At 43.1% G+C, this 51901-nt stretch overlaps 3 protein-coding genes, 1 long non-coding RNA gene and 1 pseudogene across 4 annotated transcripts; 1 reads left to right on the top strand and 4 right to left on the bottom strand.

Moving 5' to 3' along the window:
- The first annotated feature begins 441 nt into the window (after positions 1-441).
- Positions 442-16176, top strand: LOC117517897 (chromosome-associated kinesin KIF4-like). Its single transcript, XM_034179035.1, has 4 exons — positions 442-477; positions 15513-15616; positions 15750-15894; positions 16120-16176. Exons 1-4 carry the CDS (start codon positions 460-462, stop codon positions 16174-16176), a joined length of 324 nt encoding a protein of 107 aa, XP_034034926.1. The 5' UTR covers positions 442-459.
- Positions 16177-16648: 472 nt separating this feature from the next.
- LOC117517896 lies at positions 16649-47282 on the bottom strand (annotated as a pseudogene).
- LOC117516802 (ladderlectin-like) lies at positions 26473-28618 on the bottom strand. The gene is made up of 7 exons (XM_034177659.1): positions 28152-28618; positions 28041-28073; positions 27913-27957; positions 27731-27822; positions 27364-27489; positions 26805-26904; positions 26473-26572 (listed from the first exon to the last, which is right to left on the bottom strand). Exons 1-7 carry the CDS (start codon positions 28207-28209, stop codon positions 26502-26504), a joined length of 525 nt encoding a protein of 174 aa, XP_034033550.1. The 5' UTR covers positions 28210-28618; the 3' UTR covers positions 26473-26501.
- On the bottom strand, positions 46880-47461 carry LOC117516803. The gene is made up of 4 exons (XR_004562548.1): positions 47234-47461; positions 47125-47157; positions 46999-47043; positions 46880-46898 (listed from the first exon to the last, which is right to left on the bottom strand). It is a non-coding gene; the product is annotated as an uncharacterized LOC117516803 (long non-coding RNA).
- A 1218-nt stretch (positions 47462-48679) lies between these two features.
- On the bottom strand, positions 48680-50585 carry LOC117517895 (ladderlectin-like). The gene is made up of 7 exons (XM_034179034.1): positions 50320-50585; positions 50211-50243; positions 50083-50127; positions 49901-49992; positions 49534-49659; positions 48976-49075; positions 48680-48750 (listed from the first exon to the last, which is right to left on the bottom strand). The coding sequence occupies exons 1-7, from the start codon at positions 50375-50377 to the stop codon at positions 48680-48682; spliced, it is 525 nt and encodes a 174-aa protein (XP_034034925.1). The 5' UTR covers positions 50378-50585.
- Between the last annotated feature and the right edge of the window lie 1316 nt (positions 50586-51901).

Below are 51901 nucleotides of genomic sequence, written 5' to 3'. Positions count from 1 at the left end.
AGGTCATAAAGGTCAAGCAGTTTGATTTTCACCCTAATGCGGAAAGCAAATCTGACAAACACACAGGTGAATTCCAGAACTGCCTTGGCAAGATCGGTAAGAGGGCAATCATTTGGGTGAAGGTCAAGTTTACAGGTACTTTTCATCTAATGTTGCTCTGATCACATTCACTCTGAAAGCATTTCATAATCTGCCTTCATTGTAAATGTTTTAGGTGCCTGTAGTACTAATTTAATGCACTTTGTGCACAAGTGAACAGTAACGGTTTCTGTCTGACATTTTTTTTCTGCAGGATGTCACAGGCTTCGCTGGCATAAACTTGCCAGAGGGCCTTGCAACCCATCATGCAATGTGTCAGGCCCAGTTCTCCAAGGAGCTTTTTGAACTGAACAAAGTGTTGCTTTTGAAGGAGGCCTTTATGGAAAAAAAAAAAAATGTGATAATAGTCAGCTGGAACCAATGCAGACAGAGCACCAAGTAAGAGGATTTCACATCTTTACATTGCAGTTAAATGAACCATAAACATTTTTACATCCTAATACAGCAGCCAGCAATGATTTTCTTTGTGAACAAGAAAGAAAATCTGAGTGGCTTTCTCCTTCCTTCAATCATGAAGAAACAGCACGACTCACTCACTGCATAGTTGTTGGCTTTGCAGAAATGCCTCAAAAAAAAAAAAAAAATTTTGTAGCTAAATTCCAAAATGGATGAAATTTATTCTTCCCCTTCTACTCAACACCCCATAATGGCAACATGAAAGTTTTGCAAATTTATTCAAACTAAAAAATTCAGGAGTCACATGTACATAAGTATTCGCAGCCTTTGATCAATACTTTGTTGATGCACCTTTGATGGCAGTTACAGCCCCAAGTCTTCTTGACTGTGATGCCACAAGCTTGCTGCACCTATCTTTTGGAAATTTGGTCCATTCCTCTTTGCAGCACCTCTCAAGCTCCATCAGGTTGGATGGAGAGGGTTGGTGCACAGCCATTTTCAGATCTCTCCAGAGATATTCAATCAGATTCAGGTCTGGGCTCTGGCTGGGCCACTCAAGGACATTCACAGAGTTGTCCTGAAGACACTTGATATCTTGGCTGTGTGCTTAGGGTCATTGTCCCGCTGAAAGATGAACCGTTGCCCCAGTCTGAGGTCAAGAGCACTCTGGGGCAGGTTTTCATCCAGGAAGTCTCTGTACATTGCTGCATTCATCTTTCCCTCAATCCCGAATAGTCTCCCAGTTCCTGCTGCTGAAAAACATCCTCATAGTATTGTTAAATGTGAAGTGCTGTAGACTTTTTCCACACAGAGAGCTGTTCAGCCGATAAAAAGGCTCCATCTGCCATCCCCTCTATTTGATACGGGAAGTTTTGTTCTAATCCTTAGTGTAGAGCTAGTGCAACATTTAGCATTGGGCTGGACAAATTTTTACAGTCGGGAGGAGGTGAACCCCTAAGTGCAGGACAGCCAAGGCGATGAGTGGTTTAAAGCACAGTTTTATTAGTGATAAAGAAATCAGACAAAATGTGGCAACAAAACGTGGAGTTGGGAGTTGTCTTCCAAATCCTGTTGAGGGCCACGGAGGAATGCTACTGCACTGCCGGTGGAAGCTCCAGAGGAATGCTCACCAGAACTGGGGCCTCTTTCCCTCTTCTGAAAGTGTGATATCAATAGAGGGCTCCTTCCTGTTAAAGGAGAGTGCACTGAAAAGTCTGTACATAAAAGAGTACAGACGGTTGCCCAGTTCCAGATCACTTTTTTAAAGTCCCGCTATACGGAGCCATAATGCTACTGAATGTCCTTTAATTATGTATTGTTGTATTGGGTATTTGGATGTTATTTAGCTGAAAAGGTCTGGGTAGAGTAGCGCTTCTACTTAAAGTGTGAAGCCACATTATGTGTGGTACAAACATTTGCCAGAAATGGATCATTATTAAATGAGAATTTACTTAGTTTTGAAAAGCGCCGTTATACGTTTTTACGAGCAAAAAAAAAAAAAAAAAAAAAAAAAAAAAAAAAGTGTGGAGGTGAGATTTCTCCCGAATTAAAAAGTAAAAGCCCCCACATTCATCCTCCTTCGTGATGTTGAGATGACCCCCAAAGAACACATGACTCAACTACTGACACGCGGCTGCTGCTTCAGTGATCCGCAACCAGCAAATTTTCGCTTCGGAGATAAATGCGCGCAACAATTAAACAGCAAGACATAACACACTGACATTTTCTACCCAAGTAAGTAAGTATTTTCCCCACTCTAGAACCAAAAACGCAGAATGGCTAACTCACCTTTGCTATGTTTTAGAGATCGTTACTTTAAAACTTACAGGAATGAGTCAGTGAGAAAAAGCGCGCACACCGCAGACACCGGGATGTTTTGATTCCTCTGTTGATCACAAGGATGGCTGGATCCGGTCAAGCTTGTGTTCGTTTGTAGACAAAACATCAGTCTTTCCATTGGCCCAAGTATTAGCTTATTCGTGCTGATTGCGAGAAACGGTGGCGCAAAAACTACAGCAGTGATCCAGAACTGGCAATGATCCAGAACTGGGCAAGTGACTGTACCAGAGAGAATAAGCAGAGCCAAGGAATGCCTTTGCTGCTTGGAGTGTATTTCCAAAATGAATCACCAAAGTCAAGAGTATTTCTGGTATACAAAATAGTGTTCAAACAGATATCTGTCTTCTCATTCAAAACCAGATTCCAACAAAAATCTTTCTTGTTATTCAAACAGGATTTCAACAAAAGTCTCTTGTTAAAGAGTGAATAAAGCTCAAAAGTGCAAAACCAAGTTTTACTCACACTCCAAACATGATCCCAGGAGACAGGAAGCACTCAGGCTGCAAAGTGCAAACCTTGCGTTCATACACAGAAAACCAAACAGAGACAATGAACCTGCACTGAAGAAAAGCCAGAGTCACTTTAAGTAGCATGTCTCATCAGATACAGGTGCAGATCAACCAAGGTGTAAATGATAATGCCTAATTATGTGCAGGGACAAAAATGAGCACTAGATGGAGGTAATGCAAAGACAGATTAAGAACTGTGAGGACATACAGTAAAGGATCACCAGAGGGAGGCAGAGAGTGCAAAATACTGAAAGGTGATAAAGGGCCAATGCAGAGAATACTTAACCAGAAAAAGGGTGAAACAGACAAGGGGTGAAATCAGCAAGAAGCGACAGTGAGAAGGAAATGACAGAAAGTACTGAGACAGACAGAAAATAGAGCAATGAGAAAGAGGACATAACTTAGGCAAAAGCTGGGATAAAGTGTGAAAAATAGGAACAGAGTGTGGAAGACAAAGCCAACCAAGACCCTAATTGGACAGGCCCACAACAGTACCCCCACCAAATGGCTGGCCCCCGACAGCCCAAAAACAATCCACCCCACAAGAAAGACAGAGATCAACACAGAAAAAGCTGGGGACATGGGACAAACATGGGGAGACCACCCCAGAACCCCAAAAAACCACCCCTGACCCATCAAAAGAAACACCAGGCGGGAGGAAATGCCCAAAAAGCTGGGGGGGGGGGGGGGGGGGGGGGAGCGGGCAACCCAGCAATATCTTGAGGCAGGAAAGGCCCATCAAACAAATGTGACTATGGCTGAAAAGCAGGAAACAGTGGTCTGGCCTGTTGCCCAGGCAGAAAAGGCCCACCTAACAGGGGTGACCTAGACTGAAAACAAAGGGCTAGATTGCTGTCCAGGCAGGATAGGCCCACCTAACAGGGGCAGCCCGGGCTGAAAACCAGAAACAGATGAGACAAAATGACGCCCTGGTAGAAGAGGCCCTCCAAACAGAGGAAACCCAGCCTGAACCCCAGGGAGCACACCAATTTTAACATGTCTGGGCTGGAAAGGCCCACTGAACGAGGCCGTACTGGTGTGAAAACCAGTAGACAAACCAAATGAGTCATGCCCCAGCTGGAAAGACTGGAGTGTACTGGTTTGAAAACCAGTAATGGTAAGGAGACCATTGGATGGCGACGGAAACATAGGACTGGTCTGGGAACCAGGAGATAAAAACCCAGAACTAGTCTGGGAACCAGGAGATAGGGACATAGGACCGGTCTGGAAACATAGGACTGGTCTGAGAACCAGGAGATTGCCCCTCTACTCAGCTCTCTCTTCACCACGATGGTCCGATACAGTGACCGCATCACTGCAGACACTGCACCGATCCATCTGTCGATCTCACGCCCCATCCGTCCCTCTCTCGAGAACAAGACCCTGAGATACTTAAACTCCTCCACTTGAGGCAAGGACAGTCCACCATCCTGAAGAGGGCAAGGCACCTTTTTCCGGTTGAGAACCATGGCCTCGGATTTGGAGGTGCTGATTTTCATCCCGAACGCTTTACACTTGGCTGCAAACTGCCGAGGTAGCATTGGTGCACGCTGAAGGTCCTGATTTGACGAAGCCAACATGACCACATCGTCCGCAAACAGCAGAGATGAGATTCTGTGGTTCCCAAACCAGACCCCCTCTACACCCTGGCTGTGCCTAGAAATTTTGTCCATAAAGGTAATGAACAGAACCATCTTGGTGACTTCGGCCTGGGTGATGGATGAGTCCGCCTCTGAGTCGATCATCGACCTCCAGCTCAGGGTGTCCTGGTGCCACGTGCACTTATGGACACCCTTGTGCTCGAACATGGTGTTCGTGATGGACAAACTGTGACTAGCACAGAATTCCAACAACTGAACACCACTTTGGTTAAGATCGGGGAGGCTGTGCTTCCCAATCACCCCCCTCCAGGTCTCACTGTCGCGGCCCACGTGGGCGTTGAAATCCCCCAGGAGAACAATGGAGTCCCCAGTTGGAGCATCTAGTAACCCTCCCAGGGACTCCAAGAAGGTCGGGTACTCTGCACTGCCGCTCGGCCCGTAGGCCGAGACAACAGTGAGAGACCTGTCCCCAACCCAAAGGCATAGGGACGCGACCCTCTCCAGGGCTGGATCCAGAGTGAAAATCTGACAGATGCATTTTTGCCCAATGATAAAATAAAAATTGTACGCGTCTTGTTATTCAATAATCTTCATTCTTTTATTCGTGTGCAACATACACGGTCGCACTTCTTTTAATATATTTATTATTCTTCATGTACCATAGTGAACACTTCTTATTTGTATAAATATGATGTCCTAAAAAAAACAACACTATAACAAAAATTGACTGTAAACAGGATCAAATTTATTGCCAAAATCTTTCAATTATACCTGAATCTATATATGATTTTTTTTTCAGTTGATGAAATCAATAAAAATATGACTGCATATATTCTTAATAATAATATATTGAGATACAGACAGTTCACAGAAGACATTTTCCATTGATACCAATCAAAATTAGAAACAGTCCAGCAGGTAACAATATTCATCATGTCCATGACTAAATACACTCAACAAAAATATAAATGCAACACTTTTGGTTTTGCTCCCATTTTGTATGAGATGAACTCAAAGATCTAAAACTTTTTCCACATACACAATATCACCATTTCCCTCAAATATTGTTCACAAACCAGTCTAAATCTGTGATAGTGAGCACTTCTCCTTTGCTGAGATAATCCATCCCACCTCACAGGTGTGCCATACCAAGATGCTGATTAGACACCATGATTAGTGCACAGGTGTGCCTTAGACTGTCCACAATAAAAGGCCACTCTGAAAGGTGCAGTTTTATCACACAGCACAATGCCACAGATGTCGCAAGATTTGAGGGAGCGTGCAATTGACATGCTGACAGCAGGAATGTCAACCAGAGCTGTTGCTTGTGTATTGAATGTTCATTTCTCTACCATAAGCCGTCTCCAAAGGCATTTCAGAGAATTTGGCAGTACATCCAACCAGCCTCACAATCGCAGACCACGTGTAACCGCACCAGCCCAGGACCTCCACATCCAGCATGTTCACCTCCAAGATCATCTGAGACCAGCCACTCGGACAGCTGCTGAAACAATCGGTTTGCATAACCAAAGAATTTCTGCACAAACTGTCAGAAACCGTCTCAGGGAAGTTCATCTGCATGCTCGTCGTCCTCATCAGGGTCTCGACCTGACTCCAGTTCGTCGTCGTAACCGACTTGAGTGGGCAAATGCTCACATTCGTTGGCGTTTGGCACGTTGGAGAGGTGTTCTCTTCACGGATGAATCCCAGTTCACACTGTTCAGGGCAGATGGCAGACAGCGTGTGTGGCGTCGTGTGGGTGAGCGGTTTTCTGATGTCAATGTTGTGGATCGAGTGGCCCATGGTGGCGGTGGGGTTATGGTATGGGCAGGCGTCTGTTATGGACGAAGAACACAGATGCATTTTATTGATGGCATTTTGAATGCACAGAGATACCGTGACGAGATCCTGAGGCCCATTGTTGTGCCATACATCCAAGAACATCACCTCATGTTGCAGCAGGATAATGCACGGCCCAATGTTGCAAGGATCTGTACACAATTCTTGGAAGCTGAAAATGTCGCAGTTCTTGCATGGCCGGCATACTCACCGGACATGTCACCCATTGAGCATGTTTGGGATGCTCTGGACCGGCGTATACGACAGCGTGTACCAGTTCCTGCCAATATCCAGCAACTTCGCACAGCCATTGAAGAGGAGTGGACCAACATTCCACAGGCCACAATTGACAACCTGATCAACTCTATGCGAAGGAGATGTGTTGCACTGCATGAGGCAAATGGTGGTCACACCAGATACTGACTGGTATCCCCCCCAATAAAACAAAACTGCACCTTTCAGAGTGGCCTTTTATTGTGGGCAGTCTAAGGCACACCTGTGCACTAATCATGGTGACTAATCAGCATCTTGATATGGCACACCTGTGAGGTGGGATGGATTATCTCAGCAAAGGAGAAGTGCTCACTGTCACAGATTTAGACTGGTTTGTGAACAATATTTGAGGGAAATGGTGATATTGTGTATGTGGAAAAAGTTTTCGATCTTTGAGTTCATCTCATACAAAGTGGGAGCAAAACCAAAAGTGTTGCGTTTATATTTTTGTTGAGTGTATGTACAATTGTGATGTATTTGTTTTCGTATATTTAGATTTTGTTGTGATTTGGCACTTTATAAGCCGATTAAATTTAAACTGAATTGAAAATGAACATTTTATTGAGTCTTAAAGTAAATAAATATGAAATTGGTCACTGGATCCTTAAACTTTGGACATAATAAACTCTACATGGTGGATCCTTGATCTCTGGACATAAATAGGAATAAACAAAATCTATAGTTTTTGTCAAAAGCATTTCCTTTCAGACATTATTGGCATGAATGTCTTTCCATTGTATCTGAGCTGAGCTCTTACAGCTGCTGTGCTTCAGATCAGGATGTAATTTGTAAAGAAATACAGCACGTTTAATTTTGGGAGGAAAAAAATTTTAGTCGATTGTAGTTTCTTGTCTGTATTACAATGTTTGTGAGAGGTGTCATTTTATTTAAAGCGGCAATTCGTTTTGAAGTTAGTAATTCCGACCGGACTGTTGTGAAAGTGTAGGTACACGGACCCACAACAGGGGGCGCAATGAACGGACAATGGAGAAAGGTGAATAACAAGTTTTACTGTTGTGAAAAGAGCACAACCAATACAACAATTAATAATTTGGAGTTTGAAGCCGAAATCTGCTGGTGTCGTGTGGGCAGGCTCGAAGGTAGGAGGCGTCCGTCCTAGTCGAACCGGAACCACCCAGATTTCCTCTGCCACCGAACCCCAGAAGTACTGGAACCGCCAAGTCCCGAATTCCCAGGTGGCCACTGCCTCCGCTCGTCGGATCCGGTACTGCTGGCGGGAAAGAGCACAAACACACAGGTATGGATGCGACAGCACCCAGTAGACGGAGAGGGGAGAAGCCGCCTCCACCTCTTGTTACAATGAAGCAGGAAAGGTGAGTACTTATCCAAGCAAGTAGCTTTCTGTAGTCAGCTGTCCTGAAAAGGTTTACCAAGGTTTATCAGAGTCTTCAATATGAGCTTGCAGAGAAGGTTACCTTAATCTCAAGGCGATATCTCGGCACTGAGGTGGAGACGCTGTCCTGCTGATATACCTCCGTCCTGAGTGCAGTCAGCTGTGTCCAGTAATGGGTGACAGCTGTCACCCTGGCAGCCCTCGTCGGCGGCAGCGCCCTCTGGTGCCTGGAGCCCGCACTCCAGGCAGGGCGCCCTCTGGTGGTGGTGGGCCAGCAGTACCTCCTCTTCAGCGGCCCACACAACAGGACCCCCCCCTCAACGGGCGCCTCCTGGCGCACGACTGGGCTTGTCCGGATGGCGACGGTAGAAGTCGGCCAGGAGGGCCGGGTCCAGGATGAAGCTCCTCTTCACCCAGGAGCGTTCTTCGGGGCCGTACCCCTCCCAGTCCACCAGGTACTGAAGACCCCGACCCATTCGACGGACATCGAGGAGCCGACGCACGGTCCAAGCCGGTTCCCCGTCGATGATCCGGGCAGGAGGTGGTGCCGGACCCGGGGTGCAGAGGGGTGAGGTGTGATGGGGCTTTATCCGGGAGACGTGGAATACTGGGTGAATCCGCAGCGAGGCCGGCAACTGAAGCCTCACTGCGGCGGGATTGATGATTTTGAGGACCTTGAAGGGGCCGATGTATCGATCTTGGAGCTTGGGGGAGTCCACTTGAAGGGGAATGTCCTTGGTGGACAACCATACCTCCTGCCCAGGACGATACGTGGGAGCCGGGGCCCGCCGCCGGTCTGCATGTGTCTTCGCTCTCGTCCGGGCCTTCAACAAGGCAGAGCGGGCGGCACGCCACACCCGACGGCACCTCCGTAGGTGGGCCTGGACCGAGGGCACACCGACCTCTCCCTCGACCACCGGAAACAAGGGGGGCTGATACCCCAAGCACACCTCAAACGGGGAGAGGCCGGTGGCTGATGACACTTGGCTGTTGTGAGCGTACTCGATCCAGGCCAGGTGGGTACTCCAGGCCGTCGGGTGCGCGGCTGTCACACAGCGTAGTGTCTGCTCCAAGTCCTGGTTCGCCCGCTCTGCTTGCCCGTTGGTCTGGGGATGATACCCAGACGAGAGGCTGACCGTGGCCCCCAGTTCCCGGCAGAAGCTCCTCCAGACGTGTGAGGTGAACTGGGGACCGCGATCGGAGACGATGTCTGATGGTATACCATGCAGACGGACGACGTGGTGGACCAGGAGGTCCGCTGTCTCCTGGGCCGTTGGAAGCTTCGGGAGGGCCACGAAGTGGGCCGCCTTGGAGAAACGGTCCACTATCGTGAAGACGACGGAGTTTCCCTGGGACGGCGGGAGACCCGTGACGAAGTCCAGGCCGATGTGGGACCAGGGGCGATGAGGCACGGGCAGTGGCTGTAGCTGCCCTGAGGTCTTCTGGTGGTTGGCCTTGCCCCTGGCGCAGGTGGTACAGGCCTGGATGTAATCCCGGACATCGGCCTCCAGGGATGCCCACCAGAAGCGTTGCCGGACGACTGTCACGGTCCTTCGCACCCCCGGGTGACAGGAGAGCTTAGAACCGTGACAGAAGTCTAGGACTGCGGCCCTGGCCTCTGGTGGGACGTATAGTTTGTTCTTTGGTCCGTTTCCGGGGTCCGGGACACGGGTCAGGGCCTCCCGGACGGTCTTCTCCACGTCCCAGGTGAGGGCGGCCACGATAGCGGACTCCGGGATGATGGGATCCGGGGGATCCGACGGTTCCGTTTTGACCTCATCTTCGTGCACCCGGGACAATGCATCCGATCTCTGGTTCTTGGTCCCGGGGCGGTAGGTAATCCGGAAGTCAAAACGGCCAAAGAACAGTGACCAGCGGGCTTGCCTGGGGTTCAGACGCTTAGCGGTCCTGATGTACTCCAGGTTCCGATGGTCAGTGAAAACCGTGAATGGCACGGCTGTTCCCTCCAACAGATGTCTCCACTCTTCGAGGGCCTCTTTCACAGCGAGGAGTTCCCGATTGCCGACGTCATAGTTCTGTTCAGCGGGGGTCAACCTGCGGGAAAAATAGGCACACGGGTGAAGGACCTTATCGGTCTTCCCGCTCTGGGAGAGCACCGCTCCTATCCCTGAGTCCGAGGCATCCACTTCAACCACTAACTGGCGGCTAGGATCGGGCTGCACCAGAACTGGTGCAGACGAGAAGCGCCGTTTCAACTCCTTGAACGCGGCCTCGCACCGGTCCGACCAGGTGAAGGGAACTTTTGGAGAGGTCAGGGCTGTCAGGGGGCTAACTACCTGACTGTAGCCCTTGATGAACCTCCTGTAGAAATTAGCAAAGCCGAGGAACTGTTGCAGCTTCCTACGGCTTGTGGGTTGGGGCCAGTCTCTCACCGCCGCAACCTTGGCCGGGTCCGGGGCGACGGAGTTAGAGGAGATGATAAACCCCAGGAAGGACAAAGAAGTGCGGTGGAACTCACACTTCTCGCCCTTCACAAACAGACGGTTCTCCAACAACCGCTGTAGGACCTGACGTACATGCTTGACATGGGTCTCAGGATCCGGAGAAAAGATGAGTATATCGTCTAGATATACGAAGACGAACCGGTGCAGGAAGTCCCGCAAGACATCGTTTACCAACGCTTGGAAGGTCGCGGGAGCATTAGTGAGACCGAACGGCATGACCAGGTACTCAAAATGACCTAAGGGGGTGTTAAATGCCGTCTTCCATTCGTCTCCCTTCCGAATCCGAACCAAATGGTACGCGTTCCTAAGATCCAGCTTGGTGAAGATTCTGGCTCCATGCAAGGGGGTGAACACTGAATCCAACAAGGGCAACGGGTATCGGTTGCGAACCGTGATCTCATTCAACCCCCTGTAATCAATGCATGGACGAAGTCCGCCATCTTTTTTACCCACAAAAAAGAAACCAGCGCCCATCGGTGAGGTGGAATTCCGGATCAACCCGGCGGCTAATGAGTCCCGGATGTAGGTCTCCATTGATTCGCGTTCCGGCCGTGAGAGGTTGTACAGCCTACTGGACGGGAACTCACTGCCTGGAACCAAATCAATGGCACAATCGTACGGACGGTGGGGAGGAAGCGTGAGAGCCAGATCCTTGCTGAACACGTCCGCAAGGTCATGGTACTCCGCTGGCACCGCCTTCAGATTGGGCGGGACTCGGACCTCCTCCTTAGCTTGGGAGCCGGGAGGAACCGAGGAACCGAGACACTCCCGATGGCAGGTTTCGCTCCACTGAACCACCACCCCGGACGGCCAATCAATCCGGGGATTGTGCTTAAGCATCCATGGAAATCCTAAAACCACACGGGAGGTGGCCTGAGTCACGAAGAACTCGATCACCTCCCGGTGGTTGCCTGACACCACCAGAGTTACTGGAGGTGTCTTGTGTGTGATTGGTGGGAGTAGGGAGCCATCTAGTGCTCGAACCTGCACAGGCGAGGTAAGAGCCACCAGAGGGAACCCTATCTCCCTGGCCCATCTACTGTCTAGCAGATTCCCCTCAGAGCCCGTGTCCACCAGTGCTGGGGCCTTCAGGGTTGAATCCTCAAACAGGATCGTGACTGGGAGTCGTGTAGCAATGTGGGTATGTCCCACGTGAATGTTTTGGCCCACCCCTGGCCCAGTCTCTAAGGGCGGGCGTTTGGCGTTTGACCGCTCGGGGCAGTCTCTCACATGGTGCTCTATTGAACCACAAACAAGACACGCTCCGTGGGTCCATCTCCTTTGTGCATCTGGTGCCCTAAATGCTGCCCTACTCGTGTCCCTAGCTTCGTCAGTAGGGGGAGCTGTGACCCCACGGAGCGCAGGAACAGAGGAGCGTGGGGAGGGCGGAGCTCGATCGGACCCGGAAGGGAGAGGGACGACGCGTGCCTGGCCACGCCCTTCGCCTCGTTCCCGACGGCGTTCTTCTAACCGGTTGTCGAGTCGTATAACTAGATCGATGAGCCCATCTAAATCCCGCGGTTCGTCCTTAGCCACCAGGTGCTCTTTTAGGACCAGAGACAGTCCGTTTACAAAGGCAGCGCGGAGGGCAGTGCTATTCCAGCCGGATCTCGCCGCCGCGATGCGGAAGGCGACTGCATAGGCAGCTGCGCTCCGACGCCCCTGTCGTATGGACAGTAGTGCGGTTGAAGCGGACTCGCCTCTGTTGGGATGATCAAACACCGTTCTGAGCTCCCGTACAAACCCATCGTATGAATGAAGGAGCCGTGAGTTCTGCTCCCAGAGCGCTGTAGCCCAAGCGCGTGCCTCCCCGCGAAGCAGGTTTATGACATAAGCTACTTTGCTAGCGTCAGTCGCGTACATCACGGGACGCTGTGCGAAGACGAGCGAACATTGCATCAAAAAATCCGCGCACGTCTCCACACAGCCTCCGTACGGTTCTGGAGGGCTTATGTAAGCTTCTGGGGACGGAGGAAGGGACCGTTGAACGACCAGTGGAACGTCACTCTCACACGCAGGGTCCTCGGGAGGGAGAGCCGCAGCGGCGCCCGGAGGGCGCGCTTCCACTTGTGCGGCGAGAGCCTCCACCCTGCGGTTTAGGAGAACGTGCTGCTCGGTCATTAAATCGATCCGAGTGGTGAAAGCGGTGAGGATCCGCTGCAACTCACCGACTACCCCTCCCGAAGCCGCCGATGCGCCCTGTTCTTCCATTGGCCGTTCAACAGCCGGTTGACGCCCCTCGGGATCCATGACGCTGGCCGAGATATCCTGTTGTGAAAGTGTAGGTACACGGACCCACAACAGGGGGCGCAATGAACGGACAATGGAGAAAGGTGAATAACAAGTTTTACTGTTGTGAAAAGAGCACAACCAATACAACAATTAATAATTTGGAGTTTGAAGCCGAAATCTGCTGGTGTCGTGTGGGCAGGCTCGAAGGTAGGAGGTGTCCGTCCTAGTCGAACCGGAACCACCCAGATTTCCTCTGCCACCGAACCCCAGAAGTACTGGAACCGCCAAGTCCCGAATTCCCAGGTGGCCACTGCCTCCGCTCGTCGGATCCGGTACTGCTGGCGGGAAAGAGCACAAACACACAGGTATGGATGCGACAGCACCCAGTAGACGGAGAGGGGAGAAGCCGCCTCCACCTCTTGTTACAATGAAGCAGGAAAGGTGAGTACTTATCCAAGCAAGTAGCTTTCTGTAGTCAGCTGTCCTGAAAAGGTTTACCAAGGTTTATCAGAGTCTTCAATATGAGCTTGCAGAGAAGGTTACCTTAATCTCAAGGCGATATCTCGGCACTGAGGTGGAGACGCTGTCCTGCTGATATACCTCCGTCCTGAGTGCAGTCAGCTGTGTCCAGTAATGGGTGACAGCTGTCACCCTGGCAGCCCTCGTCGGCGGCAGCGCCCTCTGGTGCCTGGAGCCCGCACTCCAGGCAGGGCGCCCTCTGGTGGTGGTGGGCCAGCAGTACCTCCTCTTCAGCGGCCCACACAACACGGACTCTGTCTCGGCCTTTGGAGCAAGGGAACAGAGGACAATTCTCATTTCTTGACTGCAACAAGACGAGTCCCAGTTAGTGACTTTAATCCACACAAAAGTGACTCATGATATTTTAATGGCTGTGAGAGGGGTTAAGAAGCAGCCTTACTACTTCTGAGGAGCAGCGAATCAAAGAGCCACGAGCCATTGAATCGAAGCACTGCTTTAATGGTTCATGGCTTCAAAGTGGAGTTGCGCTGCAGAAACGGTTGATTACAGAGCCGCTGCAGACCAAACCCTGAATATCCCACTTTATTTGTACGGCCGTATGACTCTGAAACTCGGAAAAATCTGTATAATTTACGGACTATAGGTTGACATGAAAACCACCAAAAAGCTGTGTTCACCGCGGGGACACGTTCGGCACTATTCGGGATTATTTAAGATTTTTTTTTTTTAACCGATGATGAACGATGCGTAAAAAAATTTGACCGATGCAAATGCATCAGTCCAAACCAGTCTGGATCCGGGCCTGCCTCTCGTTCACCGGAGTGAACTCCAACACATGGTGACTGAACTGGGGAGCAATAAGCAATGCTACCCCAGCTCTCCGCCTCTCCCTGTGGGCAACGCCAGAAAAGTGGCGCGTCCAGCCCCTCTCCAGGAGTTGGGTACCAGAGCCCAAGCTGTGCGTAGAGGTGAGCCCGACTATCTCTAGTCGGTATCTCTCAACCTCCTGCACAAGCTCAGGCTCCTCCTCACCCCAGCGACGTGATATTCCACATCCCAACAGCCAGGGGCTGTGAGCATGGACCGGGCCGCCGGGCAACCCGCACTCAACTGCCACCCAATCCTCTCTGCACCCGACCCCCATGGCCCCCTCTGCAGGTGGTGAACCTACAGGAAGGCGGGCCCATGTCGCTTTTTCAGGCTGAGCCCGGCCGGGCCCCTTGGGCTAAGGTCCGACCACCAGGCACTCGTGCACGTTCCCCAACCCCAGGCCTGGCTCCAGGGTGGGGCACCAGCTCCGCCATACCGGGTGACATCTGAGTCCTTGATTTTGTACTGGTCATGGGAGCTTCTGAAGCTCCCATGACCAGTACCTCAAGTATAATTTTTATCCATGTGTAACAATACTACACATTCATTACAGTAATACTTAAACACTCATATGCAATATTACAAAACCTTTCTTGCTTGTATATAATGTTTTTTTGTATATCATTATTGTGCACAGAACTTTACTTCTGTAATTTGCCATTTATATATTTTTACCTTGTTTTTGCATACTTGCACTGTCTTTTGACTGTTCCTGTGGGGCTGTAACACTGTAGATTTCCCCATTGTTGAACTGTTAAAGAATTATCTTTTAACTTGAAACACAGGCGGTCATGGTATATATTGAAATATGTTCTTGTCATCAACATAAAAAAGAAAACGCCTTTAATCCAAGCTTAATGTATGTATTCACTTTAATTAAACGTTTTTGTCTCAGTTCCACTAAGTACAGAATTGTAATAGCAAAACTGGAACACTTACAGTAACAGTGACTGAACAATTGTTGCATTTGTTAAATATACATTTTTTTTAAAGATGGCCCTTTAGTACAACGTGGGGGTCGGAGCCTCCTGTAAACAGGAGTTAAACGCACATTGATGAGGAATGAGAGGAACTCATTTATTTGGTGACTGTTTTTTTTAGATTGTCTTATAATTAATATATTATGTTTATATGTCTGGCTTGTATTTTTTTTTACTCTTTTATGTTTTTAGTTTTTATTGTGCCTTTTTTTTATTTTAATTCATTTTGTTCTGTTGTGAATTTGTGTTGTCTGAAGTGCTTTGAGGCGACTGTCAAAAACTATAAAACACCTTGATCTGACAGTTTTTCAAACAGCCTCGTGGTTCTCACTTTTGATGTGAGTCGATGACGTCATCAACTATCACGCTGGTGTAATCCTAATCCATGGCTGGTGTAATCCTAATCCCTTATGTTGGACATGTTTTTTTATGTAGTCTGCTGTTTATACTGCCCACATTGAATCTTAAATTAAAAAAACTTTTTGAATCACAGTTAAGTATTTTTTGCTTTTACTGTTTTGATATGTTAACTTATCTAACGGGTCATAACTCGTATTTTGCCTTTTGACCCACAGAAAAACATTCAGTCTCTTCAGACTGCCGTGGACTCCCTGCTGAAGGAGAAAGAGGAGCTCGTTCTGGCACTTCAGTCTGCAAAAAAAGACAACAATCAGGCAAAGTATGAATACTGCTGGAGTTTAGAGTGGTGGATTTATTTGGGTCTGCAGCAACAAAAGTAGTTTTATCTCTGAAATTTTTAAAATAAACTGAGATTTCACGTTTCACACCACATATGCTGGTCTTTTGTCCAGGGTGAGTGAACAGCGCAGGAAGAGGCTGCTGGAGCTTGAGGGCCAACTTGTCGAAATGAAGAAGAAGCTGTCGGAACAGTCCAGACTTCTGAAACTCAGAGAGTCCTCTGTGCAAAACATGAACAAGCTGACGCAGGAGATTCAGGTGACCGCTGATTTTCTCTCCGTGTTCTGTTAACGGTGGGAATCTTCTCTGTCCATCTTTCAATGATACATTCTATTTCTCTTTTACATTGACGGAGGTTGACCTGTCTGTTGTTTAAGACCTTTAATCACACAAGATTTGTTACCACCAATATATAATACATGCAGTGTGACAGAGTAGGACACTCTGAAGGGTTATTGCTGATCTGATAGCTTCCTTTGACAGAGCTCCGGTCAGAGAGAAGGGCACGAAGAGAATAAGAGCGGCAGAGACGTCAACTAGAGGAGAAAGCAGAGAAGGCATACAAGCATAAAGAGGGTATAACTACTAGATACCAAGTGCTGCAACAGTGACTGAAAGAGAAAGAGATGGACTTGGCTCAAGCAGCTCTTATCACATCTTACCTTAAAGAAAGGGGAATAAAGAGTCCTCCATCTTCCAGACCCCAAAGTGAATGTGAGTTCATCCCAAGGTCCTCTATTAGAGATCAGCCTTCACCACTTCACTCACAAGGTGCCCCAGGACCACACCAGTCCACTCCAGCTACCCAAGCTCCACCAACCATTTCCAGCGCAACTATAATCCCACCTGTCTTGACTAGCCTCCCAGCAGTACAAGTCCAACCAGCTCCGCAAGTGAGTGTTCCCAAAACTTCCCAAGCAAGTTCCCAAAGCCCTAAATAACTCATTTTTAATCTTTATTTTATATATTGCCACTTTCATCATCTTTTCAATGAAAAACTACAGACTTTATAAACAAAGTCGACTTTATTTTACACAGTTCAGAATCACAAACACGTCTTTGTATAAACACTTTCATAGTTTTCGTTTTTAATCATCAAAAAGATTCTCCAAAGGTTTGACTTGACAAACTTCACAGTAGAAAAGAAGCCAAAGATGATTTTTCTCCAGTAAACAGTGGATAGAAGTCACATGACTTAAAGCTGGTGCGAGAAACTGATCTTGAGTCAGACGTTAACAACCGAACGGGTTCTTGGCGCAGATGAAGCTCTGAGTAGAATAGCAGTTGGTGTTACCACCATTAGCTGAAAAACAAAAGTCAAAGTTTGAATCTGTCAATGTTTCAGAGTAAAAAATCATCAAGAAAAATGTTTCTGTGGTCAACAAATGAATATTGATTCATAATGTTTCACTTGGAGTTTCGTTGTTGATATTCGACACATTACAGACGGTTTGATTCATTTCCAACTGAATCATGGTTCAAAGCTTCAACATACAAACTCTTCTGATAAAGATGTGAAGACAGAAAATGGACTTACAGGTGGAGCGCAGGAAGGTACAGGCGGCGTTGGTGATAGAGGACGAACTAAACCAGGTCGTGTAGTAAAAACCCTGACAGTCGATCCACTATCCACTTGTTCTGAAAGACAAACCAGAGCTCATGAGACCCTCCTTTGATTCACGCTTCCAACTTTGACTGATATCTTTATGGCCACGGTGGGGTTTGAACCCCAGACTGCTCGGACTTTAGACCAAGACTCTACCAGCTCAACTGAAGGGGAATTCCCCCCTGAGACGAACCAGCAGGAACATCTTTTCAATTTAGATCAGAAGTCGGAAACACAGACTCAGAATTACCGACTTCCCATTTACAACGCAGCATAAAGTCCTGATTCATCGAATCTCTTTTTTCATCCCTGATGGTGTCAGTGCCTGTAGGTGGCACTGTGCTTTGTTCAGACCTGCAGGTTGAAGCCTCCCAGCCAGGCGATGGTCCTCTGGTGGCCCTGTGTCATCTGCTGCAGGAAGATGTACTCTCTGCCGTTCTGCACTGACGCCAGCTGGCCGCCCAGGGTACTGCAGTGCTCCTGGAGGACAGAGGAAGCAACACAACACACACTTTTTGGTCAACATTTCTGGAAACAGACCTTCTGGAGTTTCTTGGAATGACTTCCTTCCTGACTTTTCAAAATAAAAGAAACAAAAGGTCAACAGACGCAAATGTAAGTTCTTTATTTTATTTTCATCAAAATGTAATTTCTCTTATGAATAATCAGTTGAGTCCTTGTCACACATTTGAGCAGATTGTGTCACCATCTAGTGGCTGATGTGAACATTTCAGGGTTTCTTGCGCTTTTATAATTTGACACAATTCAGTAAAAAAGTATTTTATAAAAGTCAGAAAGGTGTCATTTTTAACATTCATTAATTAATTCTTATTATATTTTTTGGCATTTTTGAACATATTTGTGTTTTTGAAGTTTCATGCAGGTTGAAATGAGCTCACCAGTTTTTCATTTATAGATCATCAGTCTGGAGGAAACCAAGACCATCATGGGCTCTTTACTAACATCTGGAAAGATTTACTTCAAACACAACAACAATAATAATGATAATAAGTGAATATTATTATTATTATTATTATTATTATTATTATTATTATTATTATTATTATTAATAATAATAATAAGTTAAAAATAACAATATGCAAATAATAATAATAGTAATAATAATAATAATATCAACAACAACAATAATAATATTAATAATAATAAAAAATAATAATAATAACAATATCAACAACAACAATAATAAGTTAATGATAATAATAAGTTAATAATAATAATAATAATCAGTTAATAATAATAATAATAATAATAATAAAATGTTGCTCTGATTGTCTAATTGCGTCAAATTAATTCTGATTGTGTCCAGGTTGTGGAACACTGGATCAGCACTTGACCCTGACAGGAATCCTGCAGAGGTCACCAGAGGTCAGCATTTGACTTGAGTAAAAGGTCATGACCTTGTCCCTCTGCGTGTGTTTGGTCTTACAGGAACACAGCAGCTCTGATCATCAGCGTCACTCACAGCTGATGGGACGTCGTCATAAAAGGTCTGACCGTGGACTCAGAGCCGCTGTTTCCCGTCTCAGCTTCCTGCCAGATTACGGTTCTGAGTTACAGAGGAATGCTGGGAAACAGAGCCGACCTTTGACCCACAGATGACATAATACGACGTCACTGGTGATAATCAGACAAACCTATCAATTTATTTAATTGATTCCTTCTTTATGTTCTCTAATGCCATATACCAACACAGTGCAGAGTAGCTACCTAAACTCTGTAAGTGAGATAGAGTATCTCGTCAATAGTTTTACATCCTCATTGAAGACAACTTTGGATGCTGTAGCTCCTCTAAAAAAGAGAGCTTTAAATCAGAAGTGCCTGACTCCGTGGTATAACTCACAAACTCGTAGCTTAAAGCAGATAACCCGTAAGTTGGACAGGAAATGGCGTCTCACTAATTTAGAAGATCTTCACTTAGCCTGGAAAAAGAGTCTGTTGCTCTATAAAAAAGCCCTCCGTAAAGCTAGGACATCTTTCTACTCATCACTAATTGAAGAAAATAAGAACAACCCCAGGTTTCTTTTCAGCACTGTAGCCAGGCTGACAAAGAGTCAGAGCTCTATTGAGCTGAGTATTCCATTAACTTTAACTAGTAATGACTTCATGACTTTCTTTGCTAACAAAATTTTAACTATTAGAGAAAAAATTACTCATAACCATCCCAAAGACGTATCGTTATCTTTGGCTGCTTTCAGTGATGCCGGTATTTGGTTAGACTCTTTCTCTCCGATTGTTCTGTCTGAGTTATTTTCATTAGTTACTTCATCCAAACCATCAACATGTTTATTAGACACCATTCCTACCAGGCTGCTCAAGGAAGCCCTGCCATTATTTAATGCTTCGATCTTAAATATGATCAATCTATCTTTGTTAGTTGGCTATGTACCACAGGCTTTTAAGGTGGCAGTAATTAAACCATTACTTAAAAAGCCATCACTTGACCCAGCTATCTTAGCTAATTATAGGCCAATCTCCAACCTTCCTTTTCTCTCAAAAATTCTTGAAAGGGTAGTTGTAAAACAGCTAACTGATCATCTGCAGAGGAATGGTCTATTTGAAGAGTTTCAGTCAGGTTTTAGAATTCATCATAGTACAGAAACAGCATTAGTGAAGGTTACAAATGATCTTCTTATGGCCTCGGACAGTGGACTCATCTCTGTGCTTGTTCTGTTAGACCTCAGTGCTGCTTTTGATACTGTTGACCATAAAATTTTGTTACAGAGATTAGAGCATGCCATAGGTATTAAAGGCACTGCACTGCGGTGGTTTGAATCATATTTGTCTAATAGATTACAATTTGTTCATGTAAATGGGGAATCTTCTTCACAGACTAAAGTTAATTATGGAGTTCCACAAGGTTCTGTGCTAGGACCAATTTTATTCACTTTATACATGCTTCCCTTAGGCAGTATTATTAGACGGTATTGCTTAAATTTTCATTGTTACGCAGATGATACCCAGCTTTATCTATCCATGAAGCCAGAGGACACACACCAATTAGCTAAACTGCAGGATTGTCTTACAGACATAAAGACATGGATGACCTCTAATTTCCTGCTTTTAAACTCAGATAAAACTGAAGTTATTGTACTTGGCCCCACAAATCTTAGAAACATGGTGTCTAACCAGATCCTTACTGTGGATGGCATTACCCTGACCTCTAGTAATACTGTGAGAAATCTTGGAGTCATTTTTGATCAGGATATGTCATTCAAAGCGCATATTAAACAAATATGTAGGACTGCTTTTTTGCATTTACGCAATATCTCTAAAATCTGAAAGGTCTTGTCTCAGAGTGATGCTGAAAAACTAATTCATGCATTTATTTCCTCTAGGCTGGACTGTTGTAATGCATTATTATCAGGTTGTCCTAAAAGTTCCCTAAAAAGCCTTCAGTTAATTCAAAATGCTGCAGCTAGAGTACTGACGGGGACTAGAAGGAGAGAGCATATCTCACCCATATTGGCCTCTCTTCATTGGCTTCCTGTTAATTCTAGAATAGAATTTAAAATTCTTCTTCTTACTTATAAGGTTTTGAATAATCAGGTCCCATCTTATCTTAGGGACCTCGTAGTACCATATCACCCCAATAGAGCGCTTCGCTCTCAGACTGCAGGCTTACTTGTAGTTCCTAGGGTTTGTAAGAGTAGAATGGGAGGCAGAGCCTTCAGCTTTCAGGCTCCTCTCCTGTGGAACCAGCTCCCAATTCAGATCAGGGAGACAGACACCCTCTCTACTTTTAAGATTAGGCTTAAAACTTTCCTTTTTGCTAAAGCTTATAGTTAGGGCTGGATCAGGTGACCCTGAACCATCCCTTAGTTATGCTGCTATAGACGTAGACTGCTGGGGGGTTCCCATGATGCACTGTTTCTTTCTCTTTTTGCTCTGTATGCACCACTCTGCATTTAATCATTAGTGATCGATCTCTGCTCCCCTCCACAGCATGTCTTTTTCCTGATTCTCTCCCTCAGCCCCAACCAGTCCCAGCAGAAGACTGCCCCTCCCTGAGCCTGGTTCTGCTGGAGGTTTCTTCCTGTTAAAAGGGAGTTTTTCCTTCCCACTGTAGCCAAGTGCTTGCTCACAGGGGGTCGTTTTGACCGTTGGGGTTTTACATAATTATTGTATGGCCTTGCCTTACAATATAAAGCGCCTTGGGGCAACTGTTTGTTGTGATTTGGCGCTATATAAAAAAATTGATTGATTGATTGATTGATATTGTCAAGAGAGAAAACACACACACACACACACACACACACTGTTGTTTGGACATTATAGTGTAAATTCTGAAGAACACATGTTCATAGTCAAGATCAGAATAGAAAGAGCTGATGAAAATATGTTTCTCGATTCCATTCTGGAACAAAACCTGCTGGAAAATTCACATAAACCATGTGAGAGCAAAGATCACAACGTGTTTCTGTTCTGGGCAGGATGAGACATTCTGGACCTCAGATCATTGTGTCCTCTGTCCTGCTCACTAGTTTGACCAAATCTAAGTTACTGTGTGGACGTCTGAGGAAATACCTTCAAAATCACCCGACATCTGCTGTGCACACTCCAAAAACACGAAAACAACAATAAAATCTTCTTCTTCTTCTTCTGGCTGCTCCCATTAGGGGGCGCCACAGCAGATCAGTTGTTTCCATCGCTCCCTTATTGTTAGTGCCACCGTCTCCAAGCCGTCCAACATAGCTGGTCTCACTACTGTCTTGTAAAGTTTCTCTTTCACTGTTGCTGATATTCTTCGCTCACAAATCACTCCTGCCACCTTTCTCCACCCACTCCACACTGCCTGCACTCTCTTCTTCACCTCTCTACCACACTCTCCATTATTTTGGACCGTTCACCCCAAGTATTTAAACTCATCTACTTTCATCACTTCTGCTCCTTATAACTGCACTATTCCACTGGGCTCCCTCTCATTCACACACATGGACTCAGTCTTGCTCCTACTGACTTTCATTCCCCTTCTCTCCAGAGCATATCTCCATCTCTTCAGGCTAGACTCAACCAGCTCTATACTCTCGTTACAGATCACAATGTCATCTGCGTGGTATTCTAAGAGGAACCAGCAGGGAGCCTCAGGCCTTTAAAAGGCTGGATCCACCTCTGGAACGGGGTTGGTGTTGGTGAGCGGGATAAGGGCAGCAGGTGGAATCACTGTGTATAAACTGTAATAAAGTTTGTTGTGTTTTCTAAGAAGCAGCCTTAAAAGGCTGAAAATATCATAGTCCATGGAGACTCTGTCTGATCTCATCAGTCATCCTGTCCATCACTATTACAAACAAGAAAGAGCTCAGAGCTGATCCTTGGTGTAATCCCACCTCCACCTTCAATAAGTCAGTCATTCCTACTGCGCATCTCAGTGCATCCTTGTACATGTCTTGCACTTCCTTCACATACTTCTTTCCGACTCTAGACTCTCTCATACAATACCACAACTCTTCTCTTGGCACCCTGTCATAAGTTTTCTCTGAATCCATGAACATACAATATAACTCCTTCTGGCCTTGTGTATACTTCTCCATCAGTATTCTCTGTGCAAACATTGCATCTGTAGTGCTCGTTCTCAACATAAAACCACCTTGTTGCTCATAGATCTTCACCTGCTTTCTAAGCCTAGCTTCTACTACTCTTTCCCATAACTTCATGATGTGGCTGATCAACTTTATGCCTCTTGAGTTACTGCAGCTCTGCACATCACCCTTGTACTTAAAAATAGGAACCAGCGCACTTCATCTCCACTCCTCAGGCATCCTCTCACTTTACAAGATTTTATTAAACAATCTGGTTAGAAACTCCACTGCCATGTCTCCAAAGCATTTGCATGCCTCCACTGGAATGTCATCTGGACCAACTGCCTTTCCACTCTTCATCCTCTTCCTAGCTGCCCTCACTTCATCCTTACTAATCTCTTGTACTTACTGATTTACTCTCACCACATCATCCAGCCTTTTCTCTCTCATTTTCTTCATTCATCAGCTCCTTAAAATATTCCCTCCACCTTCTCAACACACTCTCACTTGTAAGCACGTTACTATCTGCATCTTTTACCACCCTAACCTGCTGCACATCCTTTCCAGCTCTGTTCCTTTGTCTGGCCAATCGGTACAAGTCCTTTTCTCTATTCACTCTCTTGTCCAGCTCGCTAAATGCCTTTTCCTTATCTTTTGCCACTTCTGTTTTCGCCTTATGTGAAATCTTGTACTCCTGTCTACTTTCTTCATCTCTGCGACTATCCCATTTCTTTTTTTGCCAACCTCTTTCTCCTTATGCTTTCCTGGTAATCTTCGTTCCATCACCAAGTCTCCTTGTCTTCCTTCCACTGTCCAGATGTCACATCCAGTAACTTCCTGTCTGTCTCCCTCACCACATCTGCCGTACTTTTCCAGTTGTCCAAAATTGCTTCCCCTCCATCCAGTGCCTCTCTCATCTGTTCACTTAATTTCACACAACAGTCTTCTTCCTTCAGCTTCCACCATCTGATCCTTTGTTGAGCTCACACTCTCTTCTTCGTCTTCACCTCTAAAGTCATCCTACAAACCACCATCCTATGCTGTCAAGCTACACTCTCCCCTTGTTATGGATTATTCTACTGAGAAGAAAGGATTGGACCCTAAGATGCAGGTAGCCCAAACACAGAAGGGCAAAAACAAAGGTATTCATTAATTCAGTCAGGTGGCAGTGATTCAACGACTCCAATAATCCAATTCCCAAACAATGCAGACAGTGTCTTTTGTGAACGAGACAGAATCTCAACAAATGGACAAGTCCAAAATTCTTCTCTTGATAATGTGACAAACAATCAAAGTGAAACTCCAAGATCCTTCAACAACAAGGTGAACAGACAAAATGTGTGAATCCAAAAAGAAAGACAATTGTCCAAATAAGACAACAATACTGACAAACCCAGGGAAGAAGAGGTGAATGACAGGAAAAAAGCTAACAAGACTCAGCTGGCAAGACATATTCTCAAATTGAGTTATGTAAAAGGGATAGAAGTAAATGAACCACAATGAGGGAGCAAACTGGAGTGACTTAAATACAAAACATAACAAGGGACAGGTGCGGACATAATTACCAGAACAGAGGAGGCATGAGAGAGGACATCAAATAAGTGCACAAAGAAGAGAAAAAATGGACAACTCAAGAAGAACTAAATAAAACCCAATCATGAGAAGCAAATAAAAAACAATAAGCACCTGAAATACATACACAATGTGAATGACTTATGTAACAAATATGTTAAGATAGCAAGATAGGAAACCGTAGATTTACCACCCAGGTTACACTTACACAGAATGTGTAAGTGTAACCTGTAACTATGTGCACATTCCTCCACTCTTATATGTCATCCTGTGCTGCTCCATTTTCCTAAAGTAGATGTTCACCACAGCCATTTCCATCCATTTTGCAAAATCAACGACCATCTGTCCTTCCACATTCCTGTCCTTGATGCCATATCTGCCCATTACTTCCTCATTACCTCTGTTCCCTTCACCAACATGCCTATTGAAGTCCGCTCCTATCACCACTCTTTCATGCTTTGGTTCACTCTCCACCACCTCATCTCACTCGCTCCAGAAATCTTTCTCCTTCATCTTGCAATCTACCTGTGGGGCATATGCACTGATGACATTCATCATCACCCCTTCAATTTCTAACTTCACACTCATCACCCTGTCAGACACTCGCTTAACCTCCAACACACTCTTAACATACTCTTCCTTTTACCCGTGTACTGAATCTTTGCCATTTTTCCAGATAAAGCCTTTTTTTTTAACTCTACCTCCAGTTTCTGTGAGTCTTCATTCTGTGTCCTGCATTCTGTTTGTTCCTGTTACGCATGTTGATTTTTGCCTTGCCTCCACATCTCAGATCCGCCCAGCTGATCAGCAGCACCTGCCAACTGATGCCCACATGGGAGTATAAAAGTCCAGCGTGCCACATGCCCTGGAGCGTCTGGGTTTTTCTTTTGCTGCAGCATGTTTTTAACTTTTTGTTGTATTTTCTTTTCTTTTGTTCTGTTTTGTTAATAATAAAGTGTTATACTTTTTTGAGCACTTTCCACTCGCGCCTTCCTTTCTTTTTTTTGTATCTGTCAGTTGCGTTGCCAGTTACTCACTATGAATCCTGACACCCATCTTCTTGGTTTTTATATTTTAATTAATTTATATCAAGTTGTAGAGATTTGCTTTCAGTTTGAGTTCAAGTAAGATAATTTTATAATTTTTTTTATGTTTTGTATTTGAAATAGCATGAAAATTTTAAAATGTGTGAAGTACCAAGTGTTCCAATCATGTTAGAGGGCACTGTATATGGAAGAGAATGGGTGTGAAATGTTGTTAGAAATGTTAAGGATTGTATATAGTTTGTTAATATATACGAGGTCTGTGAGAAAAGTATCCGACCTTTTTATTTTATGCAAAAAATATATGGATTTGATTCATATGTTTTTACGTCAGCCAAGCTTGAACCTTCATGCGCATGCGTGAGTTTTTCCACGCCTGTCGGTTGCATCATTCACCTGTGGGCAGGCTTTGAGTGAGCACTGGTCCACCCCTCTCGTCGTTTCATTGCGAGGAAATGGCGGAATGATTTGGGCTTTTTTTCCATCAGAATTTTTTCAGAAACTGTTAGAGACAGGCAGGTGGAAACCATTCGAAAAATTTATCTGGCTTTCGGTGAAAATTTTACGGGCTTCACAGAGAATAAGGAGTGTTACTACAGCTTTAAGGACGGCCCACAATGGTGCACGGCTCGCCGCGCTCCGAGCCGCCATCGAGAGGCAGAAACCACCACATCATTTCTAAACAGATGGCTGTGTGGAGCCGGGACCGTCGTGTGCAATTTCTCTGGTTATCACAAGAGCTGGACATCAGCCATTTTCCGGCAGATTTCACTTTTAACAATCAATTCACTTTTTTTTACATGAATTCCTCAGTGACTCATTTTTAATCTTTATTTTATATACTGACACTTTCATCATCTTTTCAATGAAAAACTACAGACTTTATGAACAAAGCTGACTTTATTTTACACAGTTCAAAATCACAAACACGTCTTTGTATAAACACTTTCATAGTTTTTGTTTTTAATCATCAAAAGGATTCTTCAAAGATTTGACTTGACAAACTTCACAGTATAAAAGAAACCGAAGATGATTTTTCTCCAGTAAACAGTGGATAGAAGTCACATGACTTAAAAATGGCGCGAGAAACTGATCTTGAGTCAGACATTAACAACCGAACGGGTTCTTGGCACAGATGAAGCTCTGAGTAGAATAGCAGTTGGTGTTACCACCATTAGCTGAAAAACAAAAGTCAAAGTTTGAATCTGTCAATGTTTCAGAGTAAAAAATCATCAAAAAATGTTTCTGTGGTGAACAAATGAATATTGATTAATAATGTTTCACTTGGAGTTTTGTTGTTGATATTCGACATATTACAGACAGTTTGATTCATTTCCAACTGAATCATGGTTCAAAGCTTCAACATACAAACTCTTCTGATAAAGATGTGAAGACAGAAAATGGACTTACAGGTGGAGCGCAGGAAGGTACAGGCGGCGTTGGTGATAGAGGATGAACTAAACCAGGTCGTGTAGTAAAAACCCTGACGGTCGATCCACATCCACTTGTTCTGAAAGACAAACCAGAGCTCATGAGACCCTCCTTTGATTCACACTTCCAGCTTTGACTCATATCTTTATGACCACGGTGGGGTTTGAACCCCAGACTGCTCGGACTTTAGACCAAGACTCTACCAGCTCAGCTGAAGGGGAATTCCCCCCTGAGACGAACCAGCAGGAACATCTTTTCAATCTGGATTTCACCTTGTTCCATTTTATTTCTGGCTGTAGATCCACAAGTTGGATCCACTTGAGGATCTTGGTGTTGCTGTCAGTCCAGCAGCAGGTCACAAACCTCATGTTTTTTGGAGCAGATGCACGTGAAAGAATTTAGATTAGAAGTCGGAAACACAGACTCAGAATTACCGACTTCCCATTTGCAACGCAGCATAAAGTCCTGATTCATCGAATCTCTTTTTTCCTCCCTGATGGTGTCAGTGCCTGTAGGTGGCGCTGTGCTTTGTTCAGACCTGCAGGTTGAAGCCTCCCAGCCAGGCCATGGTCCTCTGGTGGCCCTGTGTCAGCTGCTGCAGGAAGATGTACTCTCTGCCATTCTGCACTGACGCCAGCTGGCCGCCCAGGGTACTGCAGTGCTCCTGGAGGACAGAGGAAGCAACACAACACTCACTTTTTGGTCAACATTTCTGGAAACAGACCTTCTGGAGTTTCTTGGAATGACTTCCTTCCTGACTTTTCAAAATAAAAGATTCATGTAGCTGAATCTTTGTGCAGATCACGTATCCATCCAGATCATCACCATGGTTACGGCCTGCAGCCGTGGATCCTCATTCTGACAGACTTAACGTGCACATTGAGGTCACGTGACAGTGGTCGTACCTCGGCACTGTACCAGTTCTTGTAACTGTTGACGAACAGGAAGCAGCGAGATCCGTAACTGAACCAGCCAGTCGGGCAGAAGTTCATGAGAACTGCAAAGACGCGGAATCATGATTGTTTTTATTTTTTCAGTGCAGATCAAATTAAAAATGGATGTAAATATAAAAATGTTGGATCTCGACCTGCTGCATCAGGCAATTGATTGGTCGGGGCCTCGGCTGGTGTTTCTGTGGACCAATCAGAGCAGTGCTGATGTCAGATTAATGTTCTTCATTTCCTCGTCTGCATGCATGAAATCAAAAACACTCACCGGCGACCTTCAGGTCTTTATCTTCAGCAGGAGCTGCAGACAAAATCACAACACTGTCACAGTCGTGTCATATTGTATTTGTGCACCGACTGAAGTGTCCAGGAATCAGACCTGCAAAGGCGGCGCCCAGGAGGAGGCAGAGGAAGGCGGCGGTCGTCATGGTGACCATGATGATGTGTTCCTGTGTGGAGGAGATGGAGGCAGGTGTGTCTCAGTGATGATGTCCTCAGGTGTCTCAGTGATGAGTCCAGACTGAGCTGCTGCTCTTTATACACCTGAGCCACGCCCACTCACCTGGATCACGTGACCACACCCACAAACAAACAGCTGAACCTTGAGTTGTGCTGAGAAATGACACGTCACTGTTTTCTCGGCTCTGAGGAGTTTCCTGAGCTCGCTGCTTTGTTGTGTGACCGGATGGTTCAGGGGTCAACACAATTCAAAGGGGACGTGCACCAACATCATCCTGCTTCACCTTCACTCAGCTTTTATGGCTTTTTACTGCTTTATGTTCATTTCTCAGCAGATGGCAGGAATCACGAGTCTTCATTTGTTCCACTGACAGTCACTTTGCAGCCCAACAGACTGGATCAAGAAGAAAAACCCACTGAGACACTTTAGGACACTTTACACAGACAAACACTAAATCATCTGCTCTTCTTGCTGAAATCTTTATTTTCACATTCATAAAAAAAAACAACAAAAAAAACAGTTGTATTAGAGCAGAACGTGAATGTGACACATTGATGTCACAACAAGTGGAAGGAAAAACGTTACTGTAAATAAAAGAAGAACAATCTGTTTAAACGTCATTTTGTCTTCATGGATTCAGACTCATAAATTGTCCAAAAGGTCAACAGACACAAATGTAAGTTCTTTATTTTATTTTCATCAAAATTTAATTTCTCTTATGAATAATCAGTTGAGTTCTTGTCACACATTTGAGCAGATTTTGTCACCATCTAATGGCTGATGTGAACATTTCAGGGTTTCTTGCACTTTACAATTTGACGCAATTCAGTAAAAAAGTCATTTATAAAAGTCAGAAAGGCGTCATTTTTTAACATTCATTAATTAATTCTTATTATATTTATTGGCATGTACAGCTTTGACCTCTTAGTGTTACTGGTTAAAAATTCTATCCTGAGAGTTTTAAGGTTCTTGAGTTTTAAGATATGAAAGTTTGCCAGAAGGACAGAATTTCTCCTGATGAGCTCAACTTATAGTTCTGAATACTTACTACTTTATACTTTGTTTTATTTTAAATAAAATTTTCTCCACATCTAAAGTTACTTTTCACCTCAGTGTGCATGTGTGAAAATAAGTTATTTATAAATGCAGAGAAAAAAGTGCATCTTTTACACACAAAAACCCAACAAATAAATATTATCATCAGTATCATCACTAGTATCATTATTATTATTATCATCATTAATATCATTATTATTATCATTAGTGTCATCATGCACATTATTATTATTATAATTCTTATTCTTTGTAGGATGCTTATTATATTTTTTGGCATGTACAGCTTTGACCTCTTAGTGTTATTGGTTCAAAATTTCTATCCTGAGAGTTTTAAGGTTCTTGAGTTTTAAGATATGAAAGTTTTCCAGAAGGACAGAATTTCTCCTGATGAGCTCAACTTACAGTTCTGAATACTTACTACTTTATACTTTGTTTTATTTGAAATGTTCTCCACATCTAAAGTTAGTTTTCACCTCAGTGTGCATGTGTGAAAATAAATTATTTATAACTGCAGAGAAAAAAGTGCATCTTTTACACACAGAAACCCAACAAAGAAATATCATCATCAATATCACCATCAGTATCATTATTGTTATTATCATCATTAATATTATTATTATTATTAGTATCACCATGCACATTATTATTATAATTCTTATTCTTTGTAGGACGCTGACAAATTCCTGATTAATGATCACCAAATGCTGGGAATCTGTGGGCGTGTCTTCCATCTAAATTGTTCCCATCATCCTTCTGAGTTTTATCTACAAAATTCAATAAATCTTTTTAATCTTCTTTCTATCAAAGAATCAATAAAACTATAAACATGTGAGATTAGTTTGGGATTTATTTCTTTACTTGGAAGTTATAAAACAACTTTTATATCCCAACTTTAAAAAAAGGTTCAGCGTTTCAGAGACATCGTTCAACTGAGGTTTAGTCTTCAAACTATTTATTTTAGTTTTAAGAAGTAAATACAAGCAAACAAATGTTTAGATGTTCTGATATTTTTTTGAAAAATATTAATCTTTTTTAAAAAGAAATCAACACGATCACGCAAACTGAAGTGTTTTCCTGCATCAGATGGAAATTTAATGTAAATACTATGAAACGTGTGTTTTCTGGTGTTACAAGCCGTTTGAATACATATTCTGTAAATAACAGTGGGTTCTGTAATAATAAATAATTACAGAACCCACATTGTTCGTTGACGATCCAAAATAAATTTAACCTTGTGCAGCCAGTTCTAGTTTTTAGAGTCATTAGTGAGTTCAGTCGTTCCACCCTGACAAAAGAACAGATCAAAGACATCATTAAAAGCCCAAAGTTACCGTGACGACTGGATATAAACTTTGGACCACAACTGCATGTGATTCACACAGCTTCAATATTTCCTTTTGTCCTCCGTCCAGGTTCATTTGTGGCTTTTCAAACCAAAAATTTGTGTGCGTCTGAACATAATAAGTTAATAATAATAATAATAATAATATCAATAACAACAATAATAAGTTAATGACAATAATAATAATCATAAGTTAATAATAATCTTAACAATAATAAAATGTTGCTCTGATTGTCCAATTGTGTCAAATGAATTCTGATTGTGTCCAGGTTGTGGAACAGTGGATCAGCACTTGACCCTGACAGGGATCCTGGAGAGGTCACCAGAGGTCAGCATTTGACTTGAGTAAAAGGTCGTGACCTCATCCCTCTGGGTGTGTTTGGTCTTACAGGAACACAGCAGCTCTGATTGTCAGTGTCACTCACAGCTGACGGGACGTCGTCATAAAAAGTCTGACCGCGGATTCAGAGCCGCTGTTTCCCGTCTCAGCTTCCTGCTGGATTACGGTTCTGAGTTACAGACAGAGGAATGCTGGGAAACAGAGCTGACCTTTGACCCACAGACGAGATAAAACGACATCACTGCTGATAATCAGACAAACTTAATTTATTGTCAAGAGAGAAAACACACACACACACACACACACACACACACACACACACACACACACACACACACACACACACACACACACACACACACACACACACACACACACAGTTGTTTGGACATTATAGTGTAAATTCTGAAGAACACATGTTCATAGTCAAAGTCAGAATAGAAAGAGTTGATGAAAATATGTTTCTCGATGTCATGAAACATGCTTGTTAGCAGCATTAAACTTGGTCCGTGGGCAGGGGGTCGGGGTTCGACTGAACTGCCCACTTTAAGCGAGCTGTGAGCTGTTCATCCGTGGTTTTTTGCAGCAGCTATGACTCGTCCTCACCTCTTAAAACGCAGTGACAACAGCACACCTACACTGAGCTTTACAAAGACATTTTTATGCTTTTTTTTCTCCGAGCCGCTCCGTATCTGCTGCTAAAAACAGCTGATCCTCCGTGACGCGTCAACAACTAACACTATTTTCCACTCAAATGCACCTAAACTCTCTTTCTGAGGACCACATGATGTTAAAACGCAATAAAACTTTCTTACCTGTAAATCTGGTCATGTTTTCTGCATAAAAAAAATTGATTGATTGATTGATAAATTTAGAATGTTATCCATTCTTTGTGCTCAAACGCCAAAGCAGGGGCGAATCCAGATGGAATGGGGGCGTGGTGCAAGAATGTGCCCCCCACAACACCCCTAGATTAAAGGTCCACTTTTGAAGCCGTTTTTTTTTTTACTACAACTACTAATACTACTTAAAACAATAATAATTTCGACAAGTAAAATGTTTAGAGAGAATTTAAATGTTAGAAAAATGTTAGAATTAATTTAATAGTTACATTTATAAACAATGTAGGTTAGAAATTGCAAGTTTTACTGTTACAGTGCCGTCAACAGTTAAATATGAGGTCAAGAAAGAGGTGTTTATTTTACTTTTTATAAATCAAGTATTTATTTTCATTGAAGTCAAGAAAGGGTGACTATAAAGTGAGTTTTGGCAAAACAGGTATCATTGTCATGTTGAGGTGGCAGAGGGTTGTTGTCGGCAGCTGGGGAAAGTAACTAAAAAAGTAACTAGTAATCTAACTTAGTTACTTTTCCAATTGATTAATCAGTAAAGTAACTAAGTTACTGTTTCAAGGAGTAATCAGTAATCAGTAATTGAATTACTTTTTCAAAGTAACTGTGGCAACACTGCTCAATACATACACAAACATACTCAATCTATGCACTGTATATTCGCCATCATCTGCTAATATCGTAACTGACAGGGATTTGCGGCTTGGCAGCGGACTGGGACAGCGTGTAAAACAGATATTTTGCGTGCCCATCATGTCCACATCACGAACTAAAATAAGTTGTAGCGACTGCATACAGATTGGCCATGAATAAAGCGTTGTTATTACGTCTGCTTTGCATCTGATTTGCGGCGGATACAAATCAGATACGCAAGCTGCAAAAAGCATTTTGAGCCATCTAAAAAGGTAATTATTTAATTAATTAACTTCTTGTTATAATCGTTCAGACGTCAGAGGATCTCTGACGTGATCCTCTGATGTCACCACTCACCCTGTTCACTGCTTGTTTACTCCAATCAACTTGTCCAAGTCCAGCAATTGCTCCAGAGGCTGTATTGTTGGTGTGAATAGTGATGCCAAAAGGCCCGAGTGCACTTCTTTTATGATCGCAATGCAGATGCCGTGCACGCGCAACAAGTGCGCGATGCATTCATAATACACCCGTAATGCTGCAATGATAATCGCAGTGTGTCGTATCCATTTCCTCACTGTTGTTGGTCATTCAGCTGCTCCCGGTTTTTGTTCGGGGTCGCCACAGTGGACACAGCCACATCCGCATTGGTAAATGGCACAAGTTTTACGCCGGATGCCCTTCCTGACGTAACTCCAGTTTTATGTGGAGAAACACACACAGCTGCTGGTGTTCCAAAGAGGTCTCCCATCCAAGTACTAACCAGATCCTGCTCTGCTTAGCTTCTGAGATCTGACGGGATCAGGCTAAAACAACAATAAAATCTTCTTCCTCTTCTTCTTCTTCTTCTGGCTGCTCCCATTAGGGGGCGCCACAGCACATCATTCGTTTCCATCGCTCCCTTTTTGTTAGTGCCATCGTCTCTAAGCTGTCCAATATAGCTGGTCTCACTACTGTCTTGTAAAGTTTCTCCTTCACTGTTGCTGATATTCTTCAGTCAAAAATCACTCCTGTCACCTTTCTCCACCCACTCCACCCTGCCTGCACTCTCTTCTTCACCTCTTCTTCACCAAACAATGCAGACAGTGTCTTTAGTGAACGAGACAGAATCTCAGCTAATGGACAAGTCCAAAATTCTTCAATTGATAATGTGACAAACAATCAAGGTCAAAGGTCAAGGTCAACAATTAAAGTGAAACTCCAAGATCCTTCAACAACAAGATGAACAGACAAAAAGGTGTGAATCCAAAAAGCAGAGGTGTCAAATCCAGCTTAAGAAAGAAAAAACCCTCCCATGTGTTGCTTCTACCTGTGCACCTAAAACAGGTGATCTCAATAATTAGCTCATCCACCTGCCTGAAGAGCTGAATGAATTACAGCTAGCTGGTTTATTGGGAACATGGAACAAATATGTGGCTGGACTTTTAATTTCTGAAGCTGGATTTGACACCTCTGTCAAAAAGAAAGACAATTGTCCAAAAGAGACAACAATACTCACAAACACAGGGAAGAAGAGGTGAGTGACAGGAAAAAGCTAACAAGACTCAGCTGGAAAGACATATACTAGAACTGAATTATGTAAAAGGGATGGAAGTAAATGACCCACAATGAGGGAGTGAACTGGAGTGACTTAAATACAAAACATAACTAACGAGGGACAGGTGTGGACATAAAAACCAGAACAGAGGAGGCACAAGGGAGGAAATTAAATAAGCGCACAAAGAAGAGAAAAGAATGGACAACCCAAGAAGAACTAAATAAAACCCAATCATGAGAAGCAAATAAAAGAAATAAGCACCTGAAATACATACACAATGTGAATGACTTATGTAACAAATACATCAAGATAGGGAGATAGGAAACCGAAGATTTACCACCCAGGTTACACTTACACAGAATGTCCAGCTATAGTCAGTGGGCCCAATCTCAAAAGGGCTCTCGTTAAGGAGTTCATTGTAACTCCCGGGTCACCATGGTCAGGTGGGTTTTGGGGAAGCACAGAGCCAATAGCGTGTTACCTAAAATTTTGCCTAAAAGAAAGGGGGGTACCCGAACAAAAGTGCTCGGCAAATATATCCTTGCTGGGTTGTGCCAATGACAACAAGTGGAAATGTTATCCCAGATGGACCAGGAACATCATGAAACCATCAAACCTTGGTGACCAGGGGGGTGCAACGAACATGCATATTTCAGATTTGGGCCCATTGACTCACAGATCCGACAACTTGCTTCTGACGGATTGTTTATTACTGTGACGCTACTCTGAACTTCACACGGTTGTATACGCTTCTTTTATTTCTGTTTAGCACTCTTCTGGTTATTAATTGTGTCTACTCTGAACGTTATTTAACAACAGTCCTGTTGTGAATCGCTAGCAGTTAGCATTTGCTAGTGGTTAGCATTCGCTAGCGGTTAGCTTTAGCTTTTACACCCTCCGTAAATCCTGCGTGATGTTGGAAGATAGGGTGGCTCTCTTTTAGAGAGCCATGTCCATAAGTTAGAGCAGCTTCTTAGTGCAGTGGAGTTAGATGTTACGGGCACTCCAGATGAGGTTAGTGTTGGGCTGGCTAGTGAGCCCATTAGCATCAGCTTAGAAACGCTGACTGTGGAGGACGGCTTTCGGACTGTGGCTAGGCAGAGGAAGCCCCGTAGGGCTTGGTGCCCGGTTGTGGCACCCCGATCACACTTGCCAGTGCGAACTGTGAATCGGTTCTCCCCCTTGGATTTGCCAGATGTGAATTCTCTGAGCCCACAGGTGACTTCCACTCCTGTCTCCAGGCTGAAACACCGGACTTTAGTGAGAGGGGATTCTATCACCCGCAAAGTCAGGTTACAGATGCCGGCTGACGTTAAATGTATTCCTGGGGCCAGAGCTCCCGACATTGCATCTCAACTTAGGGTGCTGATGCTGCAGAAGGGAAGACAGACAAAGGAACATGACATGAGATATAGTCACATAGTTATTCACGTTGGCACCAATGATATCAGAATGAAGCACTCAGAGGTCACAAAAATGGACATAGAGAGGACTTGTGACCTTGCCAGAAAGATGTGTCAGCATTGATTAATAGTCTCTGGTCCCCTCCCCTCCCCTCCCGGGGTACTGATGAGGCGTTTAGCAGGCTGACATCGTTAAATAGGTGGCTAGTGCAGTTTTGTAGACAGCAAGGCTTTAGCTTTATTGATAACTGGCCTTCGTTCTGGGGCCGCCGTGGTTTGCTGATGCCGGACGGCCTCCACCCTACTGGGGAAGGCACCGCCATCTTGTCTGCAAACATAGATAGAGCTCTACAGGGAGGGTAACATTAAGAATTTACAGCAGGCCACGGAGCAGGTGATTAGAGACCCTGGATCTGGTTCTCGCACGTGGTATTGCTGTCACAAATATTGACATCATGCCTCTTACATCAGTGGTGTCTGATCACTCACTTATTAAGTTTACAGTTTCGCTGCCATGTTTAGTGGAACAACAACCTTATACAACCCCTGGCAAAAATTATGGAATCACCGGCCTCAGAGGATGTTCATTCAGTTGTTTAATTTTGTAGAAAAAAGCAGATCACAGACATGACACAAAACTAAAGTCATTTCAAATGGCAACTTTCTGGCTTTAAGAAACACTATAAGAAATCAAGAAAAAAAAGATTGTGGCAGTCAGTAACGGTTACTTTTTTAGACCAAGCAGAGGAAAAAAATATGGAATCACTCAATTCTGAGGAAAAAATTATGGAATCACCCTGTAAATTTTCATCCCCCAAATTAACACCTGCGTCAAATCAGATCTGCTCATTGACATTGACCCTATGCCATGACATTGACCCTATGTGTCTTTTTGCAAGGAATGTTTTTGCAGTTTTTGCTCTATGGCAAGATGCATTATCATCTTGAAAAATGATTTCGTCATCCCCAAACATCCTTTCAATTGTCCAAAATATCAACATAAACTTGTGCATTTATTGATGATGTAATGACAGCCATCTCCCCAGTGCCTTTACCTGACATGCAGCCCCATATCATCAATGACTGTGGAAATTTACATGTTCTCTTCAGGCAGTCATCTTTATAAATCTCATTGGAAAGGCACCAAACAAAAGTTCCAGCATCATCACCTTGCCCAATGCAGATTCAAGATTAATCACTGAATATGACTTTCATCCAGTCATCCTCAGTCCACAATTGCTTTTCCTTAGCCCATTGTAACCTTGTTTTTTTCTGTTTAGGTGTTAATGATGCCTTTCTTTTAGCTTTTCTGTATGTAAATCCCATTTCCTTTAGGCAGTTTCTTACAGTTCGGTCACAGACGTTGACTCCAGTTTCCTCCCATTCGTTCCTCATTTGTTTTGTTGTACATTTTTTGATTTCTGAGACATATTGCTTTAAGTTTCTGTCTTGATGCTTTGATGTCTTCCTTGGTCTACCAGTATGTTTGCCTTTAACAACCTTCCCATGTTGTTTGTATTTGGTCCAGAGTTTAGACACAGCTGACTGTGAACAACCAACATCTTTTGCAACATTGCGTGATGATTTACTCTCTTTTAAGAGTTTGATAATCCTCTCCTTTGTTTCAATTGACATTTCTCGTGTTGGAGCCATGATTCATGTCAGTCCACTTGGTGCAACAGCTCTCCAAGGTGTGTTCACTCCTTTTTAGATGCAGACTAACGAGCAGATCTGATATGATGCAGGTGTTAGTTTTGGGGATGAAAATTTACAGGGTGATTCCATAATTTTTTCCTCAGAATTGAGTGATTCCATATTTTTTTCCTCTGCTTGGTCTAAAAAAGTAACCATTACTGACTGCCACAATCTTTTTTTCTTGATTTCTTATAGTGTTTCTTAAAGCCAGAAAGTTGCCATTTGAAATGACTTTAGTTTTGTGTCATGTCTGTGATCTGCTTTTTTTCTACAAAATTAAACAACTGAATGAACATCCTCCGAGGCCGGTGATTCCATAATTTTTGCCAGGGGTTGTATATCATTATGGCGATGCATCAACTCCTCAACTAAGAGTGAACTTGAAGCTAGACTGCCTGATGTCTTAGCTTCACATTTGACAAATACCCAGTCAGTAGACAGACTTGTGGATAGTTTAAACTCAGTGCTCAAAACTACACTCAACATGATTGCACCACCTGTGTTAAAACCACGCTCCCCCAAATCACAGTCACCTTGGTTCAATGATTATCTGCATGACCTCAAGCATAAAGCAAGTCATTTTGGCGTTGTTCAAAATTAGAAGTATTTCACCTTGCGTGGCGTGATGCTATCTTAGACTATAAGCATGCATTATTGGCTACAAAGCGGACCTACTACTCTGATTTGATCAACAAAAACAAGCATAACTCAAAGTTCTTGTTCGACACAGTGGCAACACTTATGCATGGACAACCACCTTTCCTTTGTCACTGGTTCTGTTCATTATTTTTATGGACAGAATTTCTTTGCTTGAGCTGCTGCCCCCGCGACCCGACTCCGGATAAAGCGGAAGAAAATGGATGGATGGATGGATGGATAAAGAATTTGATAGTATCTCACTAGGCATGCTGACAAAACTTGTAATGTCAACAAAAAGCACAACCTTGCCCTTTCATGGCTGACGTCATTCTTGACCAGTTGTTCTCACTGTGTTTTGTAGAGTAACACTACCTCTAACCTTAGTGACATGAAATTTGGGGTTCCACAGGGGCTGTCTTAGGCCTCCTGCTTTTCTCCCTTTACATAGCACCCTTGGGCACATATTGCAGCATTTTGGGATTACCTTTCACTGCTATGCAGATGATACTCAGTTATACATGCCGATAACTGCTGGTAATCTCGTTCACATAAAATCCTTAGAAGATTGCCTTGCAGCAGTGAGAAGTTGGATGTCTAGAAACTTTCTACTTTTAAACACTGATAAGACTGAAATGATGGTTCTTGGTCCAGTGAGACATCGGCATCAATTTGACCAGTTAACGCTCAGCCTCGGCTCGTGTGTCATACATCACACTGACAAAGTGAGGAACCTTGGGGTAATTTTTGATCCTTCATTGTCCTTTGGCCTCCACATTAGAAATATTACTAGGACTGCTTTCTTCCACCTGCGAAGATTCATCCCACCCTGTCTATGGCTGATGCTGAGACCCTGATCCATGCATTTATCTCTTCTAGATTGGACTACTGCAATGTTCTATTTTCTGGTTTACCGCAGTCTAGCATTAGGGCTCTCCAATTGGTTCAAAATGGTGCAGCCAGACTTTTGACACGAAGCAGAAAGTACAACCACATTACACCCATTTTGGCATCCCTTCACTGGCTTCCTGCCCCAGTGAGATCAGATTTTAAGGTTCTGCTACTAACCTATAAAATTATTCATGGACGGACACCTCCCTACCTAGCTGACCTAATTAAACCTTACGTACCGGCCCCGGCTTTGTGTTCTCAGAGTGCAGGACTACTTTGTGTCCCTAAGGTGAATAAGAAGTCTACGGGTCACAGAGCTTTCTCTTATCATGCCCCTGTTCTGTGGAATGATCTCCCTTGCGTCAATAAAACAGTCAGATTCTGTGGAGATTTTCAAGTCCAGACTTAAGACGCACTTGTTTTCCCTTTCATATGGCTAGCATACTGGTACAGTTTTGTTTTACGCTTTTTACTCTTTTAATTCATTTATTAGTAATTGGAGCAAGCCGCGGCCTCAACTTTACCTAAATTCTGGGTCTTTTAGAGACGTTTAGGGCTAGTGGCCGGCGATCACCTTAGTATTTCTCTGTTTTTCTTGTTGTTTAATGCTGGCAAATTATACAGTATTTTTTGTGTTTCTGATGCCTGATTCTGTTTTTTCTCTCTGTTTCAGGTGCAGCTCCATCCAGAGATGGGAGTTGTATTCGTGTTGGCGATCCTCCTGTCCCGTGCGCCAATAGCATTTCTTGTATATTTGTCTGTGAATTGTTTGTGGATTGTTTCTGTAATTTATGTTTGTAGCATGGCCCAAGCAGAGGGTCACTCCTTTGAGTCTGGTCTGCTTGAGGTTTCTTCCTCAGAGGGAGTTTTTCCTTACCACTGTTGCTCTGGGGGTTAGTAAGGTTAGACCTTACGTGTGTGAAGCGCCTTGAGGCAACTCTGTTGTGATTTATATATATATTATATAAATGAAAAGAAATTGAAATTGAAAATTGATTAATATAAATGAATAAGTGGGTTAGTTTATTGTGGGGTCACATCATTTTTATTAGGATTTATATTAACATTTTGCTTGTGAATCTTTCAGTCTTCAACTTTCTTCCATAGCTTTCCACCTGAACTTATGTAGCTAGAAGGGTAATCTTTCTGTTGTGTGCTGCCATCTAGTGGAGCCCTCCCCCACCAAAAAAGTAATTTTTCAGGAGCTGCCGCTGCACGGACGTACTGCATGGATGTTATGGACTATGTGCATAAATGCTAATCAGAGAACTCTTTTGTACTCTGGTGTAGTCAGCAATATTAGCAGAATAAATCCGACCCTTTTTTTCATTCGTGCAATTGAGATGCAAATTGGGGCCAAGAATCTGCAGTGGGAGACTGATGTAAGTCTTACTCCTGAGTGATTAGAATACACATATCTTAATTCAAACAATTAAGCAGTTCAGGAATAAATAGTAATATCTTAGAATACGCATCTGTGTGTCTGTCTGTCATGTGGCGTTTCTGGTCTGCCTCTCAGCAATTGCTGGGCTGACCTGCTCAAAACGTGGCATGCAGGTTTGGCTGGGGGTTGAGCCGTGCATACTTTGTTCCGATTGGGGCAGAACCCTGTGCTGCTCCGTTTTCCTAAAGTAGGTGTTCACCACAGCCATTTCCATCCATTTTGCAAAATCATCTACCATCTGTCCTTCCACATTCCTGTCCTTGATACCATATCTACCCATTACTTCCTCATCACCTCTGTTCCCTTCACCAACATGCCCATTGAAGTCCGCTCCTATCACCACTCTTTCATGCTTGGGTTCACTCTCCACCACCTCATCTCACTCACTCCAGAAATCTTCTTTCTCCTTCATCTCACAACCTGTCTGTGGGGCATATGCACTGATGATATTCATCATCATCCCTTCAGTTTCTAACTTCACACTCCTCACCCTGTCAGACACTCGCTTAACCTCCAACACATACTCTTCCTTTAAAATGACTCCAGCACCATTTCTCTTCCTATCCTCACCATGACACAACAACTTGAACCCACTGCCTATGCTCCTGCTCTTACTTCCCTTCCACTTGGTCTCTTGCACACACAGTATGTCTACACAGCCCAGTCTCACAGTTTTTTTCAGGCTCCCGTCATGAAATTAGTTAAATTTTTAACAGAAACCTGGTTACAGCAGGATGAATATGTTAGTTTAAATGAGTCAACACCCCCGAGTCACACTAACTGTCAGAATGCTCGTAGCACGGGCCGTGGCGGAGGATTAGCAGCAATCTTCCATTCCAGCTTATTAATTAATCAAAAACCTAGACAGAGCTTTAATTCATTTGAAAGCTTGTCTCTTAGTCTTGTCCATCCAAATTGGAAGTCCCAAAAACCAGTTTTATTTGTTATTATCTATCGTCCACCTGGTCGTTACTGTGAGTTTCTCTGTGAATTTTCAGACCTTTTGTCTGGCTTAGTGCTTAGCTCAGATAAGATAATTATAGTGGGCGATTTTAATATCCACACAGATGCTGAGAATGACAGCCTCAACACTGCATTTAATCTATTATTAGACTCTATCAGCTTTGCTCAAAAAGTAAATGAGTCCACCCACCACTTTAATCATATCTTAGATCTTGTTCTGACTTATGGTATGGAAATAGAAGATTTAACAGTATTCCCTGAAAACTCCCTTCTGTCTGATCATTTTTTAGTAATATTTACATTTACCCTGATGGACTACCCTGCAGTGGGGAATAAGTTTCATTACACTAGAAGTCTTTCAGAAAGCGCTGTAACTAGGTTTAAGGATATGATTCCTTCGTTATGTTCTCTAATGTCATATACCAACACAGAGCAGAGTAGCTACCTAAACTCTGTAAGGGAGTTAGAGTATCTCGTCAATAGTTTTACATCCTCTTTGAAGACAACTTTGGATGCTGTAGCTCCTCTGAAAAAGAGAGCTTTAAATCAGAAGTGTCTGACTCCGTGGTATAACTCACAAACTCGTAGCTTAAAGCAGATAACCCGTAAGTTGGAGAGGAAATGGCGTCTCACTAACTTAGAAGATCTTCACTTAGCCTGGAAAAAGAGTTTGTTGCTCTATAAAAAAGCCCCCCGTAAAGCTAGGACATCTTTCTACTCATCACTAATTGAAGAAAATAAGAATAACCTCTGGTTTCTTTTCAGCACTGTAGCTAGGCTGACAAAGAGTCAGAGCTCTGTTGAGCTGAGTATTCCATTAACTTTAACTAGTAATGACTTCATGACTTTCTTTGCTAACAAAATTTTGACTATTAGAGAAAAATTACTCATAACCATCCCAAAGATGTATCATTATCTTTGGCTGCTTTCAGTGATGCCGGTATTTGGTTAGACTCTTTCTCTCTGGTTGTTCTGTCTGAGTTATTTTCATTGGTTGCTTCGTCCAAACCATCAGCATGTTTATTGGACCCCATTCCTGCCAGGCTGCTCAAGGAAGCCCTACCATTATTTAATACTTCAATCTTAAATATGATCAATCTATCTTTGTTAGTTGGTTATGTACCACAGGCCTTTAAGGTGGCAGTAATTAAACCATTACTTAAAAAGCCATCACTTGACCCAGCTATCTTAGCTAATTATAGGCCAATTTCCAACCTTCCTTTTCTCTCAAAGATTCTTGAGAGGGTAGTTGTAAAACAGTTAACTGATCACCTGCAGAGGAATGGTCTATTTGAAGAGTTTCAGTCAGGTTTTAGAATTCATCATAGTACAGAAACAGCATTAGTGAAGGTTACAAATGATCTTCTTATGGCTTCGGACAGTGGACTTATCTCTGTGCTTGTTCTGTTGGACCTCAGTGCTGCTTTTGATACTGTTGACCATAAAATTTTATTACAGAGATTAGAGCATGTCATAGGTATTAAAGGCACTGCGCTGCGGTGGTTTGAATCATATTTGTCTAATAGATTACAGTTTGTTCATGTAAATGGGGAATCTTCTTCACAGACTAAAGTTAATTATGGAGTTCCACAAGGTTCTGTGCTAGGACCAATTTTATTCACTTTATACATGCTTCCCTTAGGCAGTATTATTAGACGGTATTGCTTAAATTTTCATTGTTACGCAGATGATACCCAGCTTTATCTATCCATGAAGCCAGAGGATACACACCAATTAGCTAAACTGCAGGATTGTCTTACAGACATAAAGACATGGATGACCTCTAATTTCCTGCTTTTAAACTCAGATAAAACTGAAGTTATTGTACTTGGCCCCACAAATCTTAGAAGCATGGTGTCTAACCAGATCGTTACTCTGGATGGCATTTCCCTGATCTCTAGTAATACTGTGAGAAATGTTGGAGTCATTTTTGATCAGGATATGTCATTCAAAGCGCATATTAAACAAATATGTAGGACTGCCTTTTTGCATTTACGCAATATCTCTAAAGTCAGAAAGGTCTTGTCTCAGAGTGATGCTGAAAAACTAATTCATGCATTTATTTCCTCTAGGCTGGACTATTGTAATTCATTATTATCAGGTTGTCCTAAAAGTTCCCTAAAAAGCCTTCAGTTGGTTCAGAATGCTGCAGCTAGAGTACTGACGGGGACTAGCAGGAGAGAGCATATCTCACCCGTGTTGGCCTCTCTTCATTGGCTTCCTGTTAATTCTAGAATAGAATTTAAAATTCTTCTTCTTACTTATAAGGTTTTGAATAATCAGGTCCCATCTTATCTTAGGGACCTCGTAGTACCATATTACCCCATTAGAGCGCTTCGCTCTCAGACTGCGGGCTTACTTGTAGTTCCTAGGGTTTGTAAGAGTAGAATGGGAGGCAGAGCCTTCAGCTTTCAGGCTCCTCTCCTGTGGAACCAGCTCCCAATTCAGATCAGGGAGACAGATACCCTCTCTACTTTTAAGATTAGGCTTAAAACTTTCCTTTTCGCTAAGGCTTATAGTTAGGGCTGGATCGGGTGACCCTGGACCATCCCTTGGTTATGCTGCTTTAGACGTAGATTGTGGGGGGGTTCCCATGATGCACTGTTTCTTTCTCTTTTTGCTCCGTATGCATCACTCTGCATTTAATCATTAGTGATCGATCTCTGCCCCCCTTCACGGCATGTCTTTTTCCTGTTTTTTTCCCTCAGCCCCAACCAGTCTCAGCAGAAGACTGCCCCTCCCTGAGGCTGGTTCTGCTGGAGGTTTCTTCCTGTTAAAAGGGAGTTTTTCCTTCCCACTGTTGCCAGGTGCTTGCTCATAGGGGGTCGTTTTGACCGTTGGGGTTTTTCATAATTATTGTATGGCCTTGCCTTACAATATGGAGCGCCTTGGGGCAACTGTTTGTTGTGATTTGGCGCTATATAAGAAAAAAGTTGATTGAAGTGATTGATTGATATTACTAACCCTACTCCTACCCCCAACCCGAACCATAACCAACCCCAACCCCCCCCCCCCCCCGCTTCACTTTTAATTTTGTGCAGCCATCACAGAATGAATGAGAATGACTTTGTGCTGCCATGACAAAAATGAGGCGCTTTTCGTCACAATATCACAAAGCAATAGATTAATGTATATTTCATGCTGCTGAATCACGACTTGCCGTGAGACTGGGTTGTGTCTCCCAGTGTACTGGCTGCACACTGTATCTGGCTGAGTTGGAGCTAAAACAGAGTACACATATTAATAATTTTTCTAAAGTGGTACAGTGCCCTCCAAAATATTGGAACACTTAGTATTTCACACATTTCTATTTGTTTATGCCATTTCAAATACAAAAAAAAAAAATTTTTTTCAAAATTATCTTCCTTAAACTCAAACTGAAGCAAATCTCTACAACTTGATATACATTAAAAATTTAAAAGCCTACATGATGGGTTGCATAAGTAATAGGAAGTTTAAATACCTTTAAATAATCCATTTTTTTGCTAGTTTTCTTCAGACAATTCAGGGGATGGATACATGAACATTTCCAAGTCACTGAATATGTCTTGGACTTTATTTACATCAATCATGAAGAAATACAAACAGTATGGCACTCTATGGTAATTGTGTGTGGAGTAGAGAGTTCACAACAACTGAGTGACTGTGCAAGAAAAGAAGAGTGAGGAAAGCCACCAAGACAACCCAGAAGAACTTATAGGCTTCTCTGGCTGTGAATGGAGAAATTTTGCATTGTGTATGTTTTGCATTTTGTATCACCAGTTAAACAACTTGATGATGTATATAGAGAAAGATTTTCTTTCACCAAAACATCAGATCTAGGCTTGCATTTCAGATGTACTTCCTGGGAAATTGTGGCTGAATTTTCAGGACTTCTTTTTAAGAAAATCCTCCTTTGCAACTGGTTATTTACAGGAATTATACCAAAGTGTTCCATTACTTATGCAACCCATCATCTTGGCTTTTATATTTTAATTCATTTATATCAACTTGTAGAGATTTGCTTTCAGTTTGAGTTTAAGGAAGATAATTTTAGAATTTTTTATGTTTTGTATTTGAAATAGCAATTTAAATGTGTGAAACACCAAGTGTTCCGATCATGTTAGAGGGCACTGTATATGGAAGAGAATGGGTGTGAAATGTTGTTAGAAATGTTAAGGATTGTATATAGTTTGTTAATATATATGTCTATTCACGTTGTATATAAAGTGGGATATGTGTTTATAGTGTCAATCAATTCACTTTTTTACATGAATTTACATGAATTCCTCAATGACTCATTTTTAATCTTATATATTGACACTTTTGTCTTTTCAATGAAAAACTTCAGACTTTATAAACAAGTCGACTTTATTTTACACAGTTCAGAATCACATACATGTCTTTGTACAAACACTTTCATAGATTTTGTTTTTATCATCAAAAGATTCTCCAAAGATTTGACTTAACAAACTTCACAGTAGAAAAGAAGCCGAAGATGATTTTTCTCCAATAACAGTGGATAGAAGTCACATGACTTAAGCTGGTGCCAGAAACTGATCTTGAGTCAGACGTTAACAACCGAACGGGTTCTTGGCGCAGATGAAGCTCTGAGTAGAATAACAGTTGGTGTTACCGCCATTAGCTGAAAAACAAAAGTCAAAGTTTGAATTTGTCAATGTTTCAGAGTAAGAAATCATCAAGAAAAATGTTTCTGTGGTCAACAAATGAATGTTGGTTCATAATGTTTCACTTGGAGTTTTGTTGTTGATATTCGACACATTACAGACGTTTGATTCATTTCCAACTGAATCATGGTTCAAAGCTTCAACATACAAACTCTTCTGATATAGTTGTGAAGACAGAAAATGGACTTACAGGTGGAGCGCAGGAAGGTACAGGCGGCGTTGGTGATAGAGGATGAACTAAACCAGGTGGTGTAGTAAAAACCCTGTCGGTCGATCCACATCCACTTGTTCTGAAAGACAAACCAGAGCTCATGAGACCCTCCTTTGATTCACACTTTCAACTTTGACTCATATCTGTATGACCACGGTTGGGTTGAACCCCAGACTGCTCGGACTTTAGACCAAGACTCTACCAGCTCAGCTGAAGGGGAATTCCCCCCTGAAGAGGAACCAGCAGGAACATCTTTCAATCTGGATTCACTTGTTCCATTTTATTTCTGGCTGTAGATCCACAAGTTGATCCACTTGAGGATCTGGTTGTTGCTGTCAGTTCCAGCAGCAAGCCACAAATCTCATGTTTTTTGGAGCAGATGCACCTGAAAGAAATTTAGATCAGAAGTTGGAAACAGACTCAGAATTAACGACTTCCCATTTGCAACGCAGCATAAAGTCCTGATTCATCGAATCTCTTTTTTCCTCCCTGATGGTGTCAGTGCCTGTAGGTGGCGCTGTGCTGTGTTTCAGACCTGCAGTTGAAGCCTCCCAGCCAGGCCATGGTCCTCTGGTGGCCCTGTGTCAGCTGCTGCAGGAAGATGTACTCTCTGCGTGTCTGCACTGACGCCAGCTGGCCGCCCAGGGTACTGCAGTGCTCCTGGAGGACAGAGAAAGAAACCCAAGACTCACTTTTTGGTCAACATTTCTTGGAAACAGACCTTCTGGAGTTTCTTGGAATGACTTCCTTCCTGACTTTTCAAAATAAAAGATTCATGCAGCTGAATCTTTGTGGCATATCACAGATCCATCCAGATCATCATCCATGGTTACAGCCTACAGCCGTGGATCCTCATTCTGACAGACTTAACGTGCACATTGAGGTCACGTGACAGTGGTCGTACCTCGGCACTGTACCAGTTTCTTGTAACTGCTGACGAACAGGAAGCAGCGAGATCCGTAACTGAACCAACACCGTTCGGGGCAGAAGTTCATGAGAACTGCAAAGACGCAGAGGACACGGAATCATGATTGTTTTTATTTTTTTCAGTGGAGATCAAATTAAAAATGGATGTAAATATAAAAATGTTGGATCTCGACCTGCTGCATCAGGCGATTGATTGGTCGGGGCCTCGGCTGGTGTTTCTGTGGACCAATCAGCAGTGCTGATGTCAGATTAATGTTCTTCATTTCCTCGTCTGCATGCATGAAATCAAAAACACTCACCGGCGACCTTCAGGTCTTTATCTTCAGCAGGAGCTGCAGACAAATCACAACACTGTCACAGTCGTGTCATATGTATTTGTGCACCGACGTGACGTTTCAGGAATCAGACCTGCAAAGGCGGCGCCCAGGAGGAGGCAGAGGAAGGCGGCGGTCGTCATGGTGACCATGATGATGTGTTCCTGTGTGGAGGAGATGGAGGCAGGTGTGTCTCAGTGATGATGTCCTCAGGTGTCTCAGTGATGAGTCCAGACTGAGCTGCTGCTCTTTATACACCTGAGCCACGCCCACTCACCTGGATCACGTGACCACACCCACAAACAAACAGCTGAACCTTGAGTTGTGCTGAGAAATGACACGTCACTGTTTTTTCGGCTCTGAGCAGTTTCCTGAGCTCGCTGCTTTGCTGTTTGACCAGATGGTTCAGGGGTCAACACAATTCAAAGGGGACGTGCACCAGCATCATCCTGCTTCGCCTTCACTCAGCTTTTATGGCTTTTTACTGCTTTATGTTCGTTTCTCAGCAGATGACAGGAATCACGAGTCTTCATTTGTTCCACTGACAGTCACTTTGCAGCCCAACAGACTGGATCAAGAAGAAAAACCCACTGAGACACTTTAGGACACTTTACACAGACAAACACTAAATCATCTGGTCTTCTTGCTGAAATCTTTATTTTCACATTCATAAAAAAAAAACAGTCGCATTAGAGCAAAACATGAATGTGACGCATTGATGTCACAACAAGTAGAAGGAAATAAAATGAAATAAAAGAAGAACAATCTGTTTAAACGTCATTTTGTCTTCATGGATTTAGACTCGTAAATTGTCCAAAAGGTCAACAGACACAACTGTAAGTTCTTTATTTTATTTCATCAAAATTTAATTTCTCATATGAATTATCAGTTGAGTCCTTGTCACACATTTGAGCAGATTTTCTCACCATCTAGTGGTTGATGTGAACATTTCAGGTTGTCATGTATTTTTCCTATTTGACACAATTCAGCAAAAAAATCAATTATAAAAGTCAGAAAGGCGTAATTAAAAAAAAATTAATTAATTAATGTGTTTGGGCATGCAGACCTTTGACCTCTCAGTGTTATTGATTAAAAATGTCACTCCTGAGAGTTTTAAGGTTCTTGAGTTTGAAGATATGAAAGTTTGCTGACTTTTACACACAAAACCCAACAAATAAATATTATCATCAGTATCATCACTAGTATCATTATTATTTCCAATTCACTTTTTTTACATGAATTCCTCAGTGACTCATTTTTAATCTTTATTTTATATACTGACACTTTCATCTTTTCAATGAAAAACTACAGACTTTATGAACAAAGCTGACTTTATTTTACACAGTTCAAAATCACAACACGTCTTTGTATAAACACTTTCATAGTTTTTTTTTTAATCATCAAAAGGATTCTTCAAAGATTTGACTTGACAAACTTCACAGTATAAAAAACCGAAGATGATTTTTCTCCAGTAAACAGTGGATAGAAGTCACATGACTTAAAAATGGCGCGAGAAACTGATCTTGATCTGAGTCAGACATTAACAACCGAACGGGTTCTTGGCACAGATGAAGCTCTGAGTAGAATAGCAGTTGGTGTTACCACCATTAGCTGAAAAACAAAAGTCAAAGTTTGAATCTGTCAATGTTTCAGAGTAAAAATCATCAAAAATGTTTCTGTGGTGAACAAATGAATATTGATTAATGTTTCACTTGGAGTTTTGTTGTTGATATTCGACATATTACAGACAGTTTGATTCATTTCCAACTGAATCATGGTTCAAAGCTTCAACATACAAACTCTTCTGATAAATGTGAAGACAGAAAATGGACTTACAGGTGGAGCGCAGGAAGGTACAGGCGGCGTTGGTGATAGAGGATGAACTAAACCAGGTCGTGTAGTAAAAACCCTGACGGTCGATCCACATCCACTTGTTCTGAAAGACAAACCAGAGCTCATGAGACCCTCCTTTGATTCACACTTCCAGCTTTGACTCATATCTTTATGACCACGGTGGGGTTTGAACCCCAGACTGCTCGGACTTTAGACCAAGACTCTACCAGCTCAGCTGAAGGGGAATTCCCCCCTGAGACGAACCAGCAGGAACATCTTTTCAATCTGGATTTCACCTTGTTCCATTTTATTTCTGGCTGTAGATCCACAAGTTGGATCCACTTGAGGATCTTGGTGTTGCTGTCAGTCCAGCACAGGTCACAAACCTCATGTTTTTTGGAGCAGATGCACGTGAAAGAATTTAGATTAGAAGTCGGAAACACAGACTCAGAATTACCGACTTCCCATTTGCAACGCAGCATAAAGTCCTGATTCATCGAATCTCTTTTTTCCTCCCTGATGGTGTCAGTGCCTGTAGGTGGCGCTGTGCTTTGTTCAGACCTGCAGGTTGAAGCCTCCCAGCCAGGCCATGGTCCTCTGGTGGCCCTGTGTCAGCTGCTGCAGGAAGATGTACTCTCTGCCATTCTGCACTGACGCCAGCTGGCCGCCCAGGGTACTGCAGTGCTCCTGGAGGACAGAGGAAGCAACACAACACTCACTTTTTGGTCAACATTTCTGGAAACAGACCTTCTGGAGTTTCTTGGAATGACTTCCTTCCTGACTTTTCAAAATAAAAGATTCATGTAGCTGAATCTTTGTGCAGATCACGTATCCATCCAGATCATCACCATGGTTACGGCCTGCAGCCGTGGATCCTCATTCTGACAGACTTAACGTGCACATTGAGGTCACGTGACAGTGGTCGTACCTCGGCACTGTACCAGTTCTTGTAACTGTTGACGAACAGGAAGCAGCGAGATCCGTAACTGAACCAGCCAGTCGGGCAGAAGTTCATGAGAACTGCAAAGACGCGGAATCATGATTGTTTTTATTTTTTCAGTGCAGATCAAATTAAAAATGGATGTAAATATAAAAATGTTGGATCTCGACCTGCTGCATCAGGCAATTGATTGGTCGGGGCCTCGGCTGGTGTTTCTGTGGACCAATCAGAGCAGTGCTGATGTCAGATTAATGTTCTTCATTTCCTCGTCTGCATGCATGAAATCAAAAACACTCACCGGCGACCTTCAGGTCTTTATCTTCAGCAGGAGCTGCAGACAAAATCACAACACTGTCACAGTCGTGTCATATTGTATTTGCACCGACTGAAGTGTCCAGGAATCAGACCTGCAAAGGCGGCGCCCAGGAGGAGGCAGAGGAAGGCGGCGGTCGTCATGGTGACCATGATGATGTGTTCCTGTGTGGAGGAGATGGAGGCAGGTGTGTCTCAGTGATGATGTCCTCAGGTGTCTCAGTGATGAGTCCAGACTGAGCTGCTGCTCTTTATACACCTGAGCCACGCCCACTCACCTGGATCACGTGACCACACCCACAAACAAACAGCTGAACCTTGAGTTGTGCTGAGAAATGACACGTCACTGTTTTCTCGGCTCTGAGGAGTTTCCTGAGCTCGCTGCTTTGTTGTGACCGGATGGTTCAGGGGTCAACACAATTCAAAGGGGACGTGCACCAACATCATCCTGCTTCACCTTCACTCAGCTTTTATGGCTTTTTACTGCTTTATGTTCATTTCTCAGCAGATGGCAGGAATCACGAGTCTTCATTTGTTCCACTGACAGTCACTTTGCAGCCCAACAGACTGGATCAAGAAGAAAAACCCACTGAGACACTTTAGGACACTTTACACAGACAAACACTAAATCATCTGCTCTTCTTGCTGAAATCTTTATTTTCACATTCATAAAAAAAACAACAAAAAAACAGTTGTATTAGAGCAGAACGTGAATGTGACACATTGATGTCACAACAAGTGGAAGGAAAAACGTTACTGTAAATAAAAGAAGAACAATCTGTTTAAACGTCATTTTGTCTTCATGGATTCAGACTCATAAATTGTCCAAAAGGTCAACAGACACAAATGTAAGTTCTTTATTTTATTTTCATCAAAATTTAATTTCTCTTATGAATAATCAGTTGAGTTCTTGTCACACATTTGAGCAGATTTTGTCACCATCTAATGGCTGATGTGAACATTTCAGGGTTTCTTGCACTTTACAATTTGACGCAATTCAGTAAAAAAGTCATTTATAAAAGTCAGAAAGGCGTCATTTTTTAACATTCATTAATTAATTCTTATTATATTTATTGGCATGTACAGCTTTGACCTCTTAGTGTTACTGGTTAAAAATTCTATCCTGAGAGTTTTAAGGTTCTTGAGTTTTAAGATATGAAAGTTTGCCAGAAGGACAGAATTTCTCCCTGATGAGCTCAACTTATAGTTCTGAATACTTACTACTTTATACTTGTTTTATTTTAAAATAAATTTCTCCACATCTAAAGTTACTTTTCACCTCATGTGCATGTGGTGAAAATAAGTTATTTATATGCAGAGAAAAAAGTGCATCTTTTACACCAAAACCCAACATAAAATTATCATCAGTATCATCACTATATCATTATTATTATTATCATCATTAATATCATTATTATTATCTTAGTGTCATCATGCACATTATTATTATTATAATTCTATTCTTTGTAGGATGCTTATTATATTTTTTGGCATGTACAGCTTTGACCTCTTAGTGTTATTGGTTCAAAATTTCTATCCTGAGATTTTAAGGTTCTTGAGTTTTAAGATATGAAAGTTTTCCAGAAGGACAGAATTTCTCCTGATGAGCTCAACTTACAGTTCTGAATACTTCTACTTTATACTTTGTTTTATTTGAAATGTTCTCCACATCTAAAG

Source organism: Thalassophryne amazonica, chromosome 9 (genome assembly GCF_902500255.1).
Source record: "Thalassophryne amazonica chromosome 9, fThaAma1.1, whole genome shotgun sequence".
NCBI lineage: Eukaryota > Metazoa > Chordata > Actinopteri > Batrachoidiformes > Batrachoididae > Thalassophryne > Thalassophryne amazonica.
Note: the sequence above shows the minus strand (reverse complement) of the source record. Positions and strands in the feature narration are given on the sequence as shown.

What these genes read in the sequence shown, in the direction of transcription:
- LOC117517895 (XM_034179034.1), bottom strand. Translation starts at nt 50,377, where the DNA reads ATGGTCACCATGACGACCGCCGCCTTCCTCTGCCTCCTCCTGGGCGCC. An exon ending in CCTGGGCGCCGCCTTTGCAG is followed by an intron (nt 50,244 to 50,319) that starts GTCTGATTCCTG and finishes TTTTGTCTGCAG; the next exon opens with CTCCTGCTGAAGATAAAGAC. An exon ending in AGAACTGGTACAGTGCCGAG is followed by an intron (nt 49,660 to 49,900) that starts GTACGACCACTG and finishes TCTGTCCTCCAG; the next exon opens with GAGCACTGCAGTACCCTGGG.
- LOC117517897 (XM_034179035.1), top strand. An exon ending in AAAGACAACAATCAGGCAAA is followed by an intron (nt 15,617 to 15,749) that starts GTATGAATACTG and finishes TCTTTTGTCCAG; the next exon opens with GGTGAGTGAACAGCGCAGGA. An exon ending in AGCTGACGCAGGAGATTCAG is followed by an intron (nt 15,895 to 16,119) that starts GTGACCGCTGAT and finishes TTCCTTTGACAG; the next exon opens with AGCTCCGGTCAGAGAGAAGG.
- LOC117516802 (XM_034177659.1), bottom strand. Translation starts at nt 28,209, where the DNA reads ATGGTCACCATGACGACCGCCGCCTTCCTCTGCCTCCTCCTGGGCGCC. An exon ending in TAAAGACCTGAAGGTCGCCG is followed by an intron (nt 27,958 to 28,040) that starts GTGAGTGTTTTT and finishes ATTGGTCCACAG; the next exon opens with AAACACCAGCCGAGGCCCCG. An exon ending in AGAACTGGTACAGTGCCGAG is followed by an intron (nt 27,490 to 27,730) that starts GTACGACCACTG and finishes TCTGTCCTCCAG; the next exon opens with GAGCACTGCAGTACCCTGGG.